The 72,089-nt window shown below is 42.0% G+C and overlaps 2 pseudogenes; both read left to right on the top strand.

Moving 5' to 3' along the window:
- The first annotated feature begins 12,277 nt into the window (after positions 1-12,277).
- On the top strand, positions 12,278-14,639 carry LOC143558956 (L-type lectin-domain containing receptor kinase S.4 pseudogene; annotated as a pseudogene).
- A 12,139-nt stretch (positions 14,640-26,778) lies between these two features.
- LOC143558970 (aspartic proteinase PCS1 pseudogene) lies at positions 26,779-28,480 on the top strand (annotated as a pseudogene).
- The last annotated feature ends 43,609 nt before the right edge of the window (positions 28,481-72,089 follow it).

Genomic DNA, 72,089 nt, shown 5'->3' with positions numbered 1-72,089 from the left:
TGTAAAATAAACTCGGGAACAAAGCGTTCTCTTATGAATCAAGATTATAGCATAGGGTACACTAAAAAGTTTTAGTCACTGTCAAACGTGCCGAACATGTGCAGGAAATAACGGAGTAAAAGAAAATCCATGTGCAAATAACAATTTTAACCGTAAGTAAAATCTAAAAGAACATAATACTTCTAACCAATGTCTTGAAAAGTGACCAGCTCATTGAACAAACATATGTATTAATTAGAGCATTCGTAGCCTATTCTCTATATTTTTCTCTATAATTTAACTTAAAAACATTATTTTACAAATTTATCTATCATTTTTCTAAAATCTTTCACATTATATTTCCTATTCATATTCATAAATTCTTTTTTTATTTGTTTAGGGTTTTACTTTAGTTGCCATATAAATCATCCATATAATAATAAGTAATGAATTGAAGATGTGATTTAATGATTTTCTCAAAATTTACCTTAAATTATATGTGTTTAACAACTTGAGAATGAATTGGGATTTGGGAATACTCTTAATTGGTTGATCAGGTCTAACTGAAATCATAACTGGTTTGAAGTTTTTTTTAACAACCAAATTTTATACGCCATTCCCTCTGTGGATCGAACCCCAAACCTCCATATTTACATCAAACCACCTTTTCCACCACTCCATATTTGAAGTTTTACATTGCTTCATGGTAAAAGGTAGAATTGTATAAAATTAATTTATATTATATTGATGAAGGCTATTATGATGGATAAATGTTGTCATTTTAATTGGTTGTTAATGAATACAAATGTTTTTTTTTTCATTAAATAGAGTTTGCAAAAACTATTCAAATTTTTTTGTTCAAATCTATCTATGACTGTCGACGAGGATCAAACAAACACTATGACGCACTCTTTACTGTGTAAGAAAGGACCGTTCTGTTCATACCTAGTTTCACCCATTCGTACGAATATGAACCTAAGAAAACATTGGCGGCTTATTCTTGACATCTTCAAAGTTAGATTATTGATTTGGAAAGCTTATTCTCTTTCTTTGCTGGTAAATTAACACTTTTATTATCTATTGGACATATTACCACTTAGGACTAGGGCCGTTCAAACCGTTCGTCGTTCGAATTCGCTCGCCGCTCGCTCGGAAAATGCTCGCTCGTTTTTTCGCTCGATTGAAAACGAGCCAAGCAACGAGCAAAGGTTTGCTCGGTTTGGTTCGGCTCGAATATTTTTAATTTATTTTATATACAATTATATATGAACAAATAAATAAATATATAAACAAAACACAAAAATATAAGCTTACAATTATATTTACCCCTTTCAAAATTTTCATATTCCATCAATTTTATAGTTTTATCTGTCCGCTTCAAGTTTTTTGAATACTAGAAGTTTGTTTATATGATCATTATATCTCACTCCAAACTTATTTTTAATGAAATTTTACAATTTATTACACCTTTGTCTAAAAACACTAATTCTTTTATAAAATATATTATTTACAATCTTTAAATTTTTTTCTTATTGAAAAATTTAAAGTGAAAATGAAATAAATAATGCTCGAAATCGCTCGATGTTCGATTGAAAAATGCTCGATTCGATTTTGGCTCGTTTCGGTTTTCGCTCGGTTCGAATTTCAGCCGTTCGGTTCGATTCGTTTTTAAATGAGCCAAGCAACGAGCAAGCTTTCGCTCGTTCGGCTCGGCTCGTGAACAACCCTACTTAGGACTAGAGGTGCACAAACCGGTTTAAAACTCAAAACCAGTTTGGGTTAAAACCGATTCAGTCTTGTCAACAAAAGTCAAAACCGGTTTGTAATCGGTTTTGGTTCGGGTTGAAACCGGTTTTTACCATGTTACAATCGGTGTTGGTTCAGGTTTTGATCAGTTTTAGTTCGGTTTTTGCCGATTTCGATTCGGTTAATCGATTTGGAACCGGTTTCGGTGAAGAAAATTACAAACTGGTTCCGAACCTATGGTTTCAATCGGTTTCAAACCGGTTCGATTTTCAGGTCGGTTGGTTAACCGGTTTGTTTGCCCACCTCTACTGGGAATTCAAGGTAAAAAAATGGTATCTAACAATTTGTTTTTATGACCATTTACATTACTAAAATGGTTCTTCTTGTCTAAACCAAAATAGCATTAGGGCGGTTACCAAACCATGATGCATTGATATGTCTGGTGTCCTTAACTCCTTGCCTGCCGGCCCAAGTAAACTGAAAGTGATTTTCAATAACCAAAAATGGAACCCTTGTTAACCAGCTGTGGTTTATTTCTTTCACTTTCACATTGGTCAGTTTTTTGCCACTGAAGAGATAGGTCCCAGCAGAGCCCAGTTGGACCCGCAAGACTCACCTCAAACAGAGACGTCTGCGCAGTCGGACCCGCAAGACTCACCTCAAAGAGGGACGTCTGCGCGGTTGGACCCGCAAGACTCACCTTAGAGGGACGTCTGCGCAAAGACCAACTGGATCCGCAGGACCCACCATGCTCAGAGACGCGACGTCCTTACGCGCAGTACGCAAGCTGCTCCCGCAGGAAACGCCTCCCAATGGTCGACGTACTCCGCCTGTTCCCGCAGCTACGGATACTAGCCATCAGGGAAGGCTACCCGAACAGCAAGGCTACACGCACAAGGCACTAACTCTCAAATAATTCAGTAATGTCACCTGAAGAAGGAATGAGCAAGCCGGGAACACTCCCGCCCAAAGCCGGGAACACTCCCGCCCAAATGAGCTAGTCCGTACGATACTGGAGGATCTTTTGTACTGTACCTGCCAAGGTATGGACAAAAGATCTGACCAAAGCTGCGACAGCTCACTGACAACAGTACGACGGGCAGCACGCTCTAGTACTTAAAGTCACTATCAGCCGCTGCCTACTCACCAACCCCTGTCGGGGCACGTCCATAGCCTGCAGTTGGTGGAAAAGGAATAGTACACAGCCGGCCTGGTCACTATCAGCCGCTGCCTACCCACCAACCATCAGCATGGCACGTGCGTAGCCCACAGTTGGTAGAACAGGAATACTATTCAGCCGGCTGTACCTGCTTGGAAACCTACCTTCGGCTATAAATACTCCAACACCTTGTAACGGTATCATTATCTTATATCTCCATATATTATCTGATATCTGCTCTAGTCATTTATCTTAATATACACTTATATTCAAGAGCAATCTAGTCTGATTCTCACGCCGGAGGGTGGTCACAAGGAGGTACCCCCCCTTCTCAGTGACGAGCTCACGGTGTCTATTTTGCAGGTCATCAGAACAACCATCTTTGCCGGACCTAACCCTCGTGGGAAACATCTATTTAACCCCCAGATTATCCGTAATCTGCCCGGGGTCGATTAGTGTTTCTTCATTGGCGCCATCCGTGCATAAAAGCTAGAACTTATTCTTTTTCAGTTTTCCCAAACTTCTGGAAAGATGGTTAAGAAAGATGGTTAAGGTTACTCCGTTGCCAAGGCCAACGAGTGACCAAAAAACCCCGGTAACCACAACCCCAGCTACTGGGGGGAACACCGGCGAGTACACAATATTTACGAACACTACCCCGGTTACCCAAGCCGGGGCAAGTGCAGTAAATTTTAAGAACACTACCCCGGTTACCCGAGCCGGGGCAAATGCAGTAAACAATCCTTCACTGGGATTCACCAATGCCCAGTTGGAGAGACAACAGATGAGGCTCCCCTGCCAAACACTCGATCAAGTTAAAGCGTGGGCCGAAGCACGTCAGAAGGAATTCCAAGCTGAGTTGGATGAACGCTTGCGTTCACTCCAACAGGCTGACGAATTCGGAAGCACTCAACAGCTCAACATGAGCAGTGAGTACGAGTACTCGGACGATGATCTGGAGGAATCCGACACCGACGCAAACCCTCGCCATAGGGCAAAAGGGAAGCGTAAGGAAACGAACTTCCAACCGAGAAGGAATTTCGGAGACACCTTCAAACCAATGAACGCGGGGGGAAACCCACGCGACTTCTCCAAAACCTTTAGACCAACTGCTGCGAATGCAGGAACATCCAAGTTTGCAAGGGACATTCCGGAAGCAATCGCCCCGAGAAGTGCCAAACAGATGTCCAACATCGGCACTTATGATGGTATATCTGACCCAGACGATCATTTGAACAGATTCATAGCGGGGGCAACCGTCAGCAACTGGACGGAACCCACGTGGTGTTATATGTTCCAGATGACGCTGGTTGGAGCGACTAGAGCGTGGTTTGACCGTCTACCGATCCACCACATCTACGATTGGGCAGACTTCCAACAGAAGTTCAGCCAACACTTCAGTCAACAAAGAAAGTACACTGAAGAGCAATGGACGATCCTCAACTGCATCCGAGAGGAAGATGAATCTTTGCTAGACTTCATCACTCGCTTCAACTCAAAGAAGCTGAGTCTCGGCGCTATTAGCGAAGATCTTGTTCGCGCTGCTTTCATCCAGGGCGCGAAAGATCCAGAGCTCATCCGCACCTTAACGGGTAAAGATGGCATGCCATCCACATGGGATGCCATCATGACAGCAGCTAAACGCTTCGCGGAAACGGAAAAGCAACTGGGTAGAGATCTTCCCCAAAGCACAAACCTCTACACCCAGAAAACAGGAGAAAACAACGTCCTTACCGCCCGACTAAACAAAAAGAGGAAGCTAGGTATTTGGCAGTCAAGGGTAAACTTTGACACCTCATCCGGCTCGCACCCTCGGTTAGGCGGAAAGGACAACATGCAGTCGTCGAACCGGAACTCCAGATGGACGCCACTCACCAAAATCGTCACCGAGATATTCGCCACTGAGAGGCTCCCATGGCCAGAGGCTCCAATTATTCGACAGCGTCCAAACGCTGATCAAAGCAAATTCTGTGACTTCCACAGGACAAGAGGCCACACCACTGAGGAATGCTTAGACTTAAAGGACATCGTCGAAGCATTTGTCAGAGATGGGACGCTCACGCACCTCGTGGAGTAATGAACGCTGAGCAGGCTAATGCGTGTTGAACCCCAGTTGAGAAAAACACGAATGAAACTGCAGCTTCAATGTTGGAGACTACATACTGCGTAAACAACGAGATTCCGAACCAAGTGCATATCGGCTCGAAAGGCTCGATGACACTCCCATCCCAAGAACATGTAAGGGAGCTCAATTACACAGGCTGCATGTAGATCAATTCCAAACTTGTAAAGAAAAGGCCCAGAGCCACTTCTAATGGAAATGATTCTCCTTATCACATTGACGCTGATGATCTTACATTTATACTTATAAACTTTCCACACTGATATGCCGGTATTCACCGCATAAATAAGTGGGGAAGTAAGTCGTTGCGTGTGGACGGCGGCAAAACCCGCATAAACACAAAAAACGGCAAAAATTTCTAACAGATGAGGACAACCTTCACGCAGGTCAGTTATAGGTAAAGTTTGGTCATCCCACTAAATGAAAGTGCCGGTCCTATCCGCACAATCATGATAGAGGAAACTGAACTTTAACCTATTGACAGCCGCGCGTCGAAAGGTTTAACTTATCTAAAACACTGATATGCCGGTATTCACCGCATAGATAAGTGGGGAAGTCGTTGCGTGTGGACGGCGGCAAAACCTGCAAAAACACAAAAAACGGCAAACCTTCACGCAGGTCAGTTATAGGTGAAGATTGGTCATCCCACTAAATGAAAGTGACGGTCCTACCCGCACAATCATGATAGAGGAAACTGAACACTAACCTATTGACAACCGCGCGTCGAACGGTTAACTTATTCAAAACACTTGGAAAATTGCTAAGTTAAACTAAAGTATGCACGAGCGAATCATATATTGTTTATGCGGCAAAACGAGTGCCAAATTAACCTATAATATGCATGAGCAAGTCATATAGCGTTTATAAAGCAAGTCATCCAATGAAAGTGGCGGTCCTACCCGCACAAACATTTATATTTCGTAAAAAATTCAAACATTACAAGAATGGCCGGGTATCTACCCGCCTACAGAAATATAAATCTATCCTAACGGTGGGAAGGGATCTCAAGGTTCAAACTTCAGGACCACTCCCTCCAAACCCACTTGTACCGCACCATCAGTTGGCAGTGGCGGATCAAGGAAAGTCTTCAGAAGGGTTAGCCCATCATCAGCAGCAGCAATTTCGTTCACCTTCTCCACCACCGGATGCGGGAAGGCAGCATACTGGTTCACTGCTTGGTCATAGGCAGCTTCAGTGTCCACGTCATAAAGAGGGAAGTTGGAAGGCGGGATGCCCTTCTCAACAAACCCCAGACCAAGCAAGAAACCAGCCTTTTCCCCATCCTCATGGGAAGCGTTGAGGGCTGCGCTCATGGCATCGTCATAAGACGTGTTCGTGAAGATCCGATGCACAACCTACAACAAGAAAAAATACAGAGTATCAAAACCTTTTCTAAGTACAAAGAAAAGCGTAAAGATATTATGAAGCTACGCATACCTGCGACAACGCTTCTCGTAGAAGCCATTCCTTGGTGATCAGAGCCTCCTGTAGGGCAGCTTGAGCTTGGTTACGGGCGCGTTCGGCTTCATTTTTGTTAAGGTTGGAAAGCAACACTTCCTTAGCAGCAGCCTCTTCAAAGCCCTTCAGCTTACGCTCAGTGTGGTCAAGCATACCCCTCTGATCCAAGATCTCTTGGAGCTTCTTGGCGTCTTCCATAGCCAAAACATCATGAGCCTGCTGAAGCCTCTCTAGTTTGGCTTTAAGCTCCTCATTTTCGGCGCGCAGAGGTTCAGCAACGGCTTCAGCCTTGGTGGCCCTCTCGGTCGCGTTCCGCGCAGTTTCCTTAGCCAACCGAAGCTGTTCGTTAACAGCTTGGGTAGCCTTGGAACGGGCCTCGAGCCGAGCCTGCACTTCAACCTCTAGGGCCTTGAAGGCCTTTTCCTTCTCCGCAGCAATTGCGGAAAGTCTCCTGTTCTCCTCCCGGATAGCCCGCGCCTGAGCCACTTCTTGGATACGCGCAACCTTTAACTTGTCGTTTTCACGACAAAGCAACTCGACGCGCGGCTGCATCCGGGCAAGGAGAATCCGAAGCTCATTTGTCAGCCTACCCTCCTGGTAGCTAGACATGGCTTCCCCCAACGCGCCACTTAGGGCCGCGTGACGCGCCCACTCGACGCGGTCCACAGCCGTCCGAAGGGTTGTTCCCCGGCGGATGTTCCACCGTGGAACATACACCTCATTGGAATCCGACACTGTAAAAACAAAAAACAGTTAGGAAAAGATGATAAAAAAAATAATAATAAAAAGGCCAAAATAACCCTACGCACCTGTAGGGTCGACAACAGGCCGGTAGCCGCCGAACCCATCACCCCAACCTAAGGGATATCCATCCAAGAGGTCAGGCAGATGGAAAGGAGGTAGAGATTGGCTAGAAGCCCCAACGCTGAACATACCTACTGAACCGGCCGAGGACGAGGTAGTCGCCGGTGCCGGAGGCACGGTTGAAGCCGCCGCGGTAGAGACCATCAGAGGTGAACTCACGGGAGGTGAACTCACAACCGTGGCCGCCGCTGCGGAGGAGCCCGCAGAAAAAATCACCGCCGGCTCAGTGAAGGATGTAGTGAAGATGGCACTGACAGCCGGTGGAGATGACGTCACAATTGGAACAGTTGCCTCAACCGGGTGAGCAACTGAACCAACACTTGAAACAGGCGCGGCCGCCTGGGTTATCGCCTCGGGTAGGTTGACCAAACCTACCGTCATGGGTCGAGAGACGCTCCTCCCCGCTCCACTATGGAATGCGGTAGCATCCACGCCTGCATGAAGACAAGATATTAAAAACAATGGCGGAAAGAATTGCGGGTAAGATTAATTTACACTTACGAGTTTTCTTGAGCTTGAAGGTTCTGACAGGCGCGGACGAACCCGATGGAGCCGGCCTATTCACGCCGGTCACCGTCGTCGTACTGGGCGGATCGGAGGTGACAGCTGTCTCAACCTCCGAGACAGTTGTCTCACCACCACCAAGGTTCCCCGCCGCCTCCTCACTTTCGGTCTCCGACTCAGACCGGTTCCCCTGATCGGCAGTGAAGGCGACCTTCGCCTTGCCCTTCACGCCGGCAGCTTTCTTCTTCCTCACGAAGAAAGGACCATCTGTGGATTCCTCATCAGATGACAAAATTAGAGGAATTCCAGCAGAGATTTGAGCATTGAGAGGGCGAGGGTTAAAGAGTCCCTTACCTGGCCGCCTGGCGCTCAGAATCTCGTGGCCCGGCGGGTAGACCTCCACAAACCGATCCGCCGTTTGCTCCAAGATGGGCAACTCGTTCTCGTCGAGAGCACGAGTACCCAGCCGAGCGGGACCACCGCTCTCACGCGGTTGCAGAAGCGACTGCAAATTGTTTCCCTCTGAAAATAAACAAAAGCAGTTAGAAGAAAAACCCTAAATCAGCAAAAAGATATGAAGCATACCGTAAGGGATAGAGTTCAAACCGTATTCGAGGACGATAGGAATATGTGGCACCTCTGCCCCAACATCCTTCCATACCCGGCTCATCCCAAGCATCACCATCCCAGACTCCGCAAAGCGGTAAACCGGAGTCTGGATCTGGGAGATCTTGGCGAACCATTCCGCCTCTTGGTAATTGGAGGCGTGAAGGCTAGGGAGCGCCCTTCCGTTCTTGAACGTTATCGCAATGGGGATGACGCGAGCGGAGACATAGAAAAACTCCCGCTTCCAAGAACGAAGACTGCGCTCGGTAGCAAATCTTCAAACCCTTGATCCGATTGACCAAGGTATACCAGCCCTGGATGGACCTCCAGGAGTAGAAGGTCATCAGGCGGTCGACGCGGGGCTCAACGCCCAGAATATGGCACACCCATTCAAAATGGCAAACCTTTGCGATCGCCATCGGGTGCACCTCCGTTAGGTGTACACCGTGTGTCTCCAAAACAAGGTACACAAACTTCGTCAATGGGAACCTCAGATTCCCATAGACGAAGAATGCAGCATACACCCTTATCTTGCCCTTGGGGGCATCATACACCGTCTGGTGAGACTCAGGAAACTCAGGCTCGAAAGGCTCGAGCGTGAACTTCTTGACGATGTACTGGTACAGGTCGACGGAAAGAGCACACTGGCACTCGCCAGCAGTACTCTTATCATCCTTATCAGACGCGTACATCGGATTCTCAGTGTATACTTCGGACTCCTCGGCAATAGCCTCAGGATCACGAATGGAAGACATGTTTTGGAAGATGGAAAGAAGAACGATTTCAGGAGAATGCTCGACAAAAGTAGAGTATTCGCCGGAAATCGCTTAGAAGAAGTGAAACTGTGAGTTGAGATGCATCCTCTCCTCCCTTTATATACTCATCGCAATGAATGCGATGAATTTAATGCGCGAGAGACGGAAAAGCGCAGGTGCAATGAAACTATGACACGTGGAATATGCAAGCTGGCAACAACTGTCGACAGGACGCGCGCCGTAAACTTCGCGGCCACGCGCCCACGCGCCTGAAAAAGCATCTGGAATGACCATATATTGTCAAGTCGCAATAACTTCATGCACGTCCTGAAACTGTCAGAAGAAACCGTCAGACCACGCTGACGTCCCTTCAACAGTTGGACTGTTCTTATCCTTTCACCAACTCTTCGAATTTCAAAAAGATTCAAAAGTAAGAGGGACTTTACCCCCCTTACCTTGGCAACCAAGTAACTATAAGACAGGTGCGGGTACAGTGTCAAGGCAAAACCCTTCACATACTTAGCACCTGCAGGGAATTGAAGCCAAGAATACCTCGGCAACCAAGTAACTATAAGACGGGTGCGGGTACAGTGTCAAGGCAAAACCCTTCATACTTAGCACCCGCAGGGAATTGAAGCCAGGAATACCTTGGAAGTAAAGTAACTATAAGACGAGTGCGGGTACAGTGTCAAGGCGAAACCCTTCACATACTTAGCACTCCGCAGGGAATTGAAACCAAGAAGGATCTTCTGGGCCATGCTTGCGGAAAGGGATATAACATCCCCGCATAGCGGGAACGTTGAGAACTAGATTGTTGGAAGCCCCAAGATGGAATTGGTTGTTTAACATAATTGATCACTATGTTTAAAACTACCAAAACCCCGTGGAGAATCTACACAAATGAAACTTAACGCTCCCGACGTGCGAGGAGGTTACACACCTACCCGCATCATACCCAAAGATCAAGCAGAACAGTGGGAAATTCTGCACGTGACATTAGGAAACCCGCGGGAAGAATCCTTGCGGAGACCTTAAAACTAAACCCTTTTCAAAACCCCTTTGCTTAAGTCCAAAAGTTCACCTCACTTATTAACAATTCATGAGAAGAACATTGGACTCGGGGGACTTGAAGAGGTAGGTCCCAGCAGAGCCCAGTTGGACCCGCAAGACTCACCTCAAACAGAGACGTCTGCGCAGTCGGACCCGCAAGACTCACCTCAAAGAGGGACGTCTGCGCAAAGACCAACTGGATCCGCAGGACCCACCATGCTCAGAGACGCGACATCCTTACGCGCAGTACGCAAGCTGCTCCCGCAGGAAACGCCTCCCAATGGTCGACGTACTCCGCCTGTTCCCGCAGCTACGGATACTAGCCATCAGGGAAGGCTACCCGAACAGCAAGGCTACACGCACAAGGCACTAACTCTCAAATAATTCAGTAATGTCACCTGAAGAAGGAATGAGCTAGCCGGGAACACTCCCGCCCAAAGCCGGGAACACTCCCGCCCAAAGCCGGGAACACTCCCGCCCAAATGAGCCAGTCCGTACGATACTGGAGGATCTTTTGTACTGTACCTGCCAAGGTATGGACAAAAGATCTGACCAAAGCTGCGACAGCTCACTGACAACAGTACGACGGGCAGCACGCTCTAGTACTTAAAGTCACTATCAGTCGCTGCCTACTCACCAACCCCTGTCGGGGCACGTCCATAGCCTGCAGTTGGTGGAAAAGGAATAGTACACAGCCGGCCTGGTCACTATCAGCCGCTGCCTACCTACCAACCATCAGCATGGCACGTGCGTAGCCCACAGTTGGTAGAACAAGAATACTATTCAGCCGGCTGTACCTGCTTGGAAACCTACCTTCGGCTATAAATACTCCAACACCTTGTAACGGTATCATTATCTTATATCTCCATATATTATCTGATATCTGCTCTAGTCATTTATCTTAATATACACTTATATTCAAGAGCAATCTAGTCTGATTCTCACGCCGGAGGGTGGTCACAAGGAGGTACCCCCCCTTCTCAGTGACGAGCTCACGGTGTCTGTTTTGCAGGTCATCAGAACAACCATCTTTGCCGGACCTAACCCTCGTGGGAAACATCTATTTAACCCCCAGATTATCCGTAATCTGCCCGGGGTCGATTAGTGTTTCTTCAGCCACCCTCAACTTCTATGGTCCATACACAAAAAGTTTGACACGTATCCATGTCCATACATATATCTAATAGTACCCGCAATTAAGATCATCATAAATACGAACTAGGTAACTGAATGTGTAGTCACATATGTTTGGTTTGAGGTGATGAAATGGAGAAGAAATGAAACGGAAGAATGAATTGAACTGACAACGGAATAAAACTGATCATTACGATTCATTTTCTTGTTTGGTTAATCTATGGAATGGAATTAATTATAACTTTATGTTGTTTAGTAGGAAAAAAAGTGCATGAATGAATATAAATAATAAAAATATTTCAATCTCAAAATAAAAAATAGAAAACTACGAAAATAAATTTGCAATAGTGGTGGTGGTGGCGGCGGCGGCACCGACAACGGCGATGGTAGAGGGGTGGTGACCAGTGGTTGTGACGATTGTAGTAGCTTGGCAGTGATGGTGGTGATGGCACTAGTGGCGTTTTCTCATTCTCTCACAATAACTCATGTCATTACTACATACCAAACACTATCATATTTTCTTTCTAATCCTATTAAACTAATCTTTATATTTCCCTTTATCACCATTTTTTATATTTAGTTGTGATAATTTTAATTTCAGTGTTATTTGAAGCAAAAAAATGTATGAATTATTCATAAAGATTCAAAGCTAAAAAGTAAAATATATGTATTTTTCACTTTTCAAGTGAAGTAAACTAATGTTTTTGAATAAAAACATTAAATATTTAAGTTATGTTACCGAAATACTCCATCTCACTTATGCCCGACCTCTTCAAAGTCATGGAAATGGGGTGTTTTTGAGGTGTAAGAGTCAGATATGAACTTATTCCATTCTAAATGTTCCAAAAGAATTTGAACTTTTTGCATTATTATGTTTTATTCTTATTTTTTTTTTATTGAAAACTTTTAACAAATTATTAGAAAATATCCCACCCATATATTGCCTAACTAACCACAGATGTAAATCATTTAAAACACAAAAATACCAGACTAGACCCGCTACATTTCATCCACTTAACTTTTCACAACCATCACTACTTTAATTCATGCTTCTACTTTCTTCTCCAACCAATTGAATAAGACACATGCTACAATTCATTTATCACACACAACATTTGCATATATATAAACACATCCAAAAACAGTACTCTCATTACATTACCAAAACATGTTCTTCCCACACATCACATGCCTCTTGCCTTTGCTTGCTCTCTTTACACCATCTTTATCTTTTTCCTTCACTTTTAATGGCTTCAAACACCAAAACCGCATATCCGCCAACGGGGCAGCCGATATCCTCCCCTCGGGCATTCTAAAACTCACCGACGCAAACCCGAGTGTGATCGGTCATGGGTTCTACCCGAACCCAATCCGTTTTAAAAATTCTAACACGAAAACACCTCTTTCTTTCTCTACATCATTTGTTTTCGCCATCACGCCCGAATATACAAAGCTAGGTGGTCATGGGCTTGCTTTCACCATATGCCCATCTAAAGAGTTAACCGGGGCTCAACCGAATCAATATCTTGGGCTCCTTAACATTACAAACAACGGTAACACGTCTAACCATTTATTTGCTATAGAGTTTGACACTGTTAAAGATTTGGAATTTGGTGATCCTGATGGCAACCATGTTGGTATTAATATCAACTCCATGATGTCCAAGAATTCGACAAAAGCCGGGTTCTTTGATAATGATTCAAAAGAACATGATATTAATTTAAAAAGTGGGAAAAAGATTCAAGCTTGGGTGTATTATGATGCTTTAAAGCCTCAACTTAATGTCACACTTTCACCAAACTCAGAGAAACCGAGTACACCGATCTTGTCGATTCCATTGGACCTCTCGGGTGTTTTTCAAGATTACATGTATGTCGGGTTTTCAGCCTCAACGGGTGTGTTAGCAAGTTCTCATTATGTATTTGGTTGGAGCTTTAACATGAGTGGACAGGCTCAATCTTTTGATCTTGATCACTTGCCTCCAATACCCGGGACTAAAAAGAAACACACCCGGTTAATTATTAGTGTGTCGGTAGCCGTTTGTTTAGCTCTTTCTATCGTGGTCGTCGTCGTTCTTGTTTTCGTGATCAAGAAGTTGAATAATGTGGATGAGATTGAAGATTGGGAGCTTGATGTTGGCCCTCATAGATATTCATACAAAGAGTTGAAAAGGGCGACAAAGGGGTTTAAAAAGGAGGAATTACTCGGGTTTGGTGGATTCGGGAGCGTTTACAAAGGGGTTTTACCTAAATCTAAAACCCCGGTTGCAGTAAAGCGAATTTCGAATGAGTCAGAACAAGGAATGAGGACGTTCGTGTCAGAGATATCAACCATTGGTCGGCTTCGTCATAGAAATTTGGTTCAATTGTTAGGTTGGTGTAGAAAGAAAAGAGAGTTGTTGCTTGTGTATGATTACATGGCTAATGGTAGCTTAGACAAGTACATTTATGATAATCCTAAGGTTATATTAACTTGGGAGCAAAGATTCAAGATCATAAAAGATGTCGCGCGTGGGTTATTGTATTTGCACGAAGAATGGGAGCAAACCGTGCTTCATAGAGACATCAAAGCGGGCAACGTGTTGTTAGATTCGGAACTAAATGGCCGGCTAGGTGATTTTGGGTTGGCTAAGTTGTGTGAGCACGGGTCAAACTCGAGCACAACTAAAGTTGTGGGTACATTAGGCTACTTGGCTCCTGAGTTGACTCGAACTGGTAAGCCCACCACGAACTCCGATGTGTTTGCTTTTGGTGCCTTGTTATTAGAGGTGGTTTGTGGGAGGAGGCCAACCGAGCCGAAGGCGTTGCCAGAGGAACTCATATTGGTTGACTGGGTTTGGGACAAGTGGACCAAAGAGGAAGTTATTGAAGTGGTTGATTCAAAGCTGAATGGTGAGTTTGATGAAGTGGAGGTTTTGATGGTGATTAAGTTAGGATTAATGTGTTCTAGTAACTCGCCAACAGCTCGACCGTCTATGAGACAAGTGGTTAGGTACTTGGACGGAGAGATCCCCTTGCCCGAAAGTATAGCGCCACCGTGTGAGAGTGGCGGGAAGGGTGGTAGCCACAGGTGGGAGTTTGAGGATTATGTGCATTCGTATCCGTCTTCGTCATTTTTAGAAAATGTAAGTAATTGGTCAACTGGAATTGAGGATATTGATGTTGAAGCAGGTTTTACTACACCTTCCTCAATTGATAGCAAGTTAAGATGTTAGATTTTATTTTCCCCAACTTTTTGGGCATGTTTTGTTTTGATTTTCTTTTGTTTTTGCCTAGTTATGGTTATGTAAATGTAACTACTAATTTTTATGTTAAAATCAACAAATCAGTGACTTGGGTGTTTAAAACTAAAAAAATGGCACCATATTAGGCTAAGGGGTGTGGGGGGCTCTAATGGGGGCTCCAGTGGGGGCTCCAGCCAATAATATTATGACGTGTGGCAGAGAGAGAAACTGGATAAGGGGGGTGTTGGAGCCCCCGTTGGAGCCCCTGGCCCTGGTGTGGAGGGGCTCCAGCGGATTTTTTTTTAAGGTTTTTAAGGTTTTTTTTTTATTAATTCTGAGCTCAACGGCTCTTTTGGGCATCCACACCAGCTTTTTCTCTCTCTTCTCCCGCGACCACACTCACGCCTGCCTGGGGGCTCGCGCTCGCGCCCCGGTTCGCGCCCCGGTGGTGTGGGGTTAGCGCCTGGGGGCGCGAGCGGAGAGGCTCTCGCGCCCAGGTTAGCGCCCCACACCCCTCAGCCTTAATGTTACAACTTGATCATAAAATGTTGATATGATGAAAAGAATCAGCATGAGTACCATTTTGAATTTTGATCATGTGCATAGGGCATGACATGACCATCCAGCTCAGCAACCATTTTCTTTTGGTGGTCAAGTCAGATACCTCAACAACAAGAACAAAAATAAGTCAATCTAAGCATTTAGCACAACATCTAAGATCATGCCTGTCTAGTTGGTCTGCCAATGCTCTTATATGAGAAGCAATTCCCTGTTCAAAGTAACAACTACATGTTTTCCATACAAACAACAAAAATATTGGCATGTGCTCATATTTCAAAAGGATAACAACACTTACGCTGGTTGTTGTGGATGGGCTTTAAACCCCAAGTTGAAGCGCCACGTTACTGCTACGTAGACAATGATTATTTAATCTAAAAGTCCCGTCGTGGTTTAAAGCCCCCTTACCACTTATGTAATTGTTATTGAAGACAACCCCACCATTTACCCCCATGCTGCCCGTTAACACACTAGCGGCTCCTCCCTTACCGCCCCGGCATGGTGTGCGGGGCTTTAAAAAGCCATGACATGTCACTTTGCCACCCACGTTGAAGCCCACAACTACCCGCCTTATTACCTTCGGGATAACTTAATTACCTAATACATCATATCCAAATTCCAAAAGTTCATGAGCTAGATGGTGTTATAAGATTAAAAAGGCAAAAACAAAAAGAAAAACTCTTAACCTTTTTTAGTTGGTGTTAACAATCTATGAATAAGGTAGTGTTCACGTTGAAATAAAAGTCAAATGGGTAGCAAGTTGCGCCGCTAGCCATTTTAAGATAGCAAAATTAAGTCGCTTCATAATAACATTCATTGATCATGGGGCCATAACATATTCATGACCCGTTAGATAATGACGCATAAAAACAAACCTAGATGTGTTCCGGCTAGCAGGACAACATGGATTCCTAGCGCTAGATGTTGCTTGAATCATATCACTCTGCAGTTGTAATGAATTATTAACATAGTCACATAGACATAATAATTAGAACTTATAAACAAAATACAGTGATGAATTTGAGACCTTAACTATCTCAATCTCTGCTATGCTTAGAGATGTTCAAAACGGTTTGGGATTAGGAACCGGAACCGGTTTCTAACCGGTTCCTATAATCAAAATCCCCTTTTAAACCGGTTCCAGGGTCGAACCGGTTAGGGAACCGAACCGGTTCTCCCACCCTCGGACCCCTAACCTATGGAACCGGTTCTTACCGGTTCCTATACTGTAACCGGTTCCAACCGGTTACAGTGTAAAATTTTTTTTTTTTTTCGTTTTTCGTTTGCGATTTGGATTCTAAACTACGATTCGTATTTGTATAGCATGAAAAATAAACAAAACAATTAACATAAAATTCATTTTATTTACTTTAAGAAGTTCAAAAAAAAAAAGGTTACATGTTTTAAAATCTTCAAAAACAAACTAACAAAACATTAAACTTATAAATATAAAGTTGTGACATATTATTTCTAGAAAAGCCTTCTTGTTCGTCGTAATTATTGAGCGGCGACTTCTTCCTCGGAATTACTTGTAGAAATGCCTTCTTGTTCGTCGTGCACTCGAACATCAAGTGGTGTTTCATCTTCGAGAGTGGTTACGTGTTGAATACGATCGATTGAGTCCAAGTGATCCTTTAAGCAAATGCACATCTCCACCGACTCCGAATTTAGTCTTGTTCTTCTCACCGATATTACCCTGCCACTAAGAGAAAAAGCGGATTCCGAAGCTACCGTAGAAGCTTGGACGGTTAGTAAATCACGGGCCATGGTGGCAAGAATCGGAAACTGGGTTTCCTTTACCTTCCACCAAGCCAAAACATCAAAAGTGCCATATTCCTCTTCGGATAAACCGGTAGAGTAATCATATGCACTATACCTTCCTAGTTCGCTTGAAAGGGTGTTACCCTTTGTTTTTTAGCCGTTACGTTGCGAACGGTGTTCATAAGGCTAATCATGGGATCTCGTACTCTAGTATCACTTGAACTTGATGAAGACCCCCCCGGCGTAGGCATGTGTATGTTTGACCCATATTTATTTAAATAAAAGTCATACATAAATTTAAAATTCAAGTTAAAATAATTTTTTGCCTCTGTTGAAAAGTTTGGGTCAACTTCATGCATATCTAAGCCTGAAAAAATTTCGTCTATAACACATTCAACCCCCGTAACATTTAACATTGGGTTTAAAGCGGCGGCGCAAGTAAAAATCGGTGGCAATTCAAGAAAGTATTTTTTTAATTTAAACTTCATTGGTAATATGATGTTTGAAAACATTGGACTTTTATTTTCAAATTCTTTAAGATTGTTAACGATTAAAAATAACTCCGAAAGAACCAAGGGACTTGTCGGATAATACGTTCCCGATAATTTCGTAGTTGATGTTTTAAAAACTTCAAGAAAAGTCGATAAGTCATTGATAATTTCCCATTTCTCATTTGAAAAGGGGATTGCCAAATCATCCTCGGCAAGACTAGAATGAAACATTTGTAAAGTTTCTCTTTGTTTCAAAGCACTTTGTAACATTATGCAAGTGGAATTCCATCGATGAGGTACATCCCAATTAGCTCCCAAAGCTTTTCTTCCCGTATCTTTACAAAATTTTCTATATTCCATTTGTCTTTTTTTACTTTTCTTAAAAACTTCATGTAACATTATTCTAAAATCGTTTATAACCGATGTAACCTCATCCGAAGCAAGTCCGTCTTGCACGATTAAATTAATGATATGTGCAACACACCTTGAGTGAAAAAATACACCATTGCAAATCGGCGTATATTTTAATTTTAATTTATCAACCGCCGATGTATTATTCGACGCGTTATCAAATGCCATTGAAAATATTTTATTTTCTAGTTTATAAGTTTTTATAACATAATCTAAAATTTCAAACAAATTATCTCCCGTATGTGGATACTCAAAGAGTTCGAAAGCAATGGTGCGTTTCATCATTTCCCACGATGACGGGTCTACCCAATGAGCGGTGACACAAAGATAAGATTCGGGTAGACCATGTGGAGCCGACCAAACATCACTAGTTAAGTTTATTCCCGTATTTATATTTTCAAAATATGCAATTAGTACCTCTTTGGCCTTCTTCCACAATTTTAAACAATAACGTTTAAGAGTATGACGACTTACGTGAGTGTATTGTGGTTGAAGCGTATCTCGAATCATGGCGGTTAAGCGAGGGTTGTCGAAGTGGCTAAACGGCAAAGCTTCTTGAATCACAAACTTCGCCATACGATCTTGAACTCGATCAATTTGGTATGTAAATATTCCGCCTTCACTATCCATTTGCGTTTGTTGCGAATCGACGTTCTTTTTCAACGCCTTGCAATACGGTTTTTCGATGTGTTTCTTCAAATTTGAATTCGAAATTGGGTTTAAATAAATCCCACAAAACTTGCATCGAACCTTCATTGAATGGTCACTCAATTCAACCAAATCCCAATTGCACCAAATCTCTTGATTACGATTATGAGGTACAATACGAACGAAACTTGGTTCGGCGATGGAACCTTGACCAACCGATGATTGTGAGGCAGCCATAACAACAAATATGAATATAGAATAAGAGAAAACAAGAGATTAGAGAACTCAAAACGTTGTAATAGCGTTTTTTTGTATTTTTTTGCGTTCGGGTTTGCGTTTTGAGTGTTGTGATGAACCCATGACACCAAATACCTATTTATACTAGTAGTGGGGTGATTGGGGGAGCCAAAAAACGGCCATTTTTGACCCAACGGTCAAAAAACGGCCATAAAACCAGGTTCCAACGGCTAGAATGGTTATAATGGCTAGAACCGGTTCCTAACCGGTTCCAACCGGTTCGGTTCCAGAACCGGTTCCGGTTCGGTTCCGGTTCCTACCCGGCCCAACTCGAAAATTCAAGAACCGGTCCCGGATCATCGGGTTGAATCAGATAGGGTCCAGTTCCTACAAAAAACGGGTAGGAACCGGTTCGGTTCCGGTTCAGGTCCACCGGTTCGGTTCCAGGAACCGGTTTGAATGATCATCCCTAGCTATGCTCTTCAATCATCCCTACTCCTATCACCAATACAATGGTGGGCTGGAGCCCAGGTTGGGCCTTTTACTGGGCCTAAATATTCTACATTTCTTCCCACTAGCCCAATAAAGTGATAAACAAGCTCACCCTATATTTCTTAATGATCGATAGAAAAGGAAAAAGAAAACTAAGATAGTAATGTGTTAAACGAAGAGGAAGCGACAAGCGAGTAAGGTGACCATCGAAATTCCAATCAAAATAAAATCGGATATCAGGTTAGTTTCGAGAATTGGAATTGTGACGATTTTTCTTTTTTGCTAAATATGAAGTTTTAAAATGTTGAGAGGTTAAGGATACGATGAAGCAAACAATATGTCATGTCAGTTCATTGGTGTGTTCTATTTGGTCACTCGTGCCTCCTACTTCTAACGCTAATGTTATTGATTGTAAGTGTGTGTCTTGTGGCAAAAGGCTTACAACAACAACCGGGTGTTGACTGTCTAGAAACATTTAGGCCAATTGCTAAATCCACTACCATCCGAGTGGTTCTTTCCCTTTTTGCTGCATGACAATGGCATCTTCGAGTTTTCGACATCTAGTTGCTCAAAATGCCTTTCAATATAGTACCATCAATGTTCAATACAATAAAAATTTACACACACAATAACGTTCTATTTAATATCTTTGAATAGATGGATTAAAAAGTTAAAAACGAAATCTTATTATCACTCAAGTCAAGAAAAAATTAAATTTATTTTGAATATACTCTTTTTCAACCTTGCTATTTAATATCTTCTGGAAACAAAAATATAAATTTCCTGCTGAAGAACTGTAGCACGAATTACGCCATTAATTTGCAAGAAAAATGTTATCCAAAAGCTTTGAGATGAACACGAATTTAATAATATTTTTAACAAAAAGTGACCACATGTGTGCTCACTTATTGATCGCAGATTTCTTAAAATATCTCTACAAAGCCGATAGTAGGGGCCTGACCTGTTAGCTAGGGTTGTTTGGTAATTTTGTGTTAAATCTTTAAGAAACATGACCGGTATATTTCTAAAACTTACCAATTAAGATGTAGCTTTTCAGTATATTTCTAAAACTTACCAATTAAAAGTTTTCATGAACCATTAAGAGATGACTTTTTAATGAACTAAATGCACCGTACCGTGACCGATTTAGAGATAGTCTATTGATATAATCATTTAGATGAGCTATCAAACATACCAGATTTGGAAATTATATGCACGCACGCATAACATACATAGACAAGTACCCATTTATGCACATCATAACGGCTGCATAGAAGTCGACACCATCCAAGATAAAATTGCCTTTACTTTTGCATTATTTTATGAGTTTTAAGTTTCTAGCCGATCTACGTTATTCATGCTCTTTGTGCTCTAACACTAACAAATATGTTTATTTCCTTAATAAACGTAACGAACAAATAATATAGGTAGAAATCATCATATTATACTCTAGTCTATAGTTTATACAATTCAATGTTCATTTTACCATCCAATAAAATATGAATAAAATAAAAGGTAAAAAGTAAAAACTAGAGAACAATCTTGCAACCGTCGAAATGGGGACCACTGGCATTAAACTGCCAATGTCAACGTAGGTGTCAAGTTAGATATTTACATGATCAAGTGTTTTTCTCTTGAAACAAATGTGAACATATTAATAATCAAATTTTATGACTTAAAAACATTGAAACAAACTCTTTTCTCTCTATTTTCACGAATAGCGTCACAACTACTACCATGATAAATCTTTGCTAGGATTTCAAAAGAATTAACAAATATATCATGTGACAAACATGAAGTCCCGAAGATCGTTCTAGATACCTCAAGCAAAATATCAGAAATTTCCCCACGCAACTCCATCTCCCTATAAGTCGGTGGCTTAACTTGTTTTTCTCTTCGAGTTGTGTCAAGTCCTTTCAAAACTCATTTATAACATGTGTTGGGTTACTCCTAAACGTTACCTAACCGAAAGCTCAAAGTCGTGATCATAGAATTAGAAGTGAAGTCTTAACCATTACACATCGTTAGAGGCGGAGCCTTATCTATACACATCATGTAAGTATAAGTCATTTTAAGATTGTGCCTTGAACTCTTCTTTTCTAAACCAAATAACCAAATATCTTATCTTTGATATGTCAAGTATGTATGATGTAATAAATCATTCATAAGTTTCTGCAACATTTCAAACCTCATAAACTTTGGTGTCCCTTGGAAAAAACTAAGGCATTATTAAAGCTCCTTTAATACTAGTTTTAGTATATTATATTTAGCAATCGTTGCCACTTTCCAAAATTCCATATTCTTTTCTAATCTGGTTTTATTCAAAGTTCAAAGAGTAGTTATATGTTTCAAATTTTGCATCAAATGTTTTTTATTATATTTTTAGAATATTAAAAATACAGGGACACTATACAGGTGTAAAATAATAACACTAGGCAAAAAATTTATAAAAACAAATAAAATATAAATAATCACGACGAATCTAAAAAGGTAAAATAAAGAGGAAACAGACAACTGGCTAGACTATTAAATCGAAACAAGAGTTAAAAATACAAAAGGAAAAATTCTGAACACATCCCTACTCTTTACTTTTTTATAACGACCAACTAAGTAACGTCGGATACTTCGTACGTGGCCTTCATTGGCTAAAGGTAGCCCGAGCCGGCCACTAGTCCGGACGGACGAAGCCCCTAGTGGTCCACATATTGAGGGATTCACCGGATAAAACCCGACCCCCACGCCCGCCAAATGGCACGACAGCGAAGAGCCGGTAAAACCGGGTGAGATCAGGACTCGAACTCTGGCAAACCAGGGTCATCCCTCATATCTCCCATATAAATTGGTGATAGCAATGCTTTAAAAGCCGGTATTTACTTGTATCGGATTGGACTAAAAAATGGTACAACCGGTTGAACCGGTTTATATCGAGAGGTTCAACCGGTTGAATAGTTTACCTTATAATTTCTTATAAATATAACTTTAATCCAAAAATAACTCAAAACTAAATGATTCATATAACAAAAATTAACCCAAAAGTTAATCTATATTAAAAAAATAATCCAAAAGCATCAATTTTAAAAAAATAGTCATAAAGTTTACACGTTTGAATGTTAATTGTTGAGTTGAAAGTGATTTTGTAAAAATATGGGCCGCAAATATCAAAAAATTATCGGGCTTAAAACCGGTTTGCCGGTAAAAACCGATATTTTAGACAAAAACCGCCGATATGATATACTAGCAAACCGGTCAAAAATACCGGACTCAAAATACCGGCTTACTGTGCGAAATCCGGTTTAAAACCGGTTTTTAAAACACTGGGTGATAGTAAGGTTTGAACCCCCTATCTCTCACTTGTAAAATGAGTACTCTATCATTGAGCCACATCCAATTTATATTTCCCTGCTCTTTACTATACAACCCCAAATATATTTCATATTAAATTAGTAATTAAAAATATATAAATAAAATGGCACAACTTCTATAATCATAAATTCTTATAAATTTTTCTAGTAAATTTGTTGGCTTTTAAATCTTGCCTCGCAATTTGAATCAGATTCTTCTTCAGTCACACTTTGGTTGTTTATGTGTTTATCGCAACTTCAAGCTCATGTTAATAAACGAATAGTTTAGATCAGGGCTGGCTCCAAGAATAGGAAATAAAATGGGCCGAAGGTGAAATATATATTATAGGCCTTAAGTAAAATGAGTATTTTGTTGGGTTTAAACAATTTAATTTTTAAATTGTCTTACTTGGTTATGATTTGGGTTGTGTAAAAAAACTATTGTATAAAAATAAGCTTAAACACGTCTTAAATAACACTAGAACCCATGGGTCATAGCCTCTTGATTGGGAGTCTTACGCCTTTGTCATCAGACCAAACTAGTTGTTATGTAATTAAGTGTAAACATTAAACATACATATTGTTTTTCATAATAATAATAATAATAAAACGGGACTAGCGGAATGTTGGGTTGTGGGCCGTTGACTCCCCCCCCCCCCAGGGCAGGCCTCAGTTTGGATAATTATTTTGCATGTATTGTAGCTTCAAAACGAACAACTTCAACAAAATAACATGTAAATAGAAGTTGTGTCACACCTAGAAAAATCTCACATCGTTTTGTTTCACAGGAGATATGTTGGGGGCATAAGAAAGGCATTGTCTCCGGTATCACACACACGTTTTGAGTAATCCACTGATGGATGCCTATCTTGGAAATCTTCACCCGCGTAACAAAAATCTATCAACTCTTGGTATGCACGGTGGGCAATATTTGTTGACATGATGATTTTATGACACCTTATACAAATACAAATACCTTATTGCTTTGCTACGTATTGCTCGCAAGAGGGATAATGAGCCAAAAGCAATACCTCAATCAAACACCATTATCATTTTCTTGACAAAATTGTTGTCGATAAAAGGAGAACTCTATGGTAAAAGAAAATATGAAAGTTACTTGTATTCCCAACATGAGCAACTAAAGGCTATCTCTAAAAGTGTCATTTTCTACTTTCTGGATGGTTTAAAGAAAACATCCATGATGCTCAACGTATCCTCAACACAAGATTCATAAGAAGAGTCAAATTATTGTTAAATACAAAAACAAACAACATAAGGTGAATAATATATTAAACTTGTCGTAATTGTCAACAGAATGAATGCTTTCATAACAAAAGATAACGAACTAAAGAGAAAACAAATAAAATGAAAAGGATTTCCAAATTTAAAATTTTAAATAAAAAGGCAAAAGAAAAACAAAACAAATTCAAATTCCCTAAAACAAGGATAAATTATTATAAATGATAAATATAAAATATTAGGTTTAAGAAAAATATAAGTATAAAATCATAATTTAAATTGGTTTCGCTAATATAAACGAGTAAAGATGACATTTATACTATTATTCAACAATATATACAGATTCATGTTGACCATATACCACCACCATATATACATACCATATTCATGTTATACGAGTTTCATAGCTTTAGCTTTTTTTTTGTCATCATCGTTAACTATTAAGTATACAAGTAGTGCAGATGTATTTGAGTCGTATAAACCTATAAAAGTCATATATACCTATGAGGCGTTCTAGACTTCTAGGGCTACACAAGGCATGTAGTTCATCACTGAAGAACTATACAAGTCGTATAGCGCTACACGAGGAATATACTTTATCCACGAAAAACTATATGAGGCGTATAGAAGGGCCAAACTGTAGCACTGACATTTCCGTACCATTGTCGTGCACACAATCTCATACGAGTCATACATGCCCTGACAAGCTGGTGCATACAAGAAGGGGATGGTGTCCAATTATCACATTTCTATAGTTGTACATGACTTGAAATATGCAACTACTGAGATGATTCACAATAGCTTCCAAACAACAAAACAAGTGATCAAAAAAGCAATATTCCTTAAAATCAAACTAGAAAATGAAGAATAAGCACATAACATCAAGAACAATCACCAAAAAGTTAGAAGGAGCTTGGAGCCGAGTTGTATGCATGAATGAAGTCCTTGAATGATCCGAAGCTAAATAATGCGTAAAACAAGGTAGTGGACATAAGCAGAGAGAGAGAGACGTATAACGCAAGGTGGAAAAAGTGATAAGTCTGAACAAATCGTCAAATAGACTGTGCGAACACTTACATGTTTTCTAATTTAACCCTAATGCAACGAAACTCTCATCTCCATGCAGTGAATGACAACTTGCTGAACGGACCATATGGTCATTTACCCTATCCGTATGATCTATTTTTCAAAAATTTCAAATGAGCCCTTCCAATATAAACTTTAAAAAAAATATGATTAAACAATTGAAATTAACCTAATAAACGTACAAATAAATAGAGTAATCAATATTACTTTGTTGTTTTAAACTAGAGTAATTATACTTCAAAGTATAAAGTATGATATATAAGATTGTGTTTTATACCAATTAAGTCTAAAACCTTAGTAATCAAACAAATTTATGTTCATCTAAAAACTCACAAGTGACATCACTTATTTGTTGGAAATAAAAAATATATCACACATGAAAACTTATTCTTTAAACTATTATTACTTTTATTTGTTTTGTATGTAAGCTATTTATTAGTTAGAGTTCTAGTCTAACCTTTTTCTTTAAAGTACCATTTCTTTTTTTCATTTTGAACGGTCTTCGGAAATTGGATGGGGATGTAAACCGGCTTTAATATATAAATAATAATTCTAAAGAGTTATTTTCTTTCTTTCTTTATTGAAAGGTCAATATTATTAAAAAAAATAAAAAATAAAGAGAAACAACTTAAAGAGTTATCTATGCTAAAATAATAACCACGAAAACAATCAATGAATTTGCAATAAGGGTTTTTCTAGGTCATGTTATGGATAGCTAACAAAAGTTGAATGTTACGATACGTAGATAAATAGTCATCTATTTAATTTAAATTTTATGGGGTATTTTTTGAACGACCAACTAAGTAACGTCGGGTACTTCGTACGCGGTTCACATAGGCTAACGGTAGCCCGCGCCGGCCACGAGTCTGGACAAACGAAGCCCCTAGCAGTCCACCTATTGAGGGATTCCCCGGATAAAACCTGACCCCTACGCCCGCCAAACGGCACGACAACGAGTGGCCGGTAAAAGCATGTGAGATAAGGACTCGAACCCTGACAAGTCAGGACCATCCCTCATATCTCTCATATAAATTGGTGATATTGATGTTTGAAATTTTTACTTCTCACTAATAAAATGAGTATTCTATCATTAAGCCACATCCAATTTTTATGGATTAATTGTCACTATGACATTAAAATAATAATTAAACTATTTAAAAGAAAATGAAAAACAAAAAATAACTTGTGCTTGGTTGTTAGCGGGGTAGACCTGCCATAATGTTTGTGTTGGCGTTGTTATGCACAAGGCGCTCGGCCTCCATAACGCCTAGAATGCTTGAGGGGTGGGGTGTTCATGACGCAATCATGTCCCTATGACATGGATTAACACGCCTTCACGACACAATTTGTATTGTAATTTGTAAACCTCCTTTCTTTAGAATTTAGACTTTAGTTGGTAAAAATAATTAAATTAAATAAATAGACAACCTGTAAAATAATCTTAGTCCTAAATGTTATTTTCAGTTTACAGCTTTGAAACAATAAAATATTTGTTTTCTAGAGAAGAAAGGTCTTCTAGAAAATATCCATTTCATTTGTCCCTTTCAATATCGGTTCATACACAGTTCAATTTTCTTTGTATCATAATTCTCGAAATTAGGTTTCATCATAAGTAGCTAAAACAAAATCCATTATATCAAATAACAAAATACTCTCACTTCTACTTCACTTATGTATTATAGTTTTATAAAATTTGTTTTTTTTAAAACTATAATACATAACTCGATTACATAACCAATAACCAACAGACTAAAATAATCTCTACATATCCGAGTATCTAACAAATCTTTATATAATCACTCTTCGGTTACACAAGTCGATAATTTCGCTAATATCTCCGGTATAAGTGTGTGCATGTGTATTAACATACATGATACACCTCTTGTATGCAATTTCAAATTCAAATTAAGAGTGACCACAAAACAACTCCAAAAACAAGAAAAACCTCTACTACTGTGTATGTGGCTTTTTTTGGTAGGCCCTCCACAACCCACACAAATCCTTAAATCGACACACACCTAGTACAAAGTATGGTGTCCTTTTTTACCATCCACTGTATAACACAAAACATAGCCAGCAATGCACACACACTCACTGTATTTCTATGTGAGAGAGAAACAACACCATCAAAAAACAATTAATAATAATAATAATAACAATATAAAAAAATAAAAACCCAATCTTTGTCTATTTCATATTTATACATTAAACCCACAAACCACCCCTTACACGAACCCTGTAACATGACTACTACTACTATTCATCATCATCTTCTTTGTAAATTGTTCTTCATTTGTTCTTTATTCTTACAAACAAGATCTTCAATTTTGCCCCTAAAGATTCAATCAATTACATCTTTGCTACTCACAAACCCTCCAAAGAAGCTCTCATTTCACCACAATGCTTCCTTAACAATCACTCTCACCGTCGGCTCACCGGCTCAGCCGGTCACCATGGTATTAGACACCGGCTCAGAGCTCTCATGGCTCCACTGCAAAAAGACACCAACCACTCCATCATCGTACGACCCGTTACATTCTACCTCGTACACACCTGTCCCGTGCTCCTCGTCCATTTGCACGACACAAACACGTGACTTCACCGTACCACCTTCTTGTGACAATAATAATTTATGTCACGCCACACTTTCCTACGCCGACGCGAGTTCCGTAGAAGGAAACCTCGCGTCGGACACGTTTCGGTTCACGGATGGATCCGTGAACCGAAATGTGACGTTCGGTTGCATGGACACCGGTTCGAGTTCGAACCAAAATGAGGATTTATTATCCACCGGGTTAATTGGAATGAACCGGGGCTCCTTATCTTTTATTAATCAAATGGGTTACCCGAAATTTTCGTATTGTATTGCGGGTCAGGACTATACGGGCGTGTTAATGTTAGGAGATTATAATAATTATAATAATTTAACACGCCCTTTAAATTACACAGCGTTGGTTAAAATAACAACGCCGTTACCTTATTATGACCGTGTCGCGTACACGGTCCAACTCGAGGGAATAAAGGTGTCGGGTACGGTTTTACCGTTACCTAAAACCGTATACGAACCCGACCATACTGGTGCGGGTCAAACAATGATTGACTCGGCTACCCAGTTTACTTTCCTTCTCGGGCCGGTTTACACCGCCTTGAGAAACGAGTTTTTGAACCAAACCCGGAACGTGTTACGGGTATATGAGGATCCGGATTTTGTGTATCAGGGTGTGATGGATCTTTGTTACCGGGTTGAAAAAAGTCGGGTCGGGTTACCCGTGTTACCGAGTGTGAGTATGATGTTTCGGGGCGCGGAGTTTGTGGTTTCGGGCCCGAAACTGTTGGTTAAAGTGGCGGGTTTGATGACGGGGAGCGATGACGTGTATTGCTTAACGTTTGGGAATTCGGATTTGTTGGGGATTGAAGCGTATGTGATCGGACATCACCATCAACAAGATATGTGGATGGAGTATGATCTTGTGAATAATCGGGTCGGGTTTGCTGAGGTTAGGTGTGATTCTGCTAGCCAAAAGCTTGGAATTGACTTGTAATTTGTTACTTTGTTTGTTTTATAAACTTCATAAAACGTGACATGACCGGACCTATAAAGTTTAGATTAGAAGTATATGTTTTGTATTTAGAGTTGAATATTATGGAATCAATACTATTCTTTCATTTGGTATGACTTTTTTTTGGTATCTGTATGTGTCAACACATGTTATAAAGACATCATTCTCTGACTCTCATATAACTCACCTGTAAATAGTTGATAGTAGCTGTACCCACTATTAGCAAACACATACATATAGTCCTACCTAAAGAATTATTTAATAAAAATCTTATTTGTTAGCTCGATCTTCTCTAGTTTCATAGTCTCGTACTTAATTATGTTTTGATCAAACACCATCTACCAATCTTCGACAACTCAAACACACGAAGTACTTTCCAAACACCACCGTGTTAACGCATAATGCCATTAATGGGAAAACAATCAACCTTGTTAAGTCATTTGTGACAAGTGACGACTAAACTACATGTGAAGATTATGACAATACCACCTTAACGGGCCAAAACGGTTAGTACGGAAATAAACGAGGGTGGTTCGGTAATCTCTAAAGGGGTGGTTGGAGGAGATTAATAAAGTCCAAGGTTTAGTTCAAATTACTTGGAGGTCAAGTTCGTTTATAATTATCTTTTAATGTTTAGATAATTATGTTTTCTTATTTGAGTTTTAGTAGGATTAGTATGCAGTAGTATAAAAGCACATTATGTTTAGTTTATTTTTAATTGTAATTCGTTTTTTGTTCTGCTATTAATAAAACGAAAGAGTCGATCGTCCGATCAAACCTTCTGTGTTGTGTGCTTCCAGTTTAACAATTGGTATCAAGAGCATATACGATCCAAGGGACCAGAAGCAAGTTCAATTGAAGACAAGAAGAACCCAATTGAACCCTAACTGGAAATCGCAGGAGCCTATCGATTGAAGAAGGAACAGCGGCTGGAAACGATTGAAGGTATTCAAGAATCCAATCATGGTGCAACGGCTAAGTTGAATCAATCGAAGGCAAGAAGATGGTTGATTTCAATGTAAGTGGTAGCATAAAGAAATTGAACAATTCCAATTATACTACCTGGGCAACATGTATCAAGTCTTATCTTCAAGGACAAGATTTGTGGAACGTTGTTAACGGAACCGAAACCCGTTCGCCTGCAAACGACATCAATGGAGCAATCGGTAAGTGGCAGATTAAGGCTGGGCGTGCCATGTTCATCCTCAAAACGACAGTTGAGGAAGAGATTCTTGATCACTTTCAAGAACAAGAGCTACCGAAGCAAGCCTGGGATACACTTAACCAATTATTTTCCAAAAAGAATGATGCTCGTTTACAGATGTTGGAGAGTGAATTAATGACAACCCAACAAGGCGATTTAACGATACCACAATATTTCCGTAAGGTGAAGAATCTGTGCAGAGAAATAGGGGAGCGAGATCAGCAGTCTCGAGTCGGTGAATCGAGAATGAAAAGAATTATAATTCACGGTTTGAAGACGGAATATCGGGGCTTCGTTACAGCCATTCAAGGATGGCCGACGCAGCCCTCTATTACAGAGTTTGAGAATCTGTTAGCTGGTCAATAAGCGTTGGTGAAACAAGTTGTAGGGACATCGATAAAAAACGAGCCTGAAGCGTTGTATGTTGGTAAGGGAAAACAGAAGTACAACAAGTATTCAAACCGAAACAATAACCGAGAGGGCAAGAAAACCGGCTGGGAGAGAAAGAAGGGGTACGATAAAGAGCAAAAGAATGGCGACAAAAAGGTATACAAGAATAAACGTTTTCCATGGAAGTGTCATAAGTGTGGTGTTAGAGGTCATATGGCAAAGGATTGTCGGCCTGAGCAACAAGAAGAAGGAAACCATGTCGAAGTAGAAAACGAGCAAGCTTGGGATGCCGAAGCTCATGTAGCTCAAGTTGAAGATGTTGTTGCCTTTACGGTAACCACCGAGCAACAACCGAACAGCCTCGACGAGTGGATCGTTGACTCGGGGTGTTGTAACCATCTTACCGGAGACAAGAATAAGTTATCCAACCCGAAGAAGTACGAAGGAAACGGGGTCGTTGTAATTGCGGATAACTCGAGACATTCGATCTCAAACATCGATAACGTTAATTTTCCTAATAAATATGGCCAAAACGAGTTAACTCTTGATAACGTATATCATGTACCCGGAATGAAAAAGAATTTAATCTCGGTACCACAAATAACCGATGTCACACCCCGACCAAAGGCGGCGGAACATGCCGGGGTGCAACGTGATTGGACAAATACACAAGACACTATTTAAAGTGACAATATTTATTTAACTCATTTTATTTCAACAAATCAAATAAACAACACATCTCGTTCACACAAACAAATTGAATACAAGTAACATTTATATTGTTCGTTTTACTAATATCCTAAAGGTCTTGGTAACGTTTTCATCAAGTCCTTGAGTCAACAAAAGTCAAACCTGTAACATTTCATAAAATAAAGTTTGTCAACACAAAGGTTGGTGAGCAATTCTAAGTTTGAGCATATAAGTACATAGTAATAAAAAGCCACAAAACTTGTATACAAAACAATAAATAAAAGCAACAACTTGGATAAATTGACAATCGCTAATAGAATTACGTTAGCGCCACATAGCTACAAGGGGTTGCCAAGTAGTCTAGGATTTAGTAGAATATCGTTAATTGAATTACGTTAACGACACCGTGCTATAAGAGAATACCAGATAGATCACGGATTTATAGACTTCCCCATAACTGAAAGCGATAAACACATAGGCACATAGCATATAAGCATAGAACACCAAATCAAGCAATTATTCAAGTAAAGTATACAATCACGTTTGTGGGTTTAAAGATTCAAGTAATTGAAGCATTTAGTTTGATAAGTAAATGTCACCCCAAAATGAAAGATGGGAAAAAGGGGTATGAATGTACTCACCTCGATTGATGAATTGAGAACTTATTAATGATGGACATATAGAAAGCTTGTGAACAAAACGAACGAATCCGACTTGAAACGATAAACCTTAGCTAAAAATAAATAATGTAATATATTAATGAACTTGAAACCATGATGAAACTATATTGGAAAACAATGAACGATGAGGTTCGGTTATAAATCGGATTACCGGTTAATTTGTTAATGATTAGGGACTCGTACTTAATTGATAATTTAAAATAAAATAATATTATTTTATTGGGCTTTTAAAATAACTAAACCAATATCAAAATAGAAACAAGACAGTCTTAATTTAAGAGTTCGGTTTTATAAAAAAGAATTGATAAAGTTTATAATGATATTATTAATGATAAGATAGTAATGATAATAATAATGCTAAAAGATATGTTGGATATATATATATATATATAGGATAATGATGTTAATAATAACAATAATTATTTTTAATAATGCTAATATAGTATAGTTTAGAATATAAATCTTGGTATTAATTATAATGTGGTTGATAAAAGATAATAATAGTAAATAATATTGATAGTAAATAATGATACCATACTCGATGTTGGCTCGATTTCTAAACGAGTTCACAAATTAAAAATAATAATATTATTGCTAATAATTATGAATAAATATATGATTTTACTAAATAATAATAATATGATTCTTTATTAATAATAATAACGACTTTATTATTTATAATATTAATGATAAAAATAATAATATTATTAATGGATACGTATAATAGTAAGTTAACCATAATAATACTAACGATAATTCTTATGTAGTAATATTAGTACTAATAATAACCATTATTTGTTAAGTATAAAGATAATACCAAAACCGGTCTAGGATGAGACGTGAACCCGAGACCTCAAGTTTATTAACTAACGTACAAACCAAAACGAACACAAGATGACGATTGTTAATTAAACCCGTAGGAACTTAATATATCTATTACCCGACTACTCATCTTTTCCCCAAATCAAACCAACTCTTTACCAAACCAACTCGTTTCAACGTATATGACCAAACATATATAAAACCGGTTATTAACGAACTTAAATCCGATAATCGATATATGAAATTTAATAACACTAACACCCAAATTATATACCTTTTTCATTTTCACGAGTCGTGGCTCTATACCGAGAAGGAACCGAGCCGAACTCGCTGGAGATGAAGCAACATCAGTCCTCGAGGCCGATTCCGGCCACCTGAGGTGCGTCGAAAATGAAGAAACAGAAAGAGAGAATAGAGAGAGGGCCGGTGAGAGAGAGAGAGGGCGGAGAGAGAGAGAAAGAGAGGGAGATAGAGACTGAGCCGAGAGAGAGATAGCGTCGGAGAGGGAGAGACCGAAGAGAGAGATAGGGAGATAGAGAGAGAGAACAGAGCGGCGACGCGTCTGGGCTCGCCGAAAAAATGAGCCGGAGGTAGTGGGGTGTTGCGGGGCTCGCCGGACCAAGGGAGGGAGGTGTTTGGCGGTGAGGGTGGTGGCCGGAGAAGGAGAAGGGGAGGCGGCCGGAGCTCAGGGCTCACCGGAATGTCGCCGGAAATCGGCTGGGGGTGGGGGGTGGCGGCTGTGTGTTATTGTTTGTCATGTTATGTTAGGTTTAGGGTTTTATGTGTTTATATGTGTATGCATATTTTAACAAAAGGCCCCTCAAGTTTCTGTCATGGTTTAAAACGAGTTTAAAGATTTCCGAAGCTTATAATAACTTTACAAAACTCAGTTTGAACCCTATAAGTTTTCTTAACAACACCCTATTATGAAAACATCGATTTATTTAAGGTCGAGGTCCATCTTAATATTATAAAATAATACTTAAAGAAAGAGACAAAAGTGTTGAGTCGGTTTTACAAAATAAAAGTTTACAAAACTAATACAACTCGAGACTCAAATTTGACGAATGTCACAACCGAAACCAAGAAATATATGTTGTTTGGGCCCGATAACGTGCAGGTGTTCGAGAAATTCGAGACAAAGTCGAAACCAATGTTGGTGGGGAGGAAAAAGGACACGGTGTATGTGCTGTCTGCTGAATCGGCTGTCACACCCCCTTCTAGGGCCTAGGAGTGCGACCCATAAGTTGGTATCGTGTTTGTAAATAAATCAGAGTTACGTTAATTTGCGGAAGACTTATAAAACTATAAGGATCAAAAGTGTAACATTTAGATATATTCATAAGACGGAATTATAAACATCCGTTTAAGTTAATAAAAGATTATTTGTTTTTGTTTACAAACCACCATGTTAAATTTATACAAAAAGAATCCGAGCCATCGAATATTAGTACTTTATCATTTCCAAGCTCTAACTTTGTTCACCTGCAAAATGTAAGAAATTACGTCAGCAACGAATGCTGGTGAACACGCTGACGCAAAAATATTTCTTTTACTTTGTTACCCCTCGAGACTACGCCTGCCTCGGCCCAACGTGGCTTAGGAATAACAAAGTCAAATAACACATTATAAATATGAGCCTCTACGCTAGGTCACCTCAGCAAACACCGCATCGTTCGACTTAGTTAAGTACCCGTAAATATACAAATACGGTCATACTCCCTGCAGGAGAGCATCCTACGACCAAGGGTGGTGCGATCATGCCCATACATCGCATAGTACCACCTATGTAAGGATCCAGACATACGTATACCACAGCCTGAGGGCTAGGTTTATACCCTTATTCATAACGGTTTTAAGAACACATAGTTCCTTGTAAACAATTTCAAATAACAAGTTTGACTCATTTTAAATAAGTAAAAGTTTTGGGGCGTATTCACCTTGTCTCTTTAGGATCGGCTTCACTCACCGTCCAAGGGCCTTTCCCTTGCTATCTCGCACCTATAGTACGAGTATAGCCTTCTCTTTTGGATCAGCTTCAATACACTGTCCGAGGGTCTTTCCCTCTTCTTTGTTATCTCGCACCTATAGTACGAGTATAACTTTTTGTTAGTCGGATACACGATCCGGCTTAAGACCTTTAGTCTTATATCTCAATCCTCGATGAACCTTTAGTTCATTTTCTTTTACTTGAAAACCTTTAGTTTAAAAGTAAGTTATAAACCTTTAGTTTATAATAAAAACCCGACGTTTCTTTTTCTCCAAGAAACGTAATCTTTTTCTTTTATTATTTAAGAATACTCTTTATTCAATAAATAATATTTCATAACAAAGAATATTTACATATATACTTACACACACATATATATGTTATCACAACATTAAATATTCATTCTTTTATTCATATCTTTGTTATGTTATCATTCTTTTCTTTTATCGAGGTATCGAGTATTACCTCGACTTAAGGCTTAAGCCTTTTAATATAATATTGAATTATACTGAATTCATCATTACGCCTAACCTTAGTGGCATATAGAAACTCTAGGGACACGGGCAGTACTCCAACACCGCTTTACTTTGCTCGACATGCAAATCGAGGAACGCCAAATCTTTAATACTCGTTGACATGCTTTACGAGATTCATCGCCATTATAGCAAACACCTTTGCTTGAATGTGGGTGGCGGGTGGCACAAACTCCAAGGAAACGTTGATACACAAATGAAGGTTCGGGACACGCGTGACGATGGATTATGGCACGCTTATCGAGGTAAAGCTATAGAGAGAGTAGGGAGAGGTGAGAGCTGAGTTTGGATGATGAAATGTGAACACCCCATGGCTGCTATTTATAGACGATATTTTGGTCCCCATCGCGGTACGCGATGGGTCCCTGAGCAGACCTATCGCGTACCGCGATATGGGTCTGCTGACGCAGAGGGTAGGTCTGCCATGTGTCGACACGTGGCAGACGCCACTCCATGTGGCAACACGTGGCGACAGTGTTGCCACGTGGTGACACGTGGCGGCAGACACTGCCACCGTGTGACACGTGTCACAATGTGTCAGGTACCCCATCGCGATACGCGATGGGGCTCTCCTCTGACTCATCGCGTAGCGCGATGGGTCAGGAAATCAAAATTTTCAATTTAAACCCTCAACTTGGAATTTGGCGATTTTAGTCCCTAGACTTTGGAAAGTTGATATTTTGAACTCTAAATTTTCACATTGTTACATCCTCCCCACCTTGAAACAAATCTCGTCCTCGAGATTGCTTTACTCGAACAAGTGGGGGTATTTCTTTCTCATTTCCGATTCGAGTTCCCAAGTATATTCGGGCCCTCTACGCGATTCCCATTTAACTTTCACAATTTTCAAAGTTCTTTTCTTTAACTTCTTTGTTTTCGAATCTTCAATTTGTATTGGACGTTCTACTAATTTCAAGTTCTCATTTATTTCAACGTCTTTTAATGGCATAGCCAACGATTCATCGGTCAAACATTTACGCAGATTCGAAACATGGAATACGTCATGTATCCCTTGCATTTCTTCAGGCAGTCGCAATCGGTATGCAACAGTGCCGATTCGTTCGAGTACCTCAAAAGGTCCAACGAATCGAGGACTCAATTTTCCTTTCTTTCCGAAGCTAACAACGCTCTTCCATGGCGAGACTTTCAATAACACTTTGTCACCGACATTGAACTCTAACGGCTTACGACGGACATCGGCGTAACTCTTTTGGCGATCACGTGCCGTCTTAAGTCGTTTTCGGATTTGAATGACTTTGTCGGTTGTTTCTTGGACTATCTCGGGTCCAGACAATTGATTGTCTCCGGTTTCAGACCAACACACAGGCATTCTACACTTTCTTCCATACAACGCCTCGAACGGTGCGGTTTGAATACTTACATGATAGTTGTTGTTGTAAGAAAATTCCATTAGGGGTAAGTGGTCATCCCAACTTCCACCTAGATCAATCACACAAGCGCGGAGCATATCTTCTAACGTTTGAATAGTCCTTTCGCTTTGTCCATCGGTTTTTGGATGAAAAGCAGTGCTAAGGTTCAACCTTGTACCGAGAGCTTGTTGGAAGCTTTTCCAAAAGTGAGACGTAAAACGACTGTCTCGATCAGATATTATAGACAAGGGTACTCTATGCAAGGCAACAATGTTGTTTACATAAATACGCGCTAATCTATCCATAGAATACGACTCATTGATGGGTATGAAGTGTGCGGATTTTGTTAAGCGATCCACAATCACCCAAATAGCATTATGTTGTCGAGTCGTCTTCGGGAGTTTTGTAATAAAGTCCATGGTAATTAACTCCCACTTTCATACGGAAAGCTCGGGTTGCTGAAGCAATCCCGAAGGCCTTTGGTGTTCAGCCTTGACTTTCAAACAAGTCAAACATTTCGCAACATGCGTAGCGACATCTCTTTTCATCCCGTTCCACCAATAGTTCGCTTTTAGGTTGTGGTACATCTTATCACTTCCAGGATGCATCATGTATTTCGACTTGTGAGCTTCATTCAAGATTTTCTCACGCAAACCTCCAACGATTGGTACCCAAATCCTATTACCGAGTCTTAGGATACCATCGTCACCCTTGACTAGCGAGTCAATGGTGCCATTGCGTTTTTCATCAGAGATTTAATTTTTATTTATTGCTTGCGTTGCGCGGATTTGATTTGCTCAAAGAGATCAATTTGAAGTTCTAGGCGCAAAGCTCGAACCCTTTTGGGTTTTTCATGCTCTTTGCGACTTAAGGCATCGGCCACGACGTTGGCCTTGCCTTCATGATACACAATCTCGCAATCATAATCGTTAAGAGTCTGTATCCATCGTCGTTGGCGCATGTTGAGCTCTTTTTGATCAAAGATGTGTTTCAAGCTTTTGTGATCAGTGTACACGGTAAATCGTACTCCATAGAGATAATGCCTCCAAATCTTAAGTGCAAAGATTATGGCGCCTAACTCTAGATCGTGAGTTGTGTAATTCTTTTCGTGTACTTTCAATTGACGAGAGGCGTAAGCGATAACCTTCTTTCGTTGCATTAGTACGCATCCCAAACCCGAATGGGACGCGTCACTAAAGACCACAAAATCCTCAGTACCTTCTGGCAAAGCCAAGATAGGTGCTTGGGTGAGTTTTTGTTTAAGTATATCGAACGCCTCTTGCTGCTTCGTTCCCCATTCATACTTGATATTCTTTCGAGTTAACGAGGTTAAGGGAACGCCGATTCTTGAGAAACTTTCGATGAACCTACGGTAGTAGCCGGCCAAACCTAAGAAACTTCGGATCTCAGTTGGCGACTTTGGGACCTCCCACTTAGAGATAGCTTCAATCTTAGCGGGGTCCACTTGAATACCGTAAACATTGATAATGTGACCAAGAAATTGCACTTCGTGCAACCAGAACTCGCACTTCGAGAACTTGGCGTACAACTTCTCGGTTCTTAGAATTTCCAGTAATGTTCGAAGATGAATTTCATGATCGGCCTTTGACTTTGAATAAATAAGTATGTCGTCGATGAATACGATAACGAATTTATCCCAGTAAGGCTTGCAGATACGGTTCATCATATCCATGAACGCGGCCGGAGCATTAGTAAGTCCAAACGGCATAACCGTGAACTCATAATGTCCATACCTTGTTCGGAAAGCAGTCTTTGGGATATCTTCGGATTGGACTTTAAGTTGGTGGTAGCCGGAACGAAGATCGATTTTTGAAAAGAAGCTAGCACCTTGAAGTTGGTCGAAAAGATCGTCAATACGAGGGAGTGGATATCGATTTTTGATTATGACTTTGTTTAACGCACGATAATCAATACACATCCTCATGGAACCATCTTTCTTTTTAACGAATAGAATTGGCGCTCCCCAAGGCGACGAACTCGGTCGAATGAAACCTTTTTCAAAAAGTTTATCGAGTTGTTTCTTCAACTCCTTCATTTCAGTTGGCGCTAAGCGATACGGAGTTTTCGCGATTGGAGCAGTGCCAGGAACAAGATCGATCCTAAATTCTACTTCGCGGTCGGGAAGAGTACCAGGGAGTTCATCAGGAAAGACGTCAGAATAGTCAGAAACAATAGGAACGCCTTTGATTTCTTTTGGCTTCGAATCTTCAGTGACGTAGGCCATGAATGCGAGGCATCCTTGATTTAGACATTTGTTAGCCCTAATCATGGAGATTATGCTAACTTGGCCAGCGTCTTTATCCCCTTCAATTCGAATTGTTCGTTTATCAGGGGCTTGAAGTTCAACAGTTTTGCTATTGCAGATGATACGGGCATGGTTATTGGATAACCAATCCATACCAAGTACAATATCAAAACCAGCCAGACTCATGGGTAATAAACAAATAGGCAACAAATAACCAGCTAGAAGGATTTTTCCGTTTTCAAGGGCTTCGGAGATCTTAACAATTTCACCGCTAGCAGTCTCGACGCTTAGAGTTTTATCTAATTTAGTTAATGGTTCGTTTAATAGACTACAGAAACTATAATCTATAAAACTCAAGTTGGCACCCGAATCAAATAAAACTCTAGCATAGGTGTCGTTGACTAGAAACGTACCGGTTATGGTTTCTGGCACGTCAGCGGCCCTTTTTGTGTCGAGTACGAAGACTCGAGCGTTTCCTTTCTTATCTTTGCCACTACCACCCGCACCACCAGCAGCAGGCTTGTTCTTTGGGCATTCAAAACTCAAATGGCCCATCTCCTTGCAGTTAAAGCAAGTCATCCTCTTCTTCCAGCAATCAGCGACATCATGACCCGTGCGATTGCATGATTCACACACTTTAGGAGGCGGGGCGAAGTTGCAACGGCCCTTGTGATACCTCCTACAAGTCTTGCATTGTGGCGTGTTTGAATTAAATCGGCTTTGGTTCACGCCCTTACCCTTGAAACGATTATTTCCTCCACTTGTTCTTCCTTGAGTTATTGGTGTCGTAACCTTCTTGTCTTCTTCTCTGTTACGAACCATGCCGCCCATCAAATAACCGGCTAACTCCATCGCCGAGTCAGCGGTTTGTGGTAGGTGAGACCTTACCATATCGCGGATTTCCCGCGGAAGTCCCCAAATATATCTTGTGACCTTGCTGGATTCGGGGTGAACCAGCTAGGGAACAAGGCGACAATACTCATGGAACTTGGTATTGTATTCGCGGAGGTTTGTCCCAATGACCTTGAGATTCAAAAATTTCGTTTGAATCTGATCAGTCTCATGCATGGGACAGAATTTAGCCATCAACAAGGCTTTAAAATCTTCCCAACACAAACCGTACATAACATCTCTTCCTTTGCTCATCAACAGAGCATTCCACCATTCCAACACTTCACCCTTGAACATAAGGGCTGAATACTGAATTTTCTCCACCTCAGAACACTTACTTGTGATCACAATTGTTTCCATCTCCTAGAGCCACTTCACGGTCGAAACGGCTCCCTTATCACCATGGAACTCTTTCGGTCCATAGTACTTGAAGTCCTTAAACGAATAACCGCTTATCTTGAGTTTCTTAAACTCATGTCTAACTCCTCCGTCGGCGTTAGACTCATGCACACTTTACTCGACACGAGACGGATTCGGTCGAGACTTTTCGGATTTTTGAGAGGGATGAACGGAAGGATTAGCAGTTCAAGAATTTCGAGATTGCCTAGAATGAGATCTATTCATTGATTCTTCCCTCACGGCATCTTTTATCATCTTTTGAATTTTGTTCATGTATTTTTCGGGAATTTCTTCCTCTCGCTCATTCTCGGGGCCCTTCCCCTTAACTCTCATTTCTTTTTCTTTTCGAGCGTGTTCATTGTTGTTACTTTGTTCAGACATTTTCTTTTTATCTTTTTCAATTAAGTCTGAAATTTTAACAATATTTCTTTTAAACACACTTTTTATTTATTACACATTATATATATATATCCAAAGGATATATATATATATATATATATATATTTTACAATACATATATATATATAGTTCCCACGATATATATATAGCTAGTCCTATCATTACATAAGAACGTTTCAAATGTTCTTTATTCGTACACATAGCATACAAAAACTATTTTACACATATTGTCTTTACATCATGTTCCATCATCTTCAGTCCTTTAAGAACTTCTTTACAACCTTCGTGAGTTTGTTGCACTTACGAAGGAGTACTTCTCCAACTTTCTTCTTTTTCTTCTCTTTCTCATCTACCTTCTTCCTCCAGTCGTCGGTCTCATGCAATGCACGATCCAGATGTTCTTCGTACGACTGCGGGACTATGTTGGGATATCCGTACTGCGGAGGTGGGTCGCGATAACCCAGTGTTACCATCTCGTAATGGTTCCGCGGTTCAGGATATGGCACATAAGTCTGATCAGATGCAAGGTAGAGGTATGTCTTGGCAGCTTGGTTCTGCTCGTGAATTTCATCGTCTTGTTCTTGAATCGAGGGAATCCTCCCTTGAAATGGCGGGAAGCTTGACGAAGCTTGATTCCTTAGTTGCTCCAAATATTGGACATACGGGTCCACAGAACCATAGCTTGCATTATTGGAAGTGAGTGATCCATTCATCGGGCTTGATATTTCGTTCGGGTTTTCTGGATGCTCTTCTTCCATCTCTTCCTCGGACTCCTCCACTGGGTCCTCCTCACTATCTTCTTTGGGATCTTCTTCATTATCAAAATCCTCCTCTTCCATGGGTTCCTCTTCTTCCTTCATAGGTTCCTCCTCTTCTTCTGGTTTATCTTCCTCCATAGGTTGTGGAGTTTCAATGTTCATGGAGGGCATCTTGAAACTTTCGAAAGGCATCATGATCCTCATCTTGGACTTTCGGGATGGCCCTTCGTTATTCTTTGGTTAGGAGCTTACTTCATTCATGGTGGAGCTTCCGGTAAACCATCGGCATGGGTCGAATGACACTGCATCCAGTCAGAGGACGGGCTTCGTGGTTCTTCCTTGATAGGTAAGTTTGATAGCAAGGCATGTGATGGATGTGGATTTTGCGGTACATAACCAGTTGGGAAATATTGTGATATCTCTGTGGGTTGATAAGTTGGGACCTCCGTTGGGTGGTATGTTGGTACTTCTGACGGTTGATACATTGGTAGAGTCGGTGGATGATAGCTTGAATGCCTCGGTGCCTCAACACTGGCTTCGGTGGACTATCGGGGATGTCGATCGGGTAGTGCCTACTTCCGGGATAGTATAGGGGTTTGGACAAATCTCTTTCCACGTCTTGATCAAAGAACACTTCGTAGTATCCATCACTCATGTTGTCTTCAGGGTAGGGTTCGGCTATACCGGCTTCTCTTGCCTTGCGTATGTAGTTCTCAATGTGAGCTTTAAACGACATCTAATATTTATAGGTGGTTTAGAATGTAGAGAGGGATAGAAAGGTTACCAGTCTATCTTATCCTTAAAAACAAATAATCAAATAGTTTCCTATACTTGGCAAAGCTTGGGTATTGTTTTATGTTACCCAATTCGCTAAGAACCTGGCTCTGATACCAAGCCTGTCACACCCCCTTCTAGGGCCTAGGAGTGCGACTCATAAGTTGATATCGTGTTTGTAAATAAATCAGAGTTACGTTAATTTGCGGAAGACTTATAAAACTATAAGGATCAAAAGTGTAACATTTAGATATATTCAAAAGACGGAATTATAAACATCCGTTTAAGTTAACAAAAGATTATTTGTTTTTGCTTACAAACCACCATGTTAAATTTATACAAAAAGAATCCGAGCCATCGGATATTAGTACTTCGTCATTTCCAAGCTCTAACTTTGTTCACCTGCAAAATGTAAGAAAATACGTCAGCAACGAATGCTGGTGAACACGCTGACGCAAAAATATTTCTTTTACTTTATTACCCCTCGAGACTACGCCTGCCTCAGCCCAACGTGGCTTAGGAATAACAAAGTCAAATAACACATTATAAATATGAGCCTCTACGCTAGGTCACCTCAGCAAACACCGCATCGTTCGACTTAGTTAAGTACCCGTAAATATACACATAAGGTATTACTCCCTGCAGGAGAGCATCCTACGACCAAGGGTGGTGCGATCATGCCCATACATCGCATAGTACCACCTATGTAAGGATCCAGACATACGTATACCACAGCCTGAGGGCTAGGTTTATACCCTTATTCATAACGGTTTTAAGAACACATAGTTCCTTGTAAACAATTTCAAATAACAAATTTGACTCATTTTAAATAAGTAAAAGTTTTGGGGTGTATTCACCTTGTCTCTTTAGAATCGGCTTCACTCACCGTCCAAGGGTCTTTACCTTGCTATCTCGCACCTATAGTACGAGTATAGCCTTCTCTTTTGGATCAGCTTCAATACACTGTCCGAGGGTCTTTCCCTCTTCTTTGTTATCTAGCACCTATAGTACGAGTATAACTTTTTGTTAGTCGGATACACGATCCGGCTTAAGACCTTTAGCCTTATATCTCAATCCTCGTTGAACCTTTAGTTCATTTTCTTTTACTTGAAAACCTTTAGTTTAAAAGTAAGTTATAAACCTTTAGTTTATAATAAAAACCCGACGTTTCTTTTTCTCCAAGAAACGAAATCTTTTTCTTTTATTATTTAAGAATACTCTTTATTCAATAAATAATATTTCATAACAAAGAATATTTACATATATACTTACACACATATATATATATATTATCACTACATTAAATATTCATTCTTTTATTCATATCTTTGTTATGTTATCATTCTTTTCTTTTATCAAGGTATCGAGTATAACCTCGACTTAAGGCTTAAGCCTTTTAATATAATATTGAATTATATTGAATTCATCATTACGCCTAACCTTAGTGGCGTATAGAAACTCTAGGGACACGGGCAGCACTCCAACGCCGCTTTACTTTGCTCGGCACGCAAATCGAGGAACGCCAAATCTTTAATACTCGTTGACACGCTTTATGAGATTCATCGCCATTATAGCAAACTCCATTGCTTGAATGTGGGTGGCGGGTGGCACAAACTCCAAGGAAACGTTGATACACAAATGAAGGTTCGGGACACGCGTAACGATGGATTATGGCACGCTTATCGAGGTAAAGCTATAGAGAGAGTAGAGAGAGGTGAGAGCTGAGTTTGGATGATGAAATGTGAACACCCCATGGCTGCTATTTATAGGCGATATTTTGGTTCCCATCGCGGTACGCGATGGGTCCCTGAGCAGACCTATCGCGTACCGCGATATAGGTCTGCTGACGCAGAGGGTAGGTCTGCCACGTGTCGACACGTGGAAGACGCCGCTCCACGTGGCAACACGTGGCGACAGTGTTGCCACGTGGTGACACGTGGCGGCAGACACTGCCACCGTTTGCCACGTGTCACAATGTGTCAGGTACCCCATCGCGATACGCGATGGGGCTCTCCTCTGACTCATCGCGTAGCGCGATGGGTCAGGAAATCAGAATTTTCAATTTAAACCCTCAAATTTGGAATTTGGCGATTTTAGTCCCTAGACTTTGGAAAGTTGATATTTTGAACTCGAAATTTTCACGTTGTTACATCGGCATATGTCGAGAAAACACAAAACCAAAGTAGCACGGATCTATGGCATCAACAACTCGGTCATGTTGGTTATGATAGACTTGAGTTAATGACAAGAAAAGAAGTAGTGAACGGGCTGCCCAAACTGGAAGTTTCTAATGAAACGGTATGTGCAGGTTGTCAATTTGGTAAGGCTTGTCAACAGCCTTTTGAAAGATCAAAGACGAAAACCGTGAAGCCCCTTGGCCTCGTACACAAAGATGTGTTTGGCCCGGTAAAACAAAAATCTCTCGGTGGAGTGGAGTACATGATCACCTTTATAGACGACTTTTCCCGATTCGTTTGGGTAGATTTTATGAAAGAGAAATCTGAAGCATTTGTTAAGTTCAAAAATTTCAAGTTAGAAGCTGAACGGGTTACCGGTTAAAAATAAAGATGTTAAGGTCGGACAACGATGGAGAGTATACGTCTCGGGAGTTTAACGAGTATCTCAAGATGTGTAACATTGGTCGACAATTAACGTGTTCTAACACACCGCAACAGAATGGTGTGTCGGAACGCAAAAACCAACATCTAGCCGAAGTATGTGGAAGTATGACTCATGGGAAGAATGTACATGGAAGATTTTGGGCAGAAGCGATGGCGACCACATCATACGTCATCAACCATTTACCCCAACAAGGCCTCTATCAAGTAACACCATACGAGCTCCTAATGAATATCAAGCCGAACGTGAGTTATTTAAAAGTATTTGGATGCGTTTGTTATGTATTCATACCTAGTCACTTGCGACACAAGTTAGAGAAGAAGGCGGTTCGATGTATATTTGTTGGATATGACCGGGAAAGGAAAGGATGGAAGTGTTGTGATCCTAATACCGGACGATGTTATGTATCTCGGAACGTCGTCTTTGACGATAATTCCTCGTCGTGGTCATCGAGCAAACAACCACTACCAGATTCCGAACAATTGAAAGAGGATCTCGAAACATCTAGGATCAAACTGAAGTTGTTTGATGAAGACGAATCAGCAACGAGTGATCATTCAGTACCTGAAAGTCCAACAGAAGAACCGAGAAGGGAAGTGACCGAAGAATAACCACCAAGGCGATCAAACCGAGACCGTAGACCAAATACAAGGTACGCAAACGTAGTAACCGTTGAAGAGGAAATAATCGAACCAAAATATTACTATGAAGCTATTAAGAAACCGGAGTGGATAGACGCGATGAAATCTGAGATTGAGGCTCTCAAGGACAATGAAACTTGGGAGTTGGTTCCAAAACTAGATGAAGTAAAACCGGTTACATGCAAGTGGGTCTACAAGCTTAAAAAGAAGGCAGATGGAACAATTGATCGGTACAAAGCTCGTCTAGTAGCCCGAGGTTTTTCCCAAGAATACGGGCTTGATTATGACGAGACGTTTAGCCCCGTTGCTAAACTAACCACGGTTCGGGTCCTGCTAGCGCTCGCGACAAGTCTCGGGTGGAGTCTAGAGAAAATGGACGTAAATAACGCGTTCTTATATGGAGATTTAAGCCACACAATTTATATGGAACAACCTATCGGGTTCGAAGAAAAAGTACAGTTAGGTTATGTGTGTAAATTGAAAAAGGCGTTATACGGGCTCAAGCAATCTCCGCGGGCATGGTACGGTAAAATTGGGGAGTTTCTTGAGCATTGTGGGTATAGAAGTACGGTTGCGGATGCTAGTTTGTTTGTTAAGCAAAACGGGTCAAATGTGGCGGTGGTTCTGGTCTATGTAGATGACCTATAATATCAGGTAATTGGAAGGAAGAAACGGACCAGCTTCGAAGTAATCTGTCCACACGATTCAAGATCAAAGATCTGGGAAGTTAAGTTATTTTTTGGGTTTAGAGATTGAATATTCCAAAACGGGCCTGGTACTACATCAAAGAAAGTATACATGTGAGTTGTTACAAAGGTTTGGATTTGGAATGCTAAACTCAAAATTAGCAACAACACCTATGGATGAAAATTTTCGGTTGTATCAAGACGAAGGAAAGGAGTTGGAAAATCCGATCGAATACCGACAAATTGTAGGTAGTTTAATCTACCTAACTTTAACGAGACCGGACAATGGGATTCCATTCATTATACCTCAACCAATGCATTAAACACTAGGGTGTGTACCAACTACCAACCACCATCTTAGTCCTTGAAACACATGAAATAAAAGATCCACTTGAGTCAGTTGGTTCAAATATCAAATCGAAACGGGTACTTGAAGCGTGTACTAAAAATCGGTGACTCTGATAATTGATGGAAACGTACCTTCCCATAACATAAGCATGTCAACTATCGAGTCACATTATCTTATACTCGTTTGAGGCCTTTTCTTGATACTGCATGTCTAGAGTGAAATGCTATAAGTGCACACATAACACATAGGGGCATTAACACAAGCCAAAATAGCGGTTGGGACGTATCACCAAACGCCTCACCCTTCTTCTCTTAAAGAATACTATCTTCTCAATGTCAATGCTTTCTCATCTAACTTGATCGTCGCATATGGACTTTCTATACACACGTCTTGAGAGTTGAGACACTATGATGGCATTTCCTTTCTTAGGTGATGCTATAAACCACTATTGGCAACTGAAGAAACACCAGTCGAACCCTGACAGATTACGAGTAACCTGAGGGTTAGATAGACGTTTCCCACGAGGGGTTAATTCCGGCAAGATGGTTGTGACATCTGCCCTGATCCGACCCGACCCAGGTACCCGTTTCTCTGACCCGATCTCTTTCTTTTATGATTTAATATTTATTTATACTTATATTTTACTTTTAATAATAAAAATATATATTTCCTTCCCGCCTTTTTCTCTCTCTTTCTTTCCGCCGTCCCCTCCCTCTTCCTTCTCTCATTCCGCCTTCTTTTCCCTCTTGTCGCCGTCCCGCCCTTAAGCCTTGTTTCCCTCAACTCTTTGCTTGTCCTTTGGTTCTTCCCGCCTAAGGATGTCTGCAGCTCCACGCGCCAGACTCCTTACATGGAAGCCTGCGTGAAGACATCTTGTTCCTGCGATGCGTGAAGAGAACTCTTCTCGCAGCGCGCTAAGAATGCATGTTCTTCCCGCAATGCGCTAAGAATGTATGTTCTTCCCGCGATGCGCTTAGAATTCTAGTTCACACAGCACGCTAAGGATGTGATTCTTCCCGCAGTGCGCTAAGGATTGTTGTGCCAGCCTTCGCGCTCGCGCACTCAGCCTTCTCGCGCTTAACCCTTGTATCTTCTGTTTAAGTCTAGCCGTTTGCTTTTGTGTTGTCTTATCTTTTGAGCCGTTGACCTAACCCATCTAATGTCTGAATAGTTACTTTCGGCGCAGCATGCGCACCAACCCCATTGGTTGACAGATAAAGTGACTGACATAATCTTTTGAGATCTGCTTTTGCCATGCTTGACCAGTACCTTTATCTGATCCGCCCATGCTTTTTACTGTTCCCTGTCAGCTTTATCTTGCCCCCTGCAGCTGCCATATCTTTTGATATCTTTACTTTTCAGAACTTTTTACCGTTGATATCTTTTCTTTTACTTTTTGAGATCTCTTCCCCTTTTTCTAGGGTTTGTGTCTCCTAGGGTTTTCCTATATATAATAATAATATTTTCATAACACATCACACACAAACACTTAATCTCTCCTGTTCTCTTGCTCCTTGCTCTCTCTGCCGTCTTCCTCTCTGCCTTCGTCTTCCTCCCTGTTCTGCCCTGCTTTTCCGGTAATATATATATATTATATAATAATTTACTTATTAATTATGCTAACTTATTATCAAGACTTAAAACAGATCGTTAAAACAATAATCTTAATTATAGGTTAACTTTGCTTGTTTAAGAGTTGATTCTTGCATATCTTTCACCGCATCGTTTATCAAGTGAGTTATCTCGTATCTAATCCCTTTTTATTTTAAATGCTTTGGGATGTTCATGTGTTCATACAAAACTTGAGTCTTAAACTGTTTATGAACTTTAGTCGCGCAGTATCCCATGTGTTGAGGACGTAGACTTGGCTGTTTATTTGTATGTGTGGATCATTAACCGTATGGACGGTCTATTCCGCAGTTTTCATGGTACCATTAGATGAACACGGGAGAACATTCGTTTATGATTTTCTCTTTTGTTTACACATGCACAGTTAGTCTTGTTTGTGAGCTCAATTGTGAGCACTGGCAGTCTTGTCTCTTAGAGTTGGTCCCGATCAGATTACACCCTTGTTGAAAACCAGACATACACATGTTGCGCGCAGATTTATTGTTATCTATGTATTGTATTAAACTTGATTTCTCACCAACACGCAAGTGTTTGACGTTTATTTTAACACATGTTCAGGTTTGCAGTAGCTGTTTTGGAGCTTGTGGACACGTAGGACGTTTTTACTTTTGGACCTAGAATTAAAATGTATCAGGACAAGTTAATGATGTTTGAATGTTATAATTTATAATATATTGATTTATGTTTGATTTATGTTCTTTATTTTCCCCGCTGCGCGTGCGCGATAAAATGTGTATTAATAAATATTGACACCAATAGTGTCACGAGTAATGAAACAATATGTGGCGCCCCGATGTATAATCCGCCTTTGGTCGGGGTGTTACAGATTGGTATCAGAGCTCGTTGACTTTAGGATAGGTGGTTAGACGTAACGGCCTAGAATACCTAAGAGTCCCTTCTCGCGCATGAGAGAAATCTCATGTTTGCGCGCTTATTGTTAATTACTCGTTATTTATGAATATGCTCGCACTCGCGCAGTATATGATTTTATGTTTTATTTCGCGATATTTCGATTTTGGTTGAATTTCGATTTTTATTGATTTTACTTACATATTCGTTTGTGGGATTTGAAAATCCGAAAAGTCATGGTGATACATGAATAGTTGATTTTCAATTTCCATTTACGATTATGTTCTGAGGTTGGAGACTTGAAAAGTCATGGTGATACATGAATTGTCAACCTCCAATACTCATTTTCTTGTATATTTTATATTGAAGATTGGAAAGTCATGGTGATACATGAATCGTCAATCTCCAATACTCGTTTACTCGTATATTTTAAATTGGGAATTCGGAAAGTCATGGTGATACATGAATTGTCGATTTCTGATTCGAATTTGTTACCTTTATTAAGTCTGCATTTTGGGTCATTTATTTTACTTTAACTTTTGATAGCATCTAACTCCGTGAAACCAAGCTTTATAAAGTTATACTTTGCGATAAAACCAAGATATTAACTAAAATTAACTTTTATAGAATGCCTCCGCTATCTCGCCGATTTCAGAGAAGAGAAGCCTCGCGCATGCGTAGACAGCAACGTTCCCAGGAAATGGCCGCCGCAATAGCCCAAGCTTTGAGCCAAAACAATACCAACACCTCGAGTTATAACATTAAGACATTTAATGCGGGTAACCCTCCAAAGTTCACAGGTCTCGAAGGAGCCACCGTGATGCTCCAGTGGCTCGAGAAGATAGAAAACACTTTCCTTCACACCCAATGCCCCTCAGACAGACGAACCCTATATGCTTCCAGTGTCCTGGAATCCAGAGCGCTTACATGGTGGAATGGAGTAGCCCATGCGCGTGGCGCAGAGGCTGCTTCTAGCATGACATGGGAGGAATTCAAGGAAATTCTTACGCGAGAATTCTGCCCTCCCAACGAAGTTAAGCGCCTGGAGGAAGAATTCTGGAACTTGAAGCAATACAGCGGTGAAGCGCGCGAGTACGCGACGCGCTTCCACGAGCTAAGCTTACTGGTCCCTCACCTTGTTACCCCTTCACGCCGAGCAATCGAGAAATTCCTTGGGGGTCTCCCCATGGAAATTCAAGATTCTGTATGGGCCAGAAACCCAGTTACCCTCTCTGACGCCATTGAGTTGGCCGCTGTGCTCAGCGACAACCATGTCAGAGCAGGAACTCTGTTCCTGCGGGGAACTGAGAAGACCAAAACCACCAAAACTGTCCCTGAACCCGCAGAAACCAAACCAGAACCCTCAAACCGTAACAACCTCAAGCGCAGGCGCAAGGCCTATGCGCTTACCAACCCGCCCATTGTCCAGCAACCCGCTTACCAACCCCCAGTTTACGCGCCTAACCCTCTGTCAGCTTACCCAACTCCCCCTGTAGTTCACAACTATGCCCTAACCAATCCAGCACTCCCTGCCCCGCCAACTAAGAAACCTTACACAGGAAACCATCCCTTTTGCCCAACCTGTAGATTTCACCACCCAACCCAAACCCCGTGTCGACTTTGTAACCGATGTGGCCGTACTGGTCACACTGCTGAGAACTGTAGAGTCCTTCTCGCCAATCCAATTGCGCCAACACCACCAGTCTACCCGCAGAATCCACAACCAACCTACCAAAACCCACGACCCAGATCGTGCTTTAACTGCGGTGATCCCAGTCATTTCCGGAACGCGTGCCCAAGACTACAAGTTCAGATTACGCAAGCGAATCCGGTGAACCAGATTTCAAACCAAGTAACGCGTGGACGAGCTTTTAACATAACCGCGCACCAAGCGCAAGCGAATAATGACGTAGTTAATGGTACATTTTTGCTTAACGGATTTTATGCTTCTGTACTTTTTGATACTGGCGCCGATCGAAGTTTTATCTCTCGCGCCTTCGAGCAGAAGCTTGCGCGACCGCGCAACAATTTAAAAGAAGGTTTTTCAGTTGAATTGGCTAACGGTGAAACTGTTTTAATTAACTCAGTGATTAAAGATTGTACGCTTAATCTTAACGAAAACGATTTTCTGATCGACCTCATCCCTATGCCTCTTGGAAGCTTTGATGTTATTATTGGTATGGACTGGCTCTCGCATAATCGCGCCGAAGTTATTTGCGCCAAGAAATTGATTCGCCTACCTCGAGAAAATGGTGATCTTTACATTTACGGCGAAAAACCCTCCAGTGGTCTTAAACTTATGTCTTGCGCCGAAGCCCAAAGGCTCATGCGGAAGAAGTATATTGCATTCCTAGCCCATGTGGTTAAGCCTGCTGAAGAGAAGAAGCTTCGCGATATCCCTGTTGTGCGTGATTTCCCTGAAGTTTTTCCTGATGATCTTCCTGGTATCCCTCCCGCTCGTGAAGTCGAGTTCCGTATTGATCTTGTCCCTGGTGCTTCCCCCGTAGCTAAATCTCCTTATCGTCTTGCACCCGCTGAGATGCAAGAATTGGCCAGCCAACTTCAAGAGTTGACTGCTAAAGGATTCATTCGCCCTAGCTCTTCGCCCTGGGGTGCTCCGGTGTTGTTCGTTAAAAAGAAAGATGGATCGTTTCGCATGTGTATTGATTACCGCGAGTTGAACAAACTCACCATTAAAAACCGGTATCCCTTACCGCGTATTGACGACCTCTTTGATCAACTCCAAGGTGCCTCATGTTTCTCGAAGATTGATCTCCGCTCTGGCTATCACCAGTTGCGCATCCGCGATGAAGATGTTCCGAAGACTGCTTTTCGAACTCGTTATGGCCATTTTGAATTCTTGGTCATGTCCTTCGGTCTAACCAACGCACCCGCCGTTTTCATGGATCTAATGAATCGGGTGTGTAGGCCTTTCTTGGATAAATTCGTGATCGTGTTTATCGATGATGTTCTGGTGTATTCTAAGACCAAGGCCGAGCATGAGCAACATCTTCGGTTGGTGTTGCAGAAGCTTCGAACCAAGCAGCTCTATGCTAAGCTTTCCAAGTGTGAATTCTGGTCTGATGAAGTACAGTTTCTTGGTCATGTTGTAAACAAGATGGGTATTCATGTCGACCCATCCAAGATTGAAGCAATCAAGAACTGGATTACGCCATCCTCTCCTTCTGAGATCCGTTCCTTTCTAGGCTTAGCTGGTTATTACCGGCGCTTCATTTCGAACTTCTCAAAGATCGCTTTGCCTTTAACAGCTCTTACGCACAAAGGTAAACCATATATTTGGGGCTCGAAGCAAGAAGAAGCCTTTCTGACGCTCAAGCGTTTGTTGTGTGAAGCTCCTGTTCTTGCACTACCTGAGGGTAATGATGATTTTGTCGTGTATTGCGATGCATCCAACCAAGGTCTCGGTTGTGTTCTTATGCAACGAGGCAAGGTTATCGCTTACGCATCGAGGCAACTTAAGGTTCATGAAAAGAATTATACAACTCACGACCTCGAACTTGGTGCAGTTGTTTTTGCCTTGAAGATCTGGAGACACTACCTTTATGGTACTAAGTGTATCCTCTACACTGACCATAAAAGCCTTCAGCACATCTTTGATCAAAAGGAACTTAACATGAGGCAACGCCGATGGAACGAACTCATCAGCGATTACGATTGTGAGATCCGGTATCATCCTGGTAAGGCTAATGTGGTAGCCGATGCGCTCAGCCGAAAACCCTGCCAACTTAACTGTATTTTGCCGCGCACGCATCTTCACTTTGCGCCGATTCAAAGCAACCTTGAATCGCGTATTCGTGACGCGCAGCGCGCATCCATCAGTAACGGTAACCTTCGCGCCGAGTTAGCGTGTGGCGCGGAAGCGCACTTTGTCCCTAATCTGAGTGGAATTCTCTGCTATCTTAATCGCATCTGGATCCCCTTTGATGAGAATCTTCGCGCTGATATCCTGAGTGAAGCGCACAAATCTCGGTATTCTATTCATCCTGGCGCTGATAAGATGTACAAGGATTTGCGCATAACTTATTGGTGGCCCGGTATGAAAAAGGATATTGCTGTGTTCGTAGCTAAATGCCTGACTTGTTCTAAAGTGAAAGCTGAACACCAACGCCCATCTGGTTTGCTCGAACAACCAGAAATTCCTACGTGGAAATGGGAAGGTATAGCGATGGACTTTATTACCAAGTTACCTTTGACAGCAAGCAAACATGATAGCATTTGGGTAATAGTGGATCGATTGACTAAATCTGCTCACTTTCTGCCCATTCGTGAAAACTACCGTGTTGAGCATCTCGCGCAGCTTTATGTCAAGGAAATTGTCTGCCGCCATGGTACTCCTTTGAGCATCATATCCGATCGCGATGGCCGTTTTATATCTCGCTTTTGGAAATCTCTCCAATCTGCGCTAGGAACTCGCTTGGACATGAGTACGGCATATCATCCTCAGACTGACGGTCAGTCTGAGCGAACTATTCAAACTCTTGAGGACATGCTCCGATCTTGTGTTCTTGATTTTGGAGGTAATTGGGATTCGCACCTGCCTTTGATTGAGTTCTCTTATAATAACAGCTATCATTCCAGTATCGGTATGGCCCCATTTGAAGCACTTTACGGTCGTAAGTGCCGCTCCCCCGATTTGTTGGAGCGAAGTGGGTGAAGCTCAAATCACAGGACCCGAACTTGTTCAAGAGACAACCGATAAAATCGCCAAGATCCGTGATCATCTGCTGACTGCCAGAAGCCGACAGAAGAGTTACGCAGATCGTAGGCGAAAGCCTCTCGAATTTCAAGTTGGTGATCTTGTTCTCCTCAAAGTGTCGCCCTGGAAAGGTGTTGTCCGCTTTGGGAAGAAGGGTAAGCTTGCTCCTCGTTATGTTGGTCCATTCAAGATTCTCGCGCGTGTGGGAAAAGTTGCCTACAGACTTGACCTGCCGCTCGCGCTCAGTAATGTGCATCCAACGTTCCATGTATCCAATCTCAAGAAGTGTTTAGCTGACGAGAACCTTCACATTTCACTCGATGAAGTTCAAGTTGATGAATCTATGCATTTTGTTGAGAAGCCTGTTGAGATTATGGATCGCGAGGTTAAGCAAACCAAGCGCAGTCGTATCCCTATCGTGAAAGTTCGCTGGGAGTCCAAGCGCGGAGCCGAGTTTACATGGGAAAGGGAAGATCAAATGAAGATCAAGTACCCGCACCTGTTCTCTGCGCAACCTACTTCGAGATAAATTTCGGGACGAAATTTCTTAAAGTAGGGGAGACTGTGACATCTGCCCTGATCCGACCCGACCCAGGTACCCGTTTCTCTGACCCGATCTCTTTCTTTTATGATTTAATATTTATTTATACTTATATTTTACTTTTAATAATAAAAATATATATTTCCTTCCCGCCTTTTTCTCTCTCTTTCTTTCCGCCGTCCCCTCCCTCTTCCTTCTCTCATTCCGCCTTCTTTTCCCTCTTGTCGCCGTCCCGCCCTTAAGCCTTGTTTCCCTCAACTCTTTGCTTGTCCTTTGGTTCTTCCCGCCTAAGGATGTCTGCAGCTCCACGCGCCAGACTCCTTACATGGAAGCCTGCGTGAAGACATCTTGTTCCTGCGATGCGTGAAGAGAACTCTTCTCGCAGCGCGCTAAGAATGCATGTTCTTCCCGCAATGCGCTAAGAATGTATGTTCTTCCCGCGATGCGCTTAGAATTCTAGTTCACACAGCACGCTAAGGATGTGATTCTTCCCGCAGTGCGCTAAGGATTGTTGTGCCAGCCTTCGCGCTCGCGCACTCAGCCTTCTCGCGCTTAACCCTTGTATCTTCTGTTTAAGTCTAGCCGTTTGCTTTTGTGTTGTCTTATCTTTTGAGCCGTTGACCTAACCCATCTAATGTCTGAATAGTTACTTTCGGCGCAGCATGCGCACCAACCCCATTGGTTGACAGATAAAGTGACTGACATAATCTTTTGAGATCTGCTTTTGCCATGCTTGACCAGTACCTTTATCTGATCCGCCCATGCTTTTTACTGTTCCCTGTCAGCTTTATCTTGCCCCCTGCAGCTGCCATATCTTTTGATATCTTTACTTTTCAGAACTTTTTACCGTTGATATCTTTTCTTTTACTTTTTGAGATCTCTTCCCCTTTTTCTAGGGTTTGTGTCTCCTAGGGTTTTCCTATATATAATAATAATATTTTCATAACACATCACACACAAACACTTAATCTCTCCTGTTCTCTTGCTCCTTGCTCTCTCTGCCGTCTTCCTCTCTGCCTTCGTCTTCCTCCCTGTTCTGCCCTGCTTTTCCGGTAATATATATATATTATATAATAATTTACTTATTAATTATGCTAACTTATTATCAAGACTTAAAACAGATCGTTAAAACAATAATCTTAATTATAGGTTAACTTTGCTTGTTTAAGAGTTGATTCTTGCATATCTTTCACCGCATCGTTTATCAAGTGAGTTATCTCGTATCTAATCCCTTTTTATTTTAAATGCTTTGGGATGTTCATGTGTTCATACAAAACTTGAGTCTTAAACTGTTTATGAACTTTAGTCGCGCAGTATCCCATGTGTTGAGGACGTAGACTTGGCTGTTTATTTGTATGTGTGGATCATTAACCGTATGGACGGTCTATTCCGCAGTTTTCATGGTACCATTAGATGAACACGGGAGAACATTCGTTTATGATTTTCTCTTTTGTTTACACATGCACAGTTAGTCTTGTTTGTGAGCTCAATTGTGAGCACTGGCAGTCTTGTCTCTTAGAGTTGGTCCTGATCAGATTACACCCTTGTTGAAAACCAGACATACACATGTTGCGCGCAGATTTATTGTTATCTATGTATTGTATTAAACTTGATTTCTCACCAACACGCAAGTGTTTGACGTTTATTTTAACACATGTTCAGGTTTGCAGTAGCTGTTTTGGAGCTTGTGGACACGTAGGACGTTTTTACTTTTGGACCTAGAATTAAAATGTATCAGGACAAGTTAATGATGTTTGAATGTTATAATTTATAATATATTGATTTATGTTTGATTTATGTTCTTTATTTTCCCCGCTGCGCGTGCGCGATAAAATGTGTATTAATAAATATTGACACCAATAGTGTCACGAGTAATGAAACAATATGTGGCGCCCCGATGTATAATCCGCCTTTGGTCGGGGTGTTACAATGGTTCTTTCGATAACCTGCAAAACAGACACCGTGAGCTCGTCACTAAGAAAGGGGGGGGGTTCCTCCTTGTGACCACCCTCCGGCGTGAGAATCAGTCTATATTACTCTTTGAATATAAAAGTATATTATTAATACTAGAGCAGTTATCAGGTAAATTATACAAGATATTAGATGATGAAATGATAATACCATTTGATGTCTTTTATAGCCGAAGGTGGGTTTCCAAGGTGGTTTAGCCGGCCTACTACTCTGCCAACTATGGCCTACGCACGTGCTCTGCTGGTAACTGGTGGATAGGCAGCGGCTGACAGTGACCAGGCGTGCTGTTCACTTTTCCTTTTCCACCAACTACAGGCTAGGCACGTGGTATGGCAGGAGTTGGTGAGCAGGCGGCGGCTATTGGTCACAGTGCTGTGGCGTGTTGTCTGCCATGCTGCTGTCAGTGAGCTGTCGTATCGTTGGTCAGATCTTTTGTCCATACCTCGTCAGGTATCACACAAAAGATCCTCCATTATTATACGGACTGGCTCATTTAGGCGGGAGTTTTCCCCCTCCCGCCTTTATGCGGGAATGTTCCCGGCTTTGCTCATTCCTTCTTCAGGTGACTACTGAATTATTACGAGTCTGAGCCTTATGCGTGTAGCCATGCTGCGCGGGTGGCCAGTCCCTAATGGCGGGTATCCGCACCTGCGGGAACAGGCGGATACTTGGAAACCATAGGGAGGCATTTCCTGCGGGACCAGCTTGCGTACCGCATGTGAGGTCGTCACAACTCTGAGCGTGGTGGGTCCTGCGGGTTTGGTAGGTCGCGGCGCAGACGTCCCTATGGTGAAGTCTGCGGGTTCAACTGCGCAGACGTCCGTTTAAGGAGTCTTGCGTGTTCAACTGCGCAGACGTCTCCTTTTAAGGGAGTCTTGCGGGTCCTAACCACCTCTGCTGGGACCTACCTCTTCAAGTCCCCCCAGTCCAATGTTCTTCTCATGAATGTTTAATAAAGTGAGGTGAACTTTTGGACTTAAGCAAGGGGTTTTTGAAAAGGGTTTAGTTTTATGGGTTTTCCGCGGGAAGTCTTACCCACGGGTTTCCCAATGTCACGCAGAATTTCCCAATGTTCTGCTTGACCTCTGGGATGATGCGGATAGATCTGTAACCTCCCCGCAAGTTAGGAGCGTTTAGAACCTTTTGTGTAGATTCTCCATGAGGTCTTGGTGGTTTTGAACATAGTGATCAATCATGTTATAACCACCAATTCCATCCTGAAGTTTCAAACAATCTAGTTCTTGACGTTCCCGCTATGCGGGGATGTTAATCCCGTTTCTGCAAGCATGGCCCAGAAGATCCTTCTTGGTTTCAATTCCCATGGAGTGCTCGGTATGCGAAGGGTTTTGCCTTGACGCTGTACCCGCACTTCGTCATATTAGTTACTTTACTCCCAAGGTATCCCTGGCGTTAAATCCCTGCAGGGCTAGGTGCGTGAAGGGTTTTGCCTTAACACTGTACCCGCACCTGACTTATGGTTGCCGAGGTGTTCCTGGCGTTTAATCCCCTGCGGGCGCTAGGTATGTGAAGGGTTTTGCCTTAACACTGTACCCGCGCCCGACTTACAATTGGGTGCCGAGGTATGACTTTTTACGGGTGTTAGGTATGTGGAGGGTTTTGCCTTAACACTGTACCTGTGCCCGTTTTGTAGTTGGGTGGAATGCCAAGATTTTCTCGGCTTCACTTCCCTGCGGGTGCTAGGTATGTGAAGGGTTTTGCCTTAACACTGTACCCGCACCCGGCTTTATAGTCGGGTTTTTTCCGGTTTCCGTTCCCTGCGGGTGCTAGGTATGTGAAGGGTTTTGCCTTAACACTGTACCCGCACCCGGCTTCATAATTGGGTTTTTCCGGTTTCCGTTCCCTGCGGGTGCTAGGTATGTGAAGGGTTTTGCCTTAACACTGTACCCGCACCCGACTTCATAGTTGGGTTTTTCCGGTTTCCGTTCCCTGCGGGTGCTAGGTATGTGAAGGGTTTTGCCTTAACACTGTACCCGCACCCGGCTTCATAATTGGGTTTTTCCGGTTTCCGTGCCCTGCGGGTGCTAGGTATGTGAAGGGTTTTGCCTTTACACTATACCCGCACCCGACTTCATAGTTGGGTTTTCTTGGCTTCTGTTCCCTGCGGGTGCTAGGTATGTGAAGGGTTTTGCCTTAACACTGTACCCGCAGCCGACTTACGGTCAACTGGATAGCCGGGGCAAGGGGTTTTTCCCGCTTACTTTTCGAATCTTTTTGAATCTTTGAAATTTGAATTGGTGAAAGGATAAGAACAGTCGTCGTGCGACGGTTTCTTCTGACTGTGTCAGGACGTGCTGGAAGTTATGGTGACGTGACATTATATGGTCGTTTCAGACGCTTTTTACGGCGCGTGGGCGCGATTTTTCGGGCGCGTGGCCGCAAAATTAATGGCACTCGTCCTTTCAACAACTGTTGCCAGCTTGCCTGGTGCCACATGTCACGGTTTCATTGCACCTTCAATTTCTCTCTCCTCCGCATTAAATTCATCGCATTAATTGCGATCACTATATAAAGGGGAAGAGGGTCCTTTGTAATTCACACCTTCACTTCTTCTCTTCATCTCTAAGGCGATTTCTGGTGAATACTCCCTTATTTAGTTGAGCATTCCTCCGAAATCGTTTCTTCTTCCTCTGCAATATGTCTTCCCATGATGCTGAAGCTGTAGCCGACGATAGGAGTACTGCTGGCGAGTGCTAGTGTGCTCTACCTGTCGATCTGTACCAGTATGTCGTCAGGAAATTCATTCTTGAGTCTCTTGAGCCTGAGTTTCCTGAACCCCAGCAGACTGTGTACGATGCCCCCAGTGGCAAGATCGGGGTATATGCTGCATTCTTTGTTTATGGGAACCTTAGGTTCCCATTGACAAAGTTTATGTACCGTGTCCTGGAGAGGCACGGTGTGCACCTGACCGAGGTGCATCCGATGGCGATTGCCAAGATTCGGCACTTCGAGTGGGTGTGCCGAATTCTAGGCATTGAGCCCTATGTGGACCGCCTGATGACCTTCTATACTTGGAGGTGCATCCAGGGGTGGTACACCCTGACAACCCGGATCAAGGGTTTGAAGATTTGCGCGACCGAGCGCAGTCTCCGATCGTGGAAGCGGGAGTTCTTCTACATTTCTGCCCGCGCCATCCCCATTGCCATGAAGTTTAAGAAGGGGCAAGCGCTTCCGAGCCTTCACGCTTCCAACTACCAGGAGGCGGAATGGTTCGCGAAGATATCTCGGGTCCAATCTCCGGTTTACCGGTTTGCGGAGTCCGGGATGGTGATGCTGGGGATGAGCTGGGTATGGAAGGAGGCGTCTCGGTTTCCCATCCTTCTCGAATACGGTTTGAACTCTATTCCTTATGGTATGTCTTGTCTTTCTTGCTGATATGAGTTTGTCTTCTAACTGTTTCTTTTCTTTCAGAGGGGAACGATTTGGAGTCGCTCCTGTACCCGCGGGAAGCTGACGGTCCCGTGCGGGTGGGTACTCGTGCTCTAGACGAGAACGAGTTGCCCATCTTGGAACAAACGGCGGATCGGTTTGTGAAGGTCTATCCGCTGGGCCACGAGATCCTGAGCCACAGGCGGCCAGGTAAGGCGTTATTCTATCCTCCACCCCTCAATGCTGTACCCGCTGCTGGAATTCCTGACATCCTATCTTCTTCTGAGGAATCCGCAGATGGTCCTCCGTTGGTGCGGAAGAAGAGGGCTGCCGGCGGGAAAGGGAAGGAGAAGGTGGCCTCCACAGTTGATCCGGTGCTTCTATCTGACACCGAGTCAGATAGTGAAGAGGTGGCGGGGAACCCCGGTGGTGAGAAGACCACTGCTCCGGAGGCTACGACTGTTACCACCGGAGAACCAACGACGACGACGGTGACCGGCATCAAGAGACCGGCTCCATCGGGCTCGTCCCCACCCGTCCGTACGTTCAGGCTCAAGAAAACCCGTAAGTACAAACATCCTTATCTTTGTAGATTTCACTTTATAAATTTATTGAAACACTTATCTTCTTGTGTAGGCGTGGATGTTGACGCATTCCAGGGTGGAGCGCAGAGGAGTACCCCTCCGCCGATGACGGTAGGCTTGGTCAGCCTACCTGAGGCGACGACCCAGGCGCCTGCGCCTGCTTCCGCTGGATCAGTTGCTCACTCCCTTGAGCCGACTGTTCCAGCTGAGATGACGTCACCGCCGGTGGTAAGTGCGATTTTTACAGCATCTTTCACCGAGCCGGCGGTTACGACTGCTGCGGATTCTGCGGCGGCGACCGCGGCGGCGACCACGGCGGCCGCTACTATGCCTTCGCCACCGGCAACGACGGCCGGCCCATCAGGTACGCGCAGGGCTTCTCGCCAATCTTTGTCACCTTCCCATCTGCCCGACCTTTTGGATGGATTTCCCTTAGGTTCAGGCGATGGGTTTGGTGGCTATCGGCCTGTGACCGACCCTACAGGTGCGTAGGGTTCTTTTGGCCTTTCTTATATATCTCTTCATCTTTTTCCTAACTGCTTTGTTTCTTTTGCAGTGTCGGATTCCAATGAAGTGTATGTTCCGCGATGGAACATCCGCCGAGGAACAACCCTTCGTACCCCTGTGGAGTGCGTGGAATGGGCTCGCCACGCTGCTCCCCATGGTGCGTTGGGGGAAGCCATGGCTAGCTACCAGGAGGGTAGGCTAACCAATGAGCTTCGGGTTCTCCAGGCCCGGATGCAGCCGCGCGTCGAGCTGCTTTGTCGTGAAAACGACAAGTTGAAAGCAGCTCGCGCCAAGGAAGTATCTCAAGCGCGGGCTCTTCGGGAGGAGAACCAACAGTTGGCCGCAGCTGCTGCGGAGAAGGAGAAGGCCTTCAAGGCCCTCGAGGTTGAGGTTCAAGCGCGACTCGAGGCCCGCTCCAAGGCTGCCCAAGCTGTTAACGAACAGCTTCGGCTGGCTAAGGAGACTGCGAGGAACGCAACCGAGAGGGCCACCAAGGCTGAAGCCGTTGCTGAGCCTTTAGGCGTGGAGAACGAGGAGCTCAAGGCCAAATTAGAGGCTCTCCAACGTGCTCATGATGCCTTGGCGATGGAAGATGCCAAGAAGCTCCAAGAGATCCTGGACCAGAGGGGCGTGCTTGACCACACCGAGCGGAAGCGTAAGGGCGTTGAAGAGGCTGCTGCAAAGGAAGTGCTACTTGCCAACCTTAACAAAAGCGAAGCCGAACGCGCCCGCACCCAAGCTCAAGCCGCCCTCCAAGAAGCTCTGGTTGCCAAGGAATGGCTTCTTCGAGAAGCGTTGTCTCAGGTATGTTTAGCTTTACGTCTTCACGCTTTCCTTTGTACATAGAAAAGGTGTTTGACACTTGTATTTTCTTTGTAGGTTGTGCATCGGGTCTTCTCAGAGACTACTTACGATGATGCCATGAGCGCAGCCCTCAACGCTTCTCATGAGGATGGGGAAAAGGCCTGCTTCCTGCTTGGTCTAGGGTTCGTTGAGAAAGGCGTCCCGCCTTCCAACTTCCCTTTGTTCGATGTGGACACCGAAGCGGCATATGACCAAGCGGTGAACCAATATGCCGCCTTCCCGCATCCGGTGGTGGAGAAGGTGAAGGAAGTCGCTGCTGCTGATGATGGATTTGCTATCCTCAAGGCTTTCCTTGAACCGCCACGCTCTACTGATGGGGCGGGTCCAAGTGGAAGTGGTCCTGAAGCTTGATTCTGAAGATCCCTTCCCGCTGCTAGGATAGACTAGATTTTGTTTTGTATGCGGGTAGTTACCCGGCCATTCTTGTAATATATCTTTTGTGAAATACAAATATTTTTGTGGATAAGACTGTTATTTCCTTTGGGTTCATTGCTTTATAAACCTTATATGACTTGCATACTTAGTTTAAATTAGCGATTTCCCAAGTGTTTAGAATAAGTTAACCTTGAATGTGGTTGACAGTAGGTTGAAGTTTTGCTTCCCCCTTTGTGAGTGTGCGGATAGGACCGGCACTTGCACTTGGTAGGATGGCTAAACTCTTCCCCTTTAACTGTCCTTCGTGAAGGTCTTGTCATTTTCTGGGTTTATGCGGGTTTTGCCGCCTTCCCCACGCAACGATTCTTCACTTGATGCGGTGAATACCGGCATTAGTGTTCGAATCGACCGTTCAACGCGTGGTTGTTAATAGGTTAGTGTTCAGCTTTCCTCTACCAGGATTCATGCGGATATACCGGCACTTTCACATAGTGGGATGGCTGAACCTTTCCCCTTTAACTGACCTGCGTGAAGGTTCTGTCGTTTTTTGGGTTTATGCGGGTTTTGCCGCCTTCCCCACACTGACTCTTCTTGATGCGATGACTACCGGCATTAGTGTTCGAATCGACCGTTCAACGCATGGTTGTTAATAGGTTAGTGTTCAGCTTCCTCTACCAGGATTCATGCGGATATACCGGCACTTTCACATAGTGGGATGGCTGAACCTTTCCCCTTTAACTGACCTGCGTGAAGGTTTGATGCTTTTGGGTTTGTGCGGGTTTTGCCGCCTTCCCTGCGCAACGATTCTTCACTTGATGCGGCGGATACCGGCATCTCCATGTGCAAAGTTCATAAAATATAAATGTAAAATCATCAGCTTCAATTTGAAGGAGAATCGTTTCCATTAGAAGTGGCTCTAGGCCTTTTCTTTACAAATTTGGAATTGATCTACATACAAACTGTGTAATTGAGCTCCCATTAGGCGTGGCTTGGATGGGAGCACCATCGAGCCGACATGTATCTTGTTCGGGATCTCGTTGTTTACGCAGTATGTAGTCTCCGTTGAAGCTGCGATTTTTATTCGTGCGTTTCCCCAGCTGGGGTTCACGCATCAGCCTGCTCGACGCTCACTTCGCCACAAGGTGCGCGAGTGTCCCATCCTTGACAAATGCTTCGACCAAGTCCTTTACGTCTAAGCATTCTTCAGTGTTGTGGCCTTTGGTTTTGTGAAAATCACAATACTTTCTCCGATCAGCGTTGTGGCGATGCCGGATAAACGGAGCCTTTGGCCACGGGAGCTCCTCCGTGGCGAATATCTCGGTCACACTCTTTGTGAGTGGCGTCCACCTGGAGTTCTTCTCCGGTTTCACGTTATCTCTTTCGCCCAACCGATGTTGGAAACCGGACGGGGTGTCAAAGTTTACTCTTGACTGCCAAATGCCCAGCTTCCGCTTTTTGTTTAATCGGGCGGTAAGGACGTTGTTTTCCCTCGTCTTCTGGGTGTAGAGGTTCGTGCTCTGTGGAAGATCTCTACCCAGTTGCCTCTCGGTTTCCGCAAAGCGTTTAGCTGCGGTCATGATGGCATCCCATGTGGATGGCATGCCATCTTTGCCCGTCAGGGTGCGGATGAGTTCCGGGTCGTTTGCGCCCTGGATGAAAGCGGCGCGAACGAGATCTTCGCTAACGTTGCCCAGGCTTAGCTTCTTCGAGTTGAAGCGAGTGATGAAGTCAGGCAAAGATTCTTCCTCCTCCCGGACGCACTTGAGGATTGTCCACTGCTCCTCAGTGTACTTTCTTTGCTGACTAAAGTGTTGGCTGAACTTCTGTTGGAAGTCTGCCCAATCGTAGATGTGGTGGACCGGCAGACGGTCGAACCACGCTCTAGCTTCCCCGACCAGCGTCATTTGGAACATATAACACCACGTGGGTTCCGTCAGTTACTGACGGTCGCCCCCGCGATGAATCTGTTCAAGTGATCGTCAGGGTCAGAAATACCATCGTACGTACCTATGTTGGACATTTGTTTGGCACTTCTTGGGGCGATTGCTTCCGAAGTGTCCCTTGCGAATTTGGACGTTCCCGCCCTTGCCGCAGTTGGCGTGAATGTTTTGGAGAAGTCCCGTGGGCTGTTGCCCACGTTTATTGGACTGAATGCTTCTCCAAAACGCCTTCTCGGTTGGGAATCTGTTTCTTTACGCTTCCCTTTCGCCCTATGACGAGGGTTCGCGTCTTCCTCGGATTCCTCCAAATCATCGTCGTATTCGAATTCTTCCACTTGTTGGAGTGAACGTAAACGTTCATCCAACTCAGCTTGGAACTCTTTTTGACGTGCTTCGGCCCACGCTTTAACCTCATCGAGTGTTTGGCAGGGGAGCCTCGTCTGTTGATTTTCTAACTGGGTATCGGTGAATCCCAGTGTCTGATTATTTACTTCACTTGCCCCGGCTTGGGTAGCTGGGGTAGTGTTTGTAAAGTTTGTGTACTCGGTATTCCCCCTTATAGCTGGGGTCATAATTACCGGAGTCTCTTGGTTACTCGGTTTTGGGACCGGAGTATCCTTAACCATCTTTCCAGAAATTTTGAAAAAACTGGAGAAAAATAAAGTTCTAGCTTTATGCACGGATGGCGTCAATGAAGAAACACCAGTCGAACACGCCCCTCTGGTCCAGGATCTCTTGGAGCTTCTTGGCATTTCCTTTCTTAGGTGATGCTATAAACCACTATTGGCAACAAAGTAAAAAACGACTCATACTTTCCATACACAGTCTCAATCAACTAAAGGTGATTCCGGAAATATATATGCCTTTGTAGAGTGGATTAAAATGAGGAACCACTAAATATTTAAAAATCATTTTATTCACCATATGTTGAACCATTACAACATAATCTATTAAGTATTAACTAGTGAATACATGAACTCACACTATGAAATATAGGTACTTCCCTAGATAGACAACGGTTTTGTAATCGTTTATAAATATTTAGTGGTTCTATTTGTTAATCTAACACTGACTAATTCTTGTCTGGTTTGAGACTTAAACCCAATACCTTCTAAACCCAAGGTATTTATTGTTTACAGACTTTACCTTTACGTATTTAGTGAAAAGAACAAAAAGCATATTTATGAATTTCAACAAGATTTAAGATGCTTATATATAGATAAAATAGTTATAATAATATGTGAAGTGGAAATGAATTATGTATTATTATATAAATTCGTAAGTGTTCATGTGTCAACATATTTTATAAAGAATTAACTTTTATCGGAAATTCGGAACTAGAAGATGGAAAGAAGGTTGTTGGTTGAGGTGGGTGCGTCAAGTGAGGGTTTAAGCCAGTTGTTTGGTGACATGGGGGACCCAACTTACATAATTTCTTATTTTTCTTGACCAAATCTGATTTACTAAAGTATTGTTGTAAACCTGTTTCATATGTCATCTGATTGTTCAGTAAACTTAATTATTCTAAAGTATAAAATTTGTTTATTACATAAGTTACAGCTAAAGTCAAGTTAATTACTTCCACGCAAGTCAATTTATTTTTCTTGTTAACAAATACGTAATTAGTTGAACCTAAATTACATGTAAAATAGTAAAAAACATGTTTGATTTAAAACTTAAAGTATATGAAGAACCATTTTAATACTTATGCATATAGTTTAGTTTACGCCGTTCGAAAAAAATATAGATTAATTTATAGTACTTAAGCAAATAATAATAATAATAATAATAATAATAATAGAGTATTATGAGTATTTACCCAACCAATACTATTTCAACCCGCATAACTACTCATTTTTTTTATTTTATACATTGCACTCTCTGCCTCTCCTATGTTTTTCCTTCATGCATGCGTATATCTAATTTATTTTATGCATATGTGCACATTATTAAAATTACTTAAATTGGTAAATACAATTAACGCTTATATACAAATGCTAAAATCGTTCCTATAGTTTTTAAACAATTATGACAGTGGTACGTGATTATAACCTTGTACATGATGCATAACTAAACCATATGGTGCGTGATGATATACGAACATTTATATCACTCATCTAAAATATATGCATCGAATTTTGGTGGCTTCCTAACTTCCTACTAGCCTTTTGTTCAGGAGCTGCTCCTTGGATCGCAATTCTCTCTTTTTATCAAAACTATAAGTTAATAGAAAAAACATGTAACACCTATATAAATTTAAACTTTTATTTTAGGTTATGGTTGTTGCCTCTATATTTGTCACTCTTCAAGGACCCAAATAAAAAAAATACTAATTCAATTGAAGAATTGTATACAATAAAGCTATGTAAACCATTAAAAATCTTTATTTAGATTTAATGTTGGAATAATAAGAAACATGCAATGAGAATGCATGATTTGACTTAAAATAAAAAATGTAAAGAAAATATACAAGCTGGCATATATTGTACAATCGGCTGATATGGATAACCGCGTGGCATGTCGCAGTCAAATCCCACCTGCTTTTGACTTATGCTTCACGGTCTTTGTCTATTTCCTCTTTGGCTTTGCTCAATCACGTAACCTTTTGATATGTTCCAAAAATAAATTACATCCCTATTCATTGCTATTATTAAAACAATTTGTCCATTTCATTATAATGAGGATGTAAATGAAAACGCGGGTTTGTTGGTGCATAATGTCAGTAGTTCATAGTCTAGTGTCTGTAATCCAGTCTGTAATGTTAATTGTGTTTTGTTTATGTTTAAGCGAAGTTACTGACAAGTTCGCTTATCAGGCGAACTTGTTAGTCAAGCGAAGTTAGCAACAACTTCGCCTGAACATATCAGGCGAAGTTGTCGTGTATTTATACGCTAGGTCACGGCTTGTTTAGAGTTTTGAAGGTAATCATATACAGACGTGTGTGAGTCGAGAGACGTGAGAACCAGAGAGTATTGAGTCTGTATTCAGTGATTATATCACGTGTTTCGGTTATAATATAACGTGTGTTCGTTTATTCGTATCGTGTGTTTGTTTGATTCGTGTTCTACGCTCGTAACAACCTACGCAGGGATTCCGCACCTGTGTAGATCGAGATATCCCGTGCAGATCCATCCAGGGAACCTACAATTGGTATCAGAGCTATTGCTCAATTGTGTGGTTCGGGATATTCACGCGGGTGTAGAAATCGTCCCGTTTCGACTATTCGCAGGACGTGTTTTCTGTGTTTTTGTGTCATTCTTACCTCCTACCATCGTATTCAACCCTTTACACCGTCAAAAACCTCGAAAAACCCAGAAATCAGATCTGTAGAAACTTCGTGTTCATCAGGCGAAGTTGCCGTCACTGTTTCGTAGGGTTTCGGCGAAGATATAAGGTTAAGCGAAGTTATCCACAACTTCGCCTACCTTCTCAAGTTCGCCTAACTCAAGCGAAGTTCTCTACAACTCCGCCTACCTCCTAAGTTCGCTTACCTCAAGCGAAGTTAAGAATCAGCGAAGTTCTTCAGCGAAGTTAAGACTTAAGCGAAGTTATCCGTAACTTCGCCTACAGTACTTTTCAGAAGAAATTTTTTTTGTTTTTCGGGTTTCTTAGTTTTTGAGAAAGATGTCGTCAATTAACATCTCAGAGTTAGTTAAGATGGAAGTAGAAGCAGGGTCAGCTACTAAGGCCCCAAAGTTGCTTAAAGGAACCGACTTCGTTGCTTGGAAGGATCGGTTCGAACAATATGTCAAGTACCAGGATGCGAAAATGTGGGTATGCATCCAGGATGGTTATATTCCACCAACTATGGAGTACGAAGGTCGTGATCAGATCAAAAAGTACAGCAAAATGGAAGAAGAAGAGAAAAAGATGTATGAGGCCGAGAGCAAGGCTCATGCTGCTATCACTATGGCTCTTCCACAAGAGATCCTTCATACTTTTAGAAAGTACAAGACAGCAAGAGAGCTTTGGGAAGCTCTTGAGAACCGGTTTGAAGGAAATGTGGGAATCCGTGCTTCGAAGATCAAATTGCTCAAAACTCAATTCTCGGTCTTCAAGTATCTGAAAAACGAATCACTTGATGATATCATCACCAGATATTATCATCTGATGACTGAACTCAGCAACTATTCAATTGCATACAAAGAAGATGAGATTGTTGAGAAGCTTCTTGATGCTCTCCCACCAAAATGGGAGATGTATACTGTGTTGATGAGAGAAGATAAAGACTTTGCTGACTATGACCTTGAGACAGCAGTTAACAAGCTCCGAACCTTTGAGCTTAACATGGTTAGAAAGGAGACACCTACGGATCAGGTTCAAGATCCAGGTATGTATGGTGCTAAAGTCAACTCTAGTTCAGGTTCGAAGACTGAATCAGCTGCCTACTACTCGAAGGGAGAGTCGGGCGCCAACTCATCACATGAGGGGCATGTGTCAGTCAACACGAATGGTGATGTTTGCTTTGTAGCAGGTGGATCTAGTGCATCTAAACCGCACGCAAGCAAGAGTAGTTGCTCTCCAAGTATTCCTAGCAACAACTACTCTAAGATGCCTATGAGTGTCAAATCTGCTGAAGAGCAGTTTGCTCTCTATGCTTCTTTTATTGCTTCCTATGAGAACTACATTCAGGGGAAGATTGTTGATCCAGCTATGTTGGATGAAGACTATGACCAGATTGATGCTGATGATCTGGAAGAAATGGATCTGCAATGGCAGATGGCTATGATCGTGAGAAGAGTGAAACGGTTTATGAAAAAGACCGGAAGAAAGTTTGTCGGTGGAAGGCCAGGGTTTGACAAGACGAAGGTAAGATGCTACAACTGTCAGCAAAACGGCCACTTTGCTAAGGAGTGCAGAACGTGGTCAAGGCAAGTCTACACAGCATAATGGGGGTAGTAAAGATTATAGTGCCATGATTACCAGAGAAGATGGTGAATATAACTGGAACCTGCATTCTGAAGAAATCTTTGAACAGGCAAATTTGGCGAATGTGGAAAATGAAGAAAGTGAGAAAGCTACTGGAGAAGAAAAAGCTTTCATGGCTGATGCTAAAGACCAGCTCTCCGAGGTATGTTCTAAACCTACTTGTTCTAAATGTGAAAACTTGTCTGAGCAATTAGCAACTATAACTGATCAGTATGTTAGTTTGGATGCTGAGTTTAAAACTCTAAAAGAAGATCATCATTTTACAAAAGCAAGAGAAAATAGCTATAAAGTTAAAATAAAAGCTTGTGAAAAAGATATTAAAAGTCTAAAAGCAAAACTTGCTGAAAAAATTCAAGTGATTGATCTAAGCTATGAAGTTTTGGAAGAAAAAACCAAACTAATAGCTGAAAGAGAAAAACAGATTGCTGATCACCAGGTGAAAGTGGTGGAACTGAATAGAAAACTTGAGCAGTTCAGAAATTCCTCTGCTATTCTTGATCACCTTGTTAGTGATCAAGGTTCCTCAGTTAAGAGGGGAGGAATTGGTTATCATGAGGTTCCACCACCTTATAATCACAATTACACTTTTAATCCTAGTAATCAGAAATCTGTTGACTTTGAGGTTGTTCAGACAGTTCCAATTAAGGTAACTAGTAAAGAACCAGATGTTAGTAGAGGCGAAACAAGTCCGCCTGTGTCAAGTGTTAAAATTTCTGTTCCGAGTCCGGTCTCATCAGATTCGGATAAGTCATTCGAGTCGGGTAAGACAAAGGAGGAGGTTGTATTACCAAATAGTGGAGAGAAAGATAAAACAACTAAAAAGAGTTCTCCGCTAAACCCTTATGTCCCACCATATGTGAGACGAACGGGCGGTAGTACAGCCTCGACATCCAAAACAACTGTTGAAAAGAAAGTTGAGCATAGGTGTTGTTTTAGGTGTAATCAATTAGGGCACCTAGTTGCATATTGCCCTCTGAAGCAGCGATTCAGAGGTGTGAGGCATACCAAAACTGAGACTAAGCCTAATGGTAATTATAATACTGGTAAAAGTGAAAACCATTCAAAATTCAGAAATCAGACTAATTCAGGTTTTCAAAGAAACCAATCTCAGTTTCACACTGCTGATAACCAAACAGTAAGTTATAATTCTTTCAATTCACAAAGGTTTGGAAGGCCTCACAATCAATCTACAAGGAGGTATACTAATAGGACTTACAGGAATTATACAGAGACTAACTTTGGAAAGCCAAAGTTCGGGATGTATAGATCCAAGACCAATTGGTCTTGGGTCCCTAGATTCTAATCTTTTGCTTTAATCGTGCAGGAACAGTTGAACAGGGCTGCCAATAATCTTTGGCTTGTGGATAGCGGCTGTTCCCGGCACATGACGGGTAACAAAATCTTGTTACACGATTTGAAACCTGTTTAAGGAGGGAGAGTGAGCTTTGCTAGAGAAAGTGGAGGCAAGATTACAGGAATGGGAACGGTGTCTAATGGAAAGATGACTCTAGAGAAAGTAAACTTTGTCGAAGAATTGAAGCACAATCTGCTGAGTGTGTCGCAGATCTGTGATAAGGAGTACACCGTACATTTTACAAAGAATGAGGCGATTGTGTTGCATCCTGGTTTTCAGATACCAGAGGAGTGGATTGTGATGAAGGCTCAACGTGAGAGGAATACGTACATTATGGATATGAGGTCGACTGAAATGGCCACGGAAGAATCATGCCTTATGACAAAAGCGAGCGAATCGGAGTCCGAATTGTGGCATAGGAGAATGGGGCACATTCATCTTCGGAAGATGAACCACATTGTCAAGAATGGACTTGTGCTGGGCGTTCCCTTGAAAAGTTTCAACTTTGAAGACAATTGTCTAGCGTGCAAGAAGGGAAAGCAGCACAAGAAATCCCATCACACCAAGAAGGTCAATTCTATTGTCAGTACTCTAGAATTGCTTCACATGGATCTCTTCGGTCCTGTGAATGCAAAAAGTCTAGGAGGTACTTCTTATTGCTTGGTGATCACTGATGATTACTCACGATATTCGTGGGTATATTTCCTGAAATCAAAAGATGAAACGGCTCAGATGGTGAAGAATTTGATTACCAAAGTTGAGAACGTTATGGATAAAAGGGTTAAGTTCATCAGGAGTGACAATGGAACGGAGTTCAAGAATTATGAAATGGAGATCTTCTGCCTTCAGAAAGGGATTGAGCACCAGTACAGCGCTCCGTATACTCCGCAACAGAATGGAGTGGCTGAGAGGAAGAATAGAACGTTAATTGAAGGAGCCAGAACTATGCTGGCTGATTCGAAGCTTCCTGTGGTGTTCTGGGCTGAAGCTGTTGCTACAGCCTGTTATATCCTGAATAGAGTCTTGACTATTAAAAGACTTAATAAAACGTGTTATGAGCTTATGCATGGGAGGAAGCCCAACTTGAGTGGTCTTGAACCATTCGGGTCCCCTTGTTCGATTTTAAAGACAAATTCTAAATTTGGTGAAGTAGCCGATGAGGGAATCTTAGTCGGTTATGTTGTTGGGACTCCCAACAGACGTGTCTTTAATACATTGACCGGCAAGGTTGAGGTGGTGTGTAACACCGATATCACAAGTTACAAACCGCCAAAACCAAGCAACGGACCTGCTGAGTTTTTCGACTATGATAGACTTTTTAAGTCTTTTAACATACCTTATTTGGATAGTGCAGAAGTAGAAGAAAGAGTTGCTACGAAGATGATCCTTGATGAGGAAGAAAATCTAGTGCAAAGACAGCTGTTTGATAAATGTCAACCTTCCTCATCAAATGCTATCGATACCCCTGCTGCCTCTCCTGAAGAAGAATTTTTCAATCCGTTTCACTCTCAGCAAGGAACAACCATTGACGAGCTCTCTTCTAACTTGGAAGACAATTCGCATGTCGGTTCGGTTCCGACCACGAGAATTCATAAAGATCACCCTTTGGAGAATGTGATTGGTGATGTGTCCTCCGGTGTACAAACAAGACGTAGCTTGAATGAGCACACCTGTGTTTACACAAGCATTAAGGAGACAGGCATAATCAACGAATGCTTGTACACCTGCTTTATCAGCCAGATTGAACCAAAGAATTATCAAATGGCTCTAAAGGACAGCTCGTGGGTCGAAGCCATGCAAGAAGAGCTGGCTCAATTCAAGAAAATGGAAGTTTGGACTTTGGTTGAAAAACCAAATAATGTGCATGCGATAGGCACAAAATGGGTTTTTAAGTGCAAGAGAGATGAGAAAGGGATTATTATAAGAAACAAGGCGAGGCTAGTCGTTAAAGGTTTTAATCAACAAGAGGGGATTGATTATAATGAAGTGTTCGCTCCTGTGGCAAGATTGGAAGCCATTAGATTGTTTTTGGCATTTGCTGCTTATAAGAAGATGAAGGTATTTCAGTTAGACGTGAAAAGTGCGTTCCTAAATGGGAAAGTTGATGAGGTTGTGTACGTTGAGCAACCTCCGGGTTTTCCTGACCCGGACTTTCCAGACCACGTGTACAAGTTAAGCAAGGCATTGTATGGACTACATCAGGCACCTCGTGCCTGGTACTCAACCTTATCAGATTACTTGCTTGAAAATGGGTTTGAATAGGGAAGATAGATAGCACGTTGTTCTTCAAGAGAGAAGGAAGCGACTTCCTGCTGGTGCAAGTCTACGTGGATGACATTATCTTTGCTGCATCAAAAGTCTCCATGTATCAGGAGTTTGAGGCTGTCACGAAGAAAAGGTTTGAAATGATTGCTATGGGTGAACTAACTTTCTTTTTAGGATTGCAGGTTGATCAGAAGAAGGATGGGATGTTCATTCATCAGACCAAGTATGTCTATGATGTGCTCAAACGCTTCAAGATGGAGGACAGCACTCCATTCGATACTTCAATCTGCGT

Source organism: Bidens hawaiensis, unplaced genomic scaffold (assembly GCF_021521415.1).
Source record: "Bidens hawaiensis isolate Kalapana, Puna unplaced genomic scaffold, B.hawaiensis_p1.1 tig00019676_1, whole genome shotgun sequence".
NCBI lineage: Eukaryota > Viridiplantae > Streptophyta > Magnoliopsida > Asterales > Asteraceae > Bidens > Bidens hawaiensis.
The sequence above is the reverse complement of the archived record's forward strand: the minus strand, read 5'-3'. Positions and strand labels throughout refer to the sequence as shown.